Source organism: Phalangium opilio, unplaced genomic scaffold, assembly GCF_054372755.1.
Source record: "Phalangium opilio isolate 3A_F unplaced genomic scaffold, DU_Popi_V2 ptg000013l_1, whole genome shotgun sequence".
NCBI classification, from domain to species: domain Eukaryota; kingdom Metazoa; phylum Arthropoda; class Arachnida; order Opiliones; family Phalangiidae; genus Phalangium; species Phalangium opilio.
In genome coordinates, this window is record NW_028324148.1 from 2,970,671 (window position 1) to 3,031,618 (window position 60,948).

Sequence of the window (60,948 nt, forward strand, 5' to 3'; positions counted from 1 at the left end):
AAATCTGGCTTATCATTTGACCCTCCCTTTTTGGACACTAGTTACGTTATCCAAAAATAGATGAAAAACTATGCTGTCTCAGAGGCAGACGTTTGGATCCATTTACATCCAATTTTGGACCACATTTTTTAACAGTGCACGCCTTGGGAAATATTCAAGTGCTAATAGAGTAATGATGAGGGTACTATTTATTGTGTATGTGATTCGATTTAGTAACCTTGTTTTTAATGTTCTCATGTTACCACGCTTTGTGGTACACTTCTCTCGAAGATAAGTATTATATACTAATGATAATATTGACAATCACAATGTTTTTATTGATAGTTCACACCATTATCAGGTTTTTAAGTACTATTATTTGTCAATGATTAAAACTTTTTTCGTTAATATAGACTTTAAAAAATTTAAAAATTATCAAAGTTTATCGTAAAAAAATAATAGTGGCGGTTACTCGTCCAAATACTAATCGATAAAAGAAACCAAAACCACATTTGTATCAAGAAACGTATGGATCATAATTTTTTATTCGAAATCGAATAAAACGTATCGCAAAAAAACTTTTTTGAGTAAAATTCTTCTGATTATGTTGAAAATTTAAGTTTTTCGGAAAAAATACTTACGATTAATAATTGCATCAATCTACTTTTTTCCAAATCAAAACGAGATGAAATACTTATATATAATCTTCGTTTTACAAATTTAGGTATGTTAATTCATTTGAATAATAGTTAACCGATCCCCGAGCCCTAGGAGAGATTCGTCTTTGTCTGTTCTTTCTCCGATGTCAGAGTTCAGCTCGAAAATTTTACATTTCGTTTCTGCGCTTTAATATTTGTCTAAAAGTCATTGAATCATTAAAATGGCTCACTATACATTGCGACATTATTTTACCTGACACTATTCTTCTTACAGCATCCCAGTTTTTCTTAGGGGACTCGCCGGCCACTATGGCTTTAATTATCCTTTCACTCGAATTAAATGGTGGCCAAAAGCTCTCTTCTTTGGCTTCATTAAGCCATTTTTCGTGAATCACACCGCACTCTCTATCTCCACTACCATTAATGTCTGAAAATTCTACCACCTTGAACATTGTCCTTAGTACAGGAAAATTATTTGTTAATAAATCGTTTGAAAACGCCATATTAAGGTGTAAACAGCAATTCTACACCGACCATTCTTTAACTCAAGACCTTGAGACCTTTAAATATCATTCGAATGTAATAATGGGACTACTGTAGCACTTATTAGTTATCGGCAAGTAAAAACATTTGTGGTCAATTGCACAAACAGGCCACGCTTGTAACTTTGACAGTTGTGAAACCTTTTTGATACCAAAGTTTGAAGATGGGCACCGATATATATAAGCGTCAGTTGAATATTTAAAACTTCGCGCAATCAGAAATATTTCTTTAGATTGTCTAACTTCCACAATATTTTCCAATAGAACGATTTCCCCAGTTTTTAGATGTAAACAGTTATCGGGTTTTCTATTTCTTAAAACAAAACCTTTGAATAAAAGTCTCCGGTACTGAAATCCATTTATTCCATCTATCATAGGGCCTTCATTATGATCTAACTGAGGTTCTATTTTACTTAAAACTACTTGCATTAACGCTCGATCCGGATTAAGACATTTTAATTCATTTAATCTAGCAATTACCTGCTGGAGGGGCTTGTGCGGAGATCTAACTAACTTTTTCAAACGACCAAGAAAGGACTCAAAGGGAAAAGCCGAAAAATTGTCAAGGAATCCGTGTATTTTAACATATTCAGCTAAATGAATCAGATTATGTATATTATACACATGAATTTCTTTACCATATAATTCATGTGCAACATCAACAAAACTGATTAGCAGTGAGCCTGCATAGTTTATCAGATCATCTGAAGGATTTTTTTGGCATAAAATGGTAATTGCACAGTGTAATAGCTGGAAATGGTCAACTAAATGACTTGGAAGTAGATTTCGGAATGCGAATACTCCCTTATACAGTAGAAATTGTCTAAATTCGGTGGCTTTCCATTTATCAACTTTCTTGAAAACTCTTCGGGTGTGAACTCCGAAAAACCTTTTAGCTTTATAGAAATTTGATCCAAAATATGGGCAGGCTGTTTTACTAAAGATTTAGATTTAGATAAGAACTTAATAATTCTTTTTACTCCTCCCAAACAAACTAAATGCATGTAATCTATGAGAAAATTATGGATCGTGTTAATAGGCAAATTTAATAGCGGCGAGTCTTCTTGACTATGATGCTCTGCCTGAGTTTTGTTTCTAAAACTTGCATCACTTCGAAGAGAGGAATTTGTTAAATTAAAAACAACCCTGCCAAAATAATTACCTCTTTGTTCGCAATAGTCACAACCAAAGTAGCCATTGTGATTTTTTATGCATTTTATATACGCTTTAGCGGGTGCGTCACAAATAAAAGGACCTATTTCATTACCCCTAACTAGAAGCCCAGTTTGAATTAGTTAAGTTAATTCGACAACTAGTTTCTGAAGATATAACTGAAGGGATTTTGGCTTCCCATTCCCGATAAACAAACCAACAACAAACGGTTCAGAATTTCTTGAGTCACAACATCTCGCTAAAATGGGCCAAAAATCAGAATACGCGCTCTTGTATACCGGGATTCCATCAAAATTAAACATTATTTTAAGAACATTAACATCAGACATTCTAACTCCACTTTTTAATTTATTTAACAGCCCATCTTGTAAACCCAATTGGTAATATTGTCCGTTATTTAATTTATCAACTTCCAGCGAATGCTGAGTTAAGCTTTGTAAAAGTGTCCTTGAATCTAAAGGCATGGAAGGATGATCCGGTTTCAAAAGTTTTAGCAGCCCGTTTAAAGCGGCATGGCTTATATTGAAATTCAGGGCCCATTGTTTTAAATTTTCGCGTAAATTGGGTGTAACAGTTTCATCACTGCTAATGTCAGAATCAGGGCTTAAAATATCGTCATCTTCTCCAATATTACAGTCACTTTCCGTAATAGAATCAGACCGATCACTATCTACGAATCCAACGCTTACATTTTCCGATCTGATATTTATGTTTTCCAGGATTGTATCGTCTAAACTTTCACTATTTGAAACAGGAACTGGCGTGTCTGTTTCTGAATCAATCTCACAGCCATTAATTAATTCCCTCATACGCTGGCTAACATTAGCCGTTATATGTCTGATTTTTTGCCTTTTCGAAAGCTCTTGATAACGCTTCATTATACCTTTCAAGATGAAAAATATATATGCATAAATGTATTAGCGCTATCTTGATAAATTATAAACAAAACCTATGAAAATCTAGATAATATCAGGAGTACATAATAACTCTTCTTCCTAAGGAGGGTTCTGATAACATAGGGTAACGCGGAAACTCAAACCTTCAGGGGATAATAGGGAGAGGGCAAACCCATTCTTGCCACGTCATGGGCTTTTATCTCTTACCTCGATTCCATCCCCCTAACGGGGGAATTTCAGTATCGCGCCTACAAACGCTCCCCTAAGTAGAGGTATAAAATGACATCGGATGTTCTTTCCCTCCCTGACAAACGCCCTCTCCCTATAGCCGAGTGTTAGGATTGTTTACAGTTTTAAAGAAATAAAAAGTGCAATCAACACGAACATAAAGGCGTTTGACTGTTTTAAATATTCTTTAACAAGTTAACAATTCGAACTACCAGTAAAAAAAAACCTTTAGGTAAAACTGCGCTGAGTAGTGACATTTAAATTTTAAACGCAAAGCTGGAAACTAACCTCAAGTTAGCCGACCGAAAACCAAATGGGTAATGCGATAGATAAGGAGGTCTAATTTTTTTTAGACCTCAATTTAAAAAGAAATATTTTAAAAAGTGAACGACCGAACATTAGGAGCACTATACTGAAGGAGACGTAGCTGTATTTTAAAGCACTTATAAAGCAACGTTAAATTTTAATCCTTAAATATTACTCCAGGGAAAATGTCAATAAAAAACGGTACTAGATGGTAGGTGTCATTGCCATATTGGAGAAAGAAAATGTGGGCTTCAACAAATTGCTGTGAATGACGGTCGGTCACGATGAAGTCTATACAATAATCGCTTATTTATTTGTACCCATACATAACACCAGAAGTCCATTAAATTAGCCTAGGAAGTGAACAATTACAATGGCTGGTATAGCGTACGTCTCTGCTGGGATAAAAACTCCTTCTAGCTCCATGGATAGGGGGTTAAATTTTTCCCCCTTTCTTAACACAGTTAGAAATCTCGAGCTCCTCTCTAGGAAGTCTTTTTTGACGTGAGCGGGGCGTGACATCTTCAGCCCATGAACGCTGGATCTTTAAAGGGTAGATTGTTTGCTTTATAAAAAATTAAAAAAAGGAACGGCCACGGTTGTTAAAGGGAGGGTGAAGTAGAAAATCAAGTGGTTTTTTATCAATTCTTCTACTAATTATAAAAAGCCAGGGGGTTACGCGATTGGTCGGACGTCCTTATTTAAAATTATTTTTTAAATCTGAACCTTATTTGAATTTTAAAATCACTCGGAAGTATTTCCTGAATGTTTGGCTATGCAGACTGGTCTTGTAATTAGTAGAAGAATCGATAAAAAATCACTTGATTTTCTACTTCACCCTCCCTTTAAATAGTTTTTTTCAATAGGTTTATGAAGAGTCATAAAAAAAACTGAATGACCTTGACTGTTCCAAAATTCACACCCCCATCCCTTCTCCTATGCTAAAGAGAGCTCGGTTTTACAGTGGAAGGGGGCGTTTTCGGCTAATAGTTTTTTCTCTCTCGATAGGGCAAATTTTGGCGTACGAGTCGCACTTAAACCGGAGATATGAGAAAAATTACCGCGAGGTGGCGAATGTGTCGCCCTTCTTCAGTATTGCTACACAAGAGAGGGGAGTCCCAAACCCCGCTTTTGGTTACTTCCTAGGCTAATTTAATGGACTTCTGACATTACTCATTTTCTTAAATTTACTGTTTAAGACACTGTTTCCTTTATACCCTTTCTTACTAGCCCTCTTTAAACGTTTTTGAAATACTTAACGTATTTCGGGGCCCAGTGTGAATAATTTAGTTAATTAGTGCATTTTTTATTATCATTTTTATTATTATCAGTTTTTGTTTGTTATAATTCTTTTCTTTACTATTTTTTTTGTGTATTTTATTCTTTTCTCTTAATAACGATCAAAACATGTTTGTGCAAAAATTTGTAAAAATAACCCGAAATTTGTAGAAAAACAACTTGTGTACTTGAAACTTTCCACCTGAAAAGGGGAAAGAACCAGAAATTCCCTCAACCCTTTAGGATGATCCTAAAGGTTTTCGTGTCCACAATAGGACAGAATTCTCTTAGAGACCCAAGCGAACGGGTCAACTAGAACTTTAGCCAAAAATAAACCAAGTTTTTTAGTATAAAAATAACTTTGACTTTTTTCTTAACCTAAACCTTCAACAAAAAATAGAAACCAAACAACAGAAACCAAATAGATATCAGTAAAAAATAGAAATTAGCAAATAGTGTAAAAAACTAAAGTAGTAAAGATCAACTACAGATTTTTCAGCCAAAATAGCTCTCCCAAAAATTAAAATAGCTACAACTTAGTCGTATGGAAAAAACTACAGCCATAAAACAATGTTTACGAAATATCTTGTGTCCATCCATTTTCATCATTTAAAGATTCATACCATTTGCACAAGGAGGATTGGCTTTATACTCACCCAGTGGGTACTCGGGCCTTCTTGCGTAACACCTGAAGCCTGGCCTCCCTGTGTAAATGGTATGAATCCTCCTAAATCCTGTAAACTATGTAAAACAGCAAGTTTCATCATTTCTATTTTATTCCCTTCTTTTTCATTCAGGATAAGTTCTTTTTGCTGATGCACGATTTCCTTTAAGTGATTGGCTATATTTTTTTGTGTTGTTTTGACACATCTTCTATTAGCCCCACGAACTGAGTTAGCGTAGTTTTTCTATGACCCGTTCCATAGCGAAAATCTTTCTTAGTACGCGCCTACTACGCTAGGGATGAACCGATACCATATCGGTATCGGTTGAATTTTCGGGTTTTGGATAATAGTGAGTAAATATCGGTATCGATCGGTATCGGTTCATGTTTGTACCTGTATCGATCGGTATCGGGTTAAGCCTGGGGTCCTATTCTGAGACGTTCGGTAGGACGTCTACCGAACGAAATTTGTCGTTAGCGGCCGAAAATTTCGTTAGAGGGCAAAGTACCGATTCTGAGGCGTTCGGTAGAGATTTTGTTCGGTAGGAATGACGTGAAATGATCGGTACGATAACGATAGGGATTTGCTTGCGTTAGGCTTGTACCGAAAATGTTTTCTTCGAAAAGACAATTTTAAAATGGCGGATATTTTGCGACGTAAAAAAAAGCGGGGTTTGGGACTCCCCTCTCTTGTGTAGCAATACTGAAGAAGGGCGACACCTTCGCCACCTCGCGGTAATTTTTCTCATATCTCCGGTTTAAGTGCGACTCGTACGCCAAAATTTGCCCTATCGAGAGAGAAAAAACTATTGGCCGAAAACGCCCCCTTCCACTGTAAAACCGAGCTCTCTTTAGCATAGGAGAAGGGATGGGGTGTGAATTTTGGAACAGTCAAGGTCATTCAGTTTTTTTTATGACTCTTCATAAACCTATTGAAAAAAAAACTATTTAAAGGGAGGGTGAAGTACAAAATCAAGTGATTTTTTTATCGATTCTTCTACTAATTACAAGACCAGTCTGCATAGCCAAACATTCAGGAAATACTTCCGAATTATTTTAAAATTCAAATAAGGTTCAGATTTAAAGGATAATTTTAAATAAGGACGTCCGACCAATCGCGTAACCCCCTGGCTTTTTATAATTAGTAGAAGAATTGATAAAAAACCACTTGGTTTTCTACTTTACCCTCCCTTTAACAACCGTGGCCGTTCCTTTTTTTAATTTTTTATAAAGCAAACAATCTACCCATTAAAGATCCAGCGTTCATGGGCTGAAGAAGTCACGCCCCGCTCACGTCAAAAAAGACTTCCAAGAGAGGAGCTCGAGATTTCTAACTGTCCATGGAGATAGAAGGAGTTTTTATCCCAGCAGAGACGTACGCTATACCAGCCATTGTAATTGTTCACTTCCTAGGCTAATTTAATGGACTTCTGGTAATGTTAATTCAATATTATAAACACACAAAAATTTTGCACTATTGTTCAATTTGATTCAGCTTTTTCCAAGTTCAATATTCATTATTTTATCTAGTAGCCATTTGCTTTAATTCTGATTTTACAATTATACATTACTAGCAGCTCGTACCGACAGCGCGTCAATTTCAGGGGGATATAATAGCTGGATTGGTCTTCTCAAAATGTTGCCATTAGGCGTTCTTATCATGCAGGACCTTATTTTTGAATCCCGCCCCTCAAATATTTCGGTTACTTCACCTAATTTCCAGAGGTGCTTGGGGGTTTTATCTTCATGAATCATCATGACGTCGCCGATTTTAATTTTTGAATTGGTTTTGGCTAAATTTACATTATGTGCAGACCTTAGTTCCAGCAAGTATTCGTTTTTCCACCTTAACCAGAATCTATCTATAACTGCGTTGCGATATTTTTGCCTTTTTGTTAAAATGACTTGTGTTTTGGGAACATTTACTGATTTATTTGAATACGATGGTAAAGTAGTAAGGCGTTTTCCGATTAGAAAGTGGGATGGAGTGAGGGGTTCTAGGTCGTTTGAATCGCTGCTGACGTACGTTAAGGGTCTAGAGTTGATTGCATCTTCCGCTTGAACTAACGTGGTTTCCATTTCTACATAGCTTAATAAAGCTCTTCCTAAAACTTTCTTTAACACTTGTTTGGTGCTTTTAACCAAAATTTCCCACCAACCGCCTTACCAGGCGTCCCTTTCTACAATAAATTGCCATGTTACTCCTCTTTTTCCGTAAAAGTTCAAAACTTCTTTGCTATTTAAACTATTCCAAATTTTGTCCAAGTCCTTGTTTGCCCGATTGAAAGTTTTGGCGTTGTCACTAAATACTTTTCTAGGCACGCCTCTTCTCGCAATCATTCTCTTTAGTGCTAATAAGAACTCATGACTGGTGAGGGAGGTGACTAACTCTAAGTGCAGCGCTCTAGTGACGGCGCAGGTAAATAGGCAAATGTATGACTTCTCGACTGACTCGCCTATTTTTACGTATAGGGGCCCCGCGAAGTCGATTCCTACAATCTCGAATGGCTCGGCTTTGTTTATTCTATCTTGAGGCAGGGTAGCTGTTTCTGCTTCCCCTGGTCCTGAACCCGCTGTAGCTCTTCTGCATGTCAAGCAGTTATTTACTGTTTTTATTGCCAATTGTCTACCTGAGGTGATCCAGAATTTTTCACGAGCTTGGGTGAGGGTGCTTTGGATCCCTCCGTGGCTTATCTGTTTATGACTTCTATCCATGACTAGTTTTGCTAGATGGGATTCTTTATTTAGAATGACTGGGTGTTTGATTTCGAAGGGCAACTCTGATTCTGTTAATCGACCTCCGACGCACATTAAATTTTCTGGATTTATTATTGGTTTTAGTTTCGCGATGCTTGATGATCGTTTTATTTCTGATTTATTTATTAGGGCTGACATTTCTTCTGGGTAATCATCTATTTGGGTACATTTAATCCACTCGTTTTCTGCTCTATGCATATCTTCCGCACTGATTGGTCCTATTTTCTTGGATTTCCTAGCTATGTCTGCGACCCGATAAATATATGCGGTGATTCTTAAAACCTTTTCTAAACTGCTAAATTTTGATATGTCTAAGGCTTGACTAATTCCCGTCCGTTGGGGTTTTAAGGTTACTAGAATTGTTTTTCTTTTTTCTTCTTCGATTTGTGAAGTATCTATTTCCGTTACTGTTTCTAAGGGCCAAGCGGACTTCTTCTTTCAGCCAGGTGGGTCCAGTCCACCAGAGCTCGCTTTTTATTAGGTCTTCGGCTTTCACTCCTCTTGTTGGTATATCCGCGGGGTTTTGGGTCCCTGGGCAATGAAGCCAGTTTCTAGGGTCTGAGAGCGCTTGAATTTCCGTTGCTCTATTCTGGACGAAAGGTTTCCATGTTTTAGTTGAACCTTTCAACCAATGAAGCGCGATTGTCGAGTCAGACCACATGTATTTTTCGATAGTTTTGGTTTCAAAGATGGTTTCTACGTTTTTGACTAATCTCGCGCCGAGCAAACAACCCATGAGTTCGAGACGCGGTAATGTTAATTTCTTTAGTGGTGCTACTCTAGCTTTTGAAGTGATTAGGGAGACGACTATGGTTTTGTCTTCTGTTTCATAGCGCAAATAAACCGTGGCTGCGTACGCTTTGATGGACGCGTCGCAAAAGCAATGAATTTGTAGGTTTTGGATTTTATCGGGGTGGTCTTGGAAGTAACACCTTGGTAATTTTACGAGTCTCAAGAGTGACAACTCTAAGCACCATTGTTGGAAATCGTATCCTATCTCTTGCGGTAGCTCTTCATCCCATTTGAATCCGTGTTCCCAAAGGGTTTGGAAAACAACTTTAGCCCTGATTGTGAAGGGTGCTAAAATCCGACGGGGTTAAAGATTTGGGAGACCGCGCTGAGGATGTATCTTTTGGTGGGTTTGACTTCCTTTAGAATGTCGATCAAATTGGATAGATCAAAGGAAGATGTATCCGTAGGTGGGTCCCATAATAAACCTAATATTTTTTGGCTTTTGGATTCTTGTATCTCGAATTTGACCTTGACATTCTGGTCCTGGGCTTCCTTTCCCCACATCTCGCGTAATTCTTGCGAATTCGTCTGCCACTTTCTAAGGTTCATGTTGGCGTCTTTTAAAATTTCGGAAGACCGTTTTGACAGCTCATAAGCATCTGTTGCTATTTGTTTTCCGCTGACGAGATCGTCTACGTATAGGTCTCGGTTTAGGATTTTCACCGTTTCGGGGTCAGTTTCTTTGTAAGATTTTAGGTGGTGTTTTACGGTCGCGGCTAACAATTACGGGCTCGATGTAACCCCAAATCGTACGCGCGTCATACGGAGGATTGTGAAACGATTCTCTTCTAGTTTTCCGTTGACTTCTGTTGGCCATAGCATTCGGACTGAGTCTTTATCTTCTTCCGCCAACCCGACTTGTAGAAATGCTTTCTCGATATCCGCGCAGATGGCAACGCGGTTTAGCCTGAATCGTAGTAATAACAATAATAGGTCTGGGTTGAGATTTGGCCCGCTGGCCAAACAATCGTTTAACGATGGCGCCCCGTTGACATGAGATGAGGCGTCGAGGACTACTCGAAATTTGGTGGTGGAGCTTGCCTCTCTGGTTATGCTTTGGTGCGGTACTTAATATGTTCCAGGCATGCTTGTTTTTTCGTTCTCGGGGACCTTCTCGGCAATTCCGTTTTCTAATTGTTCTGTCACTACTTTTCTGTACGATTCGTAATAATTCGGATCTTGCTTAAACTTCCTAATGAGGCCATTCATTCGCTTAGTTGCTTTTGTTAGGTTTATTTTCCAGGGAAATTTTACTAAGTAGCGACCCTGCTCCTAGTCCAATTTGACGTCATTTTGAAAATTTTCTAAAACTTCCGTGTCTTCTGTGATTTGATTTTGTTTTGATTCAATACCAATAGCTTCTAATTCCCAAAATGATCTAAGCGTGTCTGAGACTCTATTTTCTTCTAGCCTTGATGTCATAACATTTATTAGGTTGGTTTTGATTTCTACGCATCCTACATTTTTGATCGGAGTGCTCATGGGGCCTTCAATGGTCCATCCAAAGATTGTGTCTAAAGCTACTAATTTGTTTCTTAGCTGTTCATGATTTCCTTTCACTACGTCCCAATAGTAGTCTCCGCCTATTAGAATGCTTATTTTGGAGTCGCTAGGATTCGCGTTGCTAGGGTCGTCAGCGAGTTGGGCTCCGGTTCTCTCTACGAATTTTTGGATTTCTTCGCAGCTGGTGATTTGGGCGCGGCAAATATACGGGACCTCAACGGCTTCTATTTGTATTTTCTTCTGGGGCTCGCGCGTGTTATGAAGGGTTAATTTAACTATTTTCCTCTTTCTCTCTACTGAGTTTTCGTTTCCAAACTCTGTAACCAAAACCGATTTTTTTCCGATTACTGGGAGGCTAAGCCTCTCCGAAATTTCTTCTAGGACGAAGGTTCCCTGACTGCCGTTGTCAAGGAGGCATCTAGCTGGGTTCATTTCTCCGTTTTCTGTGTAGTCTGGGTTTCTGATTGTTATTTGGGCCGTTTGTAACAGTACATTTTGCCTGCTCTAGTCTACTATGGTGTTGGTTGCTATTTCTACGCTAGTTTCTGCTCTGTTTCCCTGCTGGTCTTTCATGTGAGAGGGGTTTTGGTAACAAACTACCGAGTTGTGCCTACCGTTGCATGTTTTGCACGTGCGATATCTCGAATCGCACCTCCTCGTGTCATGATTTAGTTTTACACAAATAAAACACCTTCTTTGATCGCTAATTAGTTTCTTCTTTTGCTCAATAGTGAAGTTTTCACAATGGTTTGACCCGTGCTCGGAATTTTGACAGAAAATAAAATAGTAAACTGATCTATGCTCGACGCTGGTTTGTAGCGCGGTTGCCGTTGGGACGTAACGATTTGATCGGTTTTCATAATGCGGTGGTCTTGCGTAGTAATGCTCGGTTTTTTCTTGCGCGTGGTGTGCTGTTTTGCTGATTCGCCTAGCAAGGCACAAGTTTCACGGCCTTTTACTTCATTTTTTAAGAACTCGACAAATGCGGTCAAGTCAATGCCCTTTACTATATTCTAATCGGATATCACGTGGCAAACAAGACACTAATACTGGACATATAAATGTACCACTTAAGGTGGCGTCTACCCCTAAAGCCATTAGGCATCTTATATTTAATTGGATTTTGTCATAAAGATTACGCAACGCTCAAATATCGCTTGAATCACTAACTGGTTCTAAATTCATCAATTGTTTACCATGGGTATGAATTACTAGGTCGGGACGGCCGAATCGCGATTTTAACAAAAATATGGCTTCATCATAATTGGCTTCGGATGGCTTCATCCCGGCTAAGACGTTTTTTGCGTCGCCGTCCAAATATGATGCTAGATAATTGAACTTTTCTACCTTGGTTTTCTCCTCTATTGTTGACTCGAACCTTCTCCAGAAGCCGGCGAATTCCGTGATGTCCCCGCTGAATTTAGGGATGGTTAGTGTTGGCAGACATGTTCCTTCTTCTCTGGTGATTGTGGTAACTACGTTGGGTCCGCTACCGTGGTTTGAGGCTCCACTCGTTGAACCGTTCGCGGAGGCTCCCGAAAAGAGTTCCGCGGCCTTACGTATCCTGCGGCTGGCTTTGCTTTTCAAGGTTGTTAGGTTGATTTTTTCCAGCTACACGAGCATTTCTGCGCCTTCCGTTTCTAGTCTAGTTTCGTCGTGGATTAATGCTAGGATAGCTTGGTCACAAATGTTAATCGCGTCTTCTCTTTTTGTCACTAAAGTTAACTGGTCCTCAATGTTTTCTACGTCCGAATTCCCGTCGTTCACTAGGGCTTCTAATGCTTTCACGGCTTTTGTTAAGCTCATTCTTAACGGCACTCTTAATGATTTTTGTTTTGAAATATCGTCTAATTTTTTACTCGATACTGTTTTATTTGAGCTTGCAGCTCCCGCGGAATCGTTTATTTCTCCGCTTGCCATTGTCTACGGTTTTTACCTCTCCGAGTGACGTATGTCACGGAGAGGTTCTAATTTCGACGTGTGTGTGTGTCTGTCTGTGTGTTTGTCTGTTGTTACACCCACGTGACCGCGTTCGCAGTTTCCAAATTGGAGCAAAGGTGTTCGCCATTTCCGAACTGCTTTCACAGTCACGGAAATGGCTCCTTTACTTGAGTTCTCACACCACCATCTTCTCGTCTTTGTCCATCCCACACGGACACCAGTCTGTACTTACTGGCTTCTAATCACCACCATCTTTTGGTCTTCGTCCATCCCACATGGACACCAGTCTGTATTCATTGGCTTCTAATCACCACCATCTTCGGGTCTTCGTCCATTCCACTTGGACACCAGTCTGTACATACTGGCTTCTAATCTCCACTATCTTTTGGTCTTCGTCCATCCCACATGGACACCAGTCTGTACATACTGGCTTCTAATCACCACCATCTTCTGGTCTTCGTCCATCCCACTTGGACACCAGTCTGTACATACTGGCTTCTAAACACCACCATCTACCGGTCTTCCGTCTATTCCACATAGACACCAATCTGTCTTATTGGCTTCTAACTCCATAGTCATCGTTTGGTTTAAGACATTCGCGGCGATCAGCTAGGGTTACGAGAAACGTCTAGCCTCCCTAGGGTGGGTTGTCCACCAAAGGTTTTCGCAATTGCGGTTGTTCTTGCTTTTAGCTGTAGTTCGACACCCTTATATACTACCTATTTGAGTAAGGTAATGCAACCGGCGTATGCTTCATTTCAAACGCCAAAATTAGTCAAGTCTCTCAAGAATGTCTAATTGTTCTTTATCAACGCGATGTAACGCTCTATAAGGCGAACAACTAACGAAGAAAATATTTAATATTAATTATATTTATTTTAATATTTAAGATAATCTAGTTTCTCAACTCAAAATTAAAACGGAAAGAGTTAAAAAGCAGCCTATGTTTTAGTCTGTGTGTGTCCGTCCGTTAGTGCACCGCGTTAGCAGTTCGCTTTGTTTTGTGGAAAGAAATCCTACAAAACCTTAATATTTGGTTTTCTCATAATATATTATTAATATATGGAAATATTTTTCGTAATTTCGATGCCTTTAGTGGTTTTGTAGCTATAAAGCTCTGTTTCATTCTGATATCCCAAGAATATTTTTTATTATTATTATTTGAAATCGATGTTTATATATTACTTAAGCTATACTACATCTGTTTATAGCATAATTCTTTCTAAAGTGATTTCAAGAAGAACGCAACTATATTGGGCAAATGAACTTTTATTTGTCATTAGGCCTAGTGAACCAAAAAGTAAACGCTTGGGTTTGGTTTTCGTTTCTGTAATACAGAGACATTAACGGTTCAGAGTGAGCCGAAAGTTAAATACACTTTTAAATAATTAGGCTTAGACTTTATAATCATGGTGGAAATCTGGGCCGCGTTCAGCAGAGCTCAGCGCTGTCAGGCGCTGTTAGCAGTGTCATCCAGAACGGGATTTTGTTATTGAATTTTGACGTCACGGTGCTCAGTGAGCCAGCGCGGTCTTCAAGGAAAATAGTCGGGTTTTTGGATAACGTGACGTAAAACGCGTAGTTCTCAGCTTGGCGAAAAAGCATGGAGGAATTAATACAAATAGCTCTTGCTGATTCTGATGGGACTATAGCTATTTAATTGGCGTGAAACAAGTTGATCACGCGAGAGCGGCGAGAAGTTTAAGAGACATGTTAGTTTCTATGTTTAATTATAAAAGTTGTTCTTATCTATCTCCATAAATATGTTATCATACAATTTTTGTTAAGCCTTTGTACCTTGCACGCTTTATTGCGCTAGCTTCATTTTTAAAAGACCGATGACCGGAGAAAAGCTATGACGACAGATCTCACCAGAAAACGTTTTCCAAAATCCGCTGTCTTTTTTGGTGAGCTCTGCTGAACGCAGCCCAGATCAGTGAAAGGTCTGATCGTAATCGGATTATAGCTTCGTGTGTTCATGCTTTTTATGGTGCGCATTTACCTTCAGTGTGTGTAGCCACAAATTAGCTTTGGTGTTATGTAACTTTAATCGTCATGTTGACAAACTAAGAAAATTGTTGAGGTGAAAGGAGAGGATAGTGTTTACATGGCAACCCTGTTGTGAATATGGCTTTGAACATAGAGGGTATACAGTTGAGGAGTAGCAAATTGGGCCTTTACAAATACGTAAAGGTAATATCCCTCCAAAGTTTTATCTCTTCATTTCCCGTTTTTCCCCCATCGGATGATTTTAATGTGTACAAGTATATCCTTATTGGATGTAAAATGTCGTCTGATTTACAGTATATTTGCTATGCTTTGTATACTGCTTTAATATTTCATAAATTTTAACTTCAGTATTTGTTCATAAAAAAAAGAAACATTTCCATAACTGGGTAAATAAGTTTGTAGGTAGTCCTTCTCTTGACTCGGAGAGGTAATATTTTGGTTTTCCCAACTTGTTAAGACTAAGATTTACTATAATTACCGATACGCTGGTTTTTTATCGCTTTTGTTTCACTGCGTTATCCAAAGGTGATTATTCCGATAATCCATTAATCCGTTAATCCCGGGTTGACTTGCACCATGTAGCTTTTTCCATACGACTAAGTTCGTAGCTATTTTAATTTTTGGGAGAGCTATTTTGGCGTAACTACCGACCGACTGAAAAATCTGTAGTTAATCTTTACTACTTTAGTTTTTTACACTATTTGCTAATTTCTATTTCTTACTGATATCTATTTGGTTTCTGTTGTTTGGTTTCAATTTTTTGTTGAAGGTTTAGGTTAAGAAAAAAGTCAAAGTTATTTTTATACTAAAAAACTTGGTTTATTTTTGGCTAAAGTTCTAGTTGACCCGTTCGCTTGGGTCTCTAAGAGAATTCTGTCCTATTGTGGACACGAAAACCTTTAGGATCATCCGAAAGGGTTGAGGGAATTTCTGGTTGTTTCCCCTTTTCAGGTGGAAAGTTTCAAGTAAACAAGTTGTTTTTCTACAAATTTGGGGTTATTTTTACAAATTTTTCCACAAACATGTTTTGATCGTTTGGAAGAGAAAAAAATAAAATACACAAAAAAATAGTAAAGAAAAGAATTATAACAAACAAAAACTGATAATAATAATAATAATGATAATGAAAATGCACTAATTAACTAAATTATTCACAATGGCGTAACAAGACCAGTAATTATCATAAGCTTTTACTTTCTACCATTTAATTGAACAAATACTTTCGTAGTGGTAATTAACAATTTCGGTTTCCATTCGTAGGAAAAGGGTTCTTTTTTATAAAGAGAAAATATTTCAGTAATTAAGAATTATTGCGGTAAAATTAAAAACAATATTAATTTTTAGGAAAATGAAGGATAACGTTTAAAATAGAGAAATTTCCAATCATTTGCTTGATTCAGTTTTCAGTTAGAGCTGAGTTCATCGATGACGAATTAGATTTGTGGTCAAATAGAAAAAATGAATAATAACCGAGTCAAGCAATAATCTTTGTGCATTAGTTGTCACAATTTTTTTTATCGAATTTAAAAAAACGCCATGGTTGAGGTCTTCTCAAGGAGTCAAGGTTGATGTTTTACATACAAAAATCAAATACTCACAAAAAGAAGCGGCAAAAACCTGCTGGCTCTTTACAACCACTTAATTTGACTTAATATCCAATTTCCAACAACAATAATATACCGGTAGTTTAATTGAAAACCTACTAGCATCGAAATTCTCATAAAGAATGGCTCCCGCGGATAAAAAAGGGCAATTTCCAACTAGGTGGGCGTTATCTCATAAGATTTGAAAAATATCATTTGTCTTTTTTACCAATGCCTAGCCGTTTGGATTTTTTTAAAGCAATCTTAGCACCAAAAAATATTTTTTGATACAAAATAAATGTTTTATATTCTTATTGAGAATAAAACGAGAGGAAAAAAAAGGTCTGTCCTCTCGTAATTGTTTAAGCTTTTATCATGATTACTCTATACAATAGTAACAAGGAGTATAAACCCATTAGTGGAAGCAGTATTTTTTTCCGAAACAATCTCGCTTATGTTTATCCTCTCTAGACTTCGCTAAAAACGTATTACTCCTACGTAAAATATTAATAGACAGGCAAGGATTCATAGAATTAAAGAAGGAGCGCAATATTATCCATATTTTCATTTCATATACAGAGAAAAGAAATTATTATGTTTCTGAGAGGAGCTTCCCATTTTTGTTGTTGTTTTGAAAAATATATCGCAATGCACGGGCCTTGATAGATATAGGAGGCAATGAATGAATTATATCACATGCACGGGCCTTGGTAGATATAGGAGGCAATGATAATCTCTCTCTTTGCACGAGAGGTTTATCTTTAATATTTAAATAAATATAATTATTTATAATTATTTTAATCTTCAATAATTAACATTAATAATAGTTAAATCGTTTAAAATAAAGTTATACCTATTATCATCTCAAACTTTGCTAATATTGACGTTTAAAGTGAAGGGTACCCCTCTTGCCCGCTTTCTTCAAATTTTGGGGTATATATACGATTCGTTTCCATTATAATAGTAAGGAAAAAGCGCAATTGCGAAAACCTCTGGTGGCGATCCCACCTTAGGGAGGCTAGACGTTTCTCGTAACCCTAGCTGATCGCCACGTATATCCTAAAACCAAACGATGATAATGGAGTAGAAGCCAATGATACAGACTGGTGTCAATGTGGGATTGACAAAGAACAGAAGATGGTGGTGATTAGAAGCCAGTAAGAACAGACTGGTGTCCGTGTGGGATGGACAAAGACCAGAAGATGGTGGTGATTAGAAGCCAGTAAGAACAGACTGGTGTCCGTGTGGGATGGACAAAGACCAGAAGATGGCGGTGTGAGAACTCAAATAGAGGAGCCATTTCCGTGACTGTGAAAGCAGTTCGGAAATGGCGAACACGTTTGCTCCGATACGCAAACTGCGAACGCGGTCACGTGGGTGTAACAACGGACAGACAGACAGACACGGCCGTTACAGAACCTCTCCTGGACTACGTCACACGGAGAGGTAAAAATTGTCAAACTGAATGTCAATATTGAATGTCAGTGACACAACCAATTAACAATTCGAAAGCAAAAATTGTTTCGCATTTCCCATTTTTCTCCATTCTTCACGCTAAAAACTAATTATTAATACGTAAACCTATTTCTACCCTAGAAATGAATGAAACTGAACGAAGTAATTCAATTTATACTTTGATAACACTCACGTACCTTCGGGGAATCGAACCCACCATTCTTCTCTCCGCTGTTCAACGCCTTATCCACTACGCCACCAGACCGCTGAGGCTTCCAGTGTTTTAGATAATATTGATATTGTATTTTTTATTGTCGGGGATTATGACCGGGGAATTTTGTCTAGAGCGAGGAGGGATTTTGTCGAGAGGGTAAGGGGATTTTGTCTTGAGAGTAAGGGGATTTTGTACTCTTAACTAGGATGGGGAAAATGACCGGGGGATTTTGTCTTGAGAGAGGGGGGATTTTGTACGTTTTAAAAAATGGGGGACTATGACCGGGGGTCTTTTGTCTTGGGGGTATTTAGTCCGTATACCTGAACCCCTAACCATTATGAATTTTAAGATTTCCTGTTATATTACCGTAACATTGTAGCACTATTATTAACCCCTAAATAGGCCTTGTTTTATTGATATATAAGGTTGTCAAACTATTATTTCTAAGAAATAACATCTTACAGATTCTTCATAACGGTCGCACAAGTACTATTAAGTCTCTAGATAGACAGAAAAATCTTCCAAGTTTCAAGAGTCTTAAAACATCCAGGTGACGCCGGCTAGCTTAGCTAATTTAGTGGCGATTTAACCTTGGGCTAAAGAAGGTTGGAGTGGTAACCCCCATACCTATAACATTGTCTCTATACCCTCACCGAATTGATCGCAGCATCCTCGTCGTTTAGGTAAGGTCGTACAGTACAGATTCTTAAAAATAGAAGCTAGTTCTCATACAAATACAATGGCGCTACGCGGCAGCACTTAACAATCGCCTAGCGAAGGGTAGGGGCGTACGCGAGGTACGCTGGGAGAGTTAAGGTGCCACAGGTCGCACATCATCATTTCCAATCCATCTTACCTCATTTCTTCCTGATTTAACCGTGTCATTTCTGGATATGTTCGAAAATGTAGAAACTTGCGTTACGTTCAGAAGCCACGTTTTTTTGTCAGACCTTTATTAGTTGTTTTATCTAAATATGAAACTCCATTAGTCTATGTTGTATGCATCTATTAATTGTTTCACAATTTTTCCAGGTTTAACAGGACACTTAAGTTTGGAGTTCTTGATGTAAATAAGAAACACTCTTTAATAACCAAGAATTTGTTTGTTAATTGTATTTCATATTTTTCTAGTTAACCCTACAGTCAGATTTTTTTGCACCTGTCTACAATTTAATAAACGATTACTATGAATTTTTTTACGAAGGGTAAAGAGAAATTTATTTTATTTCACGAGAAAGTATTATAGAAATGTTTAGTAACCTTTTGGAATTTATTCTTAAGTTAATATTCTTGAATGGCCGTCTAAATACGTTTTCATGTAAAATTTAAATTCTAGTGTTACTTACTAAGGCGTACCAGAAGATGAAATAGCTGATTTAAATTTAACGGACGAGCTCCCTTATGTAAGTATAATAAAGAAGATTATTTTAAATCTACTAGAGTCATGGTCTATATTGGAGTAACACCGACGTGAAACCTGGCTAGCGCCATTCGCGGAGGTGCAATAGACCTTTTCGACGTGAAATAAGGCAGTGACTATTGCCACACTCAGTGTGTGGGAATAGCCTCTGCACTGCTGCCACACATTGTGTGGCAATAGCCAATCACCTATTCCCACACATTGTGTGACAATAGCCAATCACCTATTCCCACACAATATGTGGCAGTAGCCAATCAACTATTCCCACACAATGTGTGGCAGTAGCCAATCAACTATTCCCACACAACGTGTGGCAGTAGCCACTCAACTATTCCCACACAATGTGTGGCAGTAGCCAATCAACTATTCCCACACAGCTCCTTTGGAGAAGTTAATTAAATTTTTACATTAAGAGATAAGGTCCCATTTTCTGTGTGTTAATAGTGATGGGCCTGTCAGTACGGTGGCCCGCCTGTGAAGGTTAATTGGATCAGAGCCGAAAATAAGCAAACAATTTTATTGGACATTTCCGAATCGGCCTTGAAAATTGTGACCCCAGACATCTGAAATAATTATACAGATCGTAGAACCTGTGAACTTTTATCTAAATGGAAAAATTTAATTAACTTGTCATAAGTAAAAATGTGTGCGTCAATAGTCCCCGCGCTTGTATTTCGTGTGCCAATAGTATAGCAACGTTAGGATTGATACACTCCCTTACTTATTTTATGTGTGGCAATAGTCCTTTTTCTATTAGCACACACACACACACATACACATTTTGTGTGGCAATTGTCACCGTGCTATTGCCACACATACTCCCTTACACATTTTGTGTGTGTGTGTGGCAATAGCACGGTGACTATTGACACATTGTGTGCAGTGGCGTAGCCAGGGCTTTTGACGCCCAGGGCGGTTGCGTCTGTTGATGCCCCCCATCCATAACCGCTTGATAGTCGATCAAACGGTGACACAAATTTCGTTTTCTCGAAAGTTCCTGCCGCGGCGCTGCGCAATCGTAGCCCACCCCTCGGCAGGAACTTTCGAGAAAACAAAATTTGTGTCAACACTGTTGCCAATGTGTGTTAAATATCCTACATCATGGAAAATTTTGGTATGGTTTTAGGCTCTGTGAAAAAAGGAAATTTTATTCCAAAATCGGTCAAATGTGGGAATTTTCCTGTTAAAGGGTTAATAGTGCAGACTATGCAGTTAAAATTAGTGAATTTTCAAATATTTTGCTCAGTTAAATAATTTCAAGCGACATTTTGAAATAAATTCGGTTTCTTTATGCTTTGGGCGCATTTGTACATATTGTCTAAGCTATGCGGAATGATATTCCATATTAAACTTAGTAGGAAAAATAGTCCAGATAAATATGACTGTAACTTTTCTTCCATATTTTAGCTGCGGGTGATACTAAAAAGGGGGTGTGGGAAATGTGGGAAATTTTTAAAAAGTAAGTGGAAAAGTCCACTTTCTAACATTGGCAACACGCCAGCTACACCGCGAAAGGGACTGTGGCGAAACACGCATCTCGCGTCCGTTCAGCGAATCAGTACAGCAGTTCTGACAGTTCGTCTCTCATACGTTCTCGGAAATTGTACTAGCTCTATCACACACGAAGCGTGCATTTTTTCTAGAGAATGGTAATTCTAAGAAAGGATTTAAGCTAATTAGAACATAGGGCCATAGCTTTAGCCTCTGGTCCCATCCTCGCTTACTTGATTGAGAAGATTCGCCTGCTAATATATGCGGTTACCAGGGCGCGTATATATATTAGCAGACGAATCTTCTCAACCACGTTTGCTAGGACGGGGACAGTTTGTCCCGGAAAAAATATTTTTTGTCCTATCCTTAAAGCTAGGTTCCCACTTGACCGAAAATGACGACCGAAAACCTTAGCGCTGCGTCAAAAAATTGAGTTTTAAGCAGCCCTTCGACGGCAAGATTTTAGTTCGGTTCACACATACGAGCAAATTCCGACAAAAAAGGGCGGTTGACCGGTAGTCACGTGGCACGAGTTGAAATTGGTACTCGGAGCCAGAAGAACTTAAGCCTTGGCTTTTGATTTACCCTGGATGGTATCTTAATTTAGGAGCTTTCTTTTACCAAATGAAGGTCAGAGATTCAAATCGAAGGCTTATTACATACAAACACGGCAATAGCGACTCGCGATCAAATCCAATTTGAGAATTCAGACTCAAAAGTTCAGAGCATGCAAATGTGGCAATGGCGACTGGCGAGTTAAAAAAAGACCTCAAAGTGGCAATATAAAAACTCCCCTATTATGACGTCAACAGAAGCTTCATCCCGAAACGAATTTTGATTGTTATGAAAATAATTTTACGTCGGCCTCTGCATCAAAAATAGAACGCCAATTCTGTCCGACCGAAAGCTGTTTCGGTCGCGTTCTGCGGAAGATGTTTTACCGCAGAGGTACTTACGCAGTGTTTCCTTCGTGTTTTCGGTCAAGTGGGAACTAAGCTTAAATCCATTCTTGGTAATACCATTTTTAGCCACATCGTATGATAAACATCTACGATGTCTTTCTTAGTTTGACCAAAGAGAGTATAGGGGAGGAGTGGAAAGAGGGGAAAATCTTGTTCCTCTTTTCTACCGCGCATCTTCAATGCTCAGTACCTAGGCATTTCCGTTTGAGGCATTAAACGGTATCGTAGGTGGCGCGACTGAGCCGGAAACTCCCTCGTACCACAGTATAATTTAAGGGGAACATTGTAATTTAGCCTTGTGGAGCGGGGGAGCTTCCACTCCTCCCCTATACTCTCTTTGGTTTGACCCGGCCTTTTGTTGGCGGCGGTGGCGTCGTAGGTAGTATAAAACTTTTCGTTCGTAATATGGGGAGAGTGAATGGGGGAGAATTGGGGTGAGGTGATATTTTTTTTTACCTCTCTGTGTGACGTAGTCCAGGAGAGGTTCTGTAACGGCCGTGTCTGTCTGTCTGTCCGTTGTTACACCCACGTGACCGCGTTCGCAGTTTGCGTATCGGAGCAAACGTGTTCGCCATTTCCGAACTGCTTTCACAGTCACGGAAATGGCTCCTCTATTTGAGTTCTCACACCGCCATCTTCTGGTCTTTGTCCATCCCACACGGACACCAGTCTGTTCTTACTGGCTTCTAATCACCACCATCTTCTGCTCTTTGTCCATCCCACACGGACACCAGTCTGTTCTTACTGGCTTCTAATCACCACCATCTTCTGTTCTTTGTCAATCCCACATTGACACCAGTCTGTATCATTGGCTTCTACTCCATTATCATCGTTTGGTTTTAGGATATACGCGGCGATCAGCTAGGGTTACGAGAAACGTCTAGTCTCCCTAAGGTGGGATCGCCACCAAAGGTTTTCGCAATTGCGCTTTTTCCTTACTATTATAATGGAAACGAATCGTAAATATACCCCAAAATTTGAAGAAAGCGGGCAAGAGGGGTACCCTTCACTTTAAACGTCTCTATTAGCAAAGTTTGAGATGATAATAGGTATAACTTTATTTAAAACGATTTAACTATTATTAATGTTAATTATTGAAGATTTAAATAATTAAAAATAATTATATTTATTTAAATATTAAAGATAAACCTCTCGTGCAAAGAGAGAGATTATCATCGCCTCCTATATCTACCAAGGCCCGTGCATGCGATATATTTCCTTCATTGCCTCCTATATCTATCAAGGCCCGTGCATTGTGATATATTTCATTCATTGCCTCCTATATCTATCAAGGCCCGTGCATTTCGATATACTTTTCAAAACAACAACCAAAATGGGAATTTCCTCTCAGAAAACATAATAATTTCTTTTCTCTTAATATGAAATGAAAATATGGATAATATTGCTCTCCTTCTTTAATGGTATGAATCCTTTCCTGTCTATTAATATTTTACGTAGGAGTAATACGTTTTTAGCGAAGTCTAGAGAGGATAAACATAAGCGAGATTGTTTAGAAAAAAAAATACTGCTTCCACTAATGGGTTTATACTCCTTGTTACTGTTGTATAGAGTAATCATGATAAAAACTTAAAATATACGAGAGGACAGACCTTTTTTATCCTCTTGTTTTATTCTTAGTAAGAATATAAAACATTTATTTTGTATCAAAATATATTTTTTGGTGCTGAGATTGCTTTAGAAAAATCCAAACGGTTAGGCATTGGTAAAAAAGACATGTGTAAGCTATTTGCAGAGATGATAATTGTTTTACATGTTTTAAATAAGACTGAAGCTTCCACTATTGTGTTTATGCTCCTTGTTTGTTTCACTGAAAACCATCTAGGTGTAGATAACAGCCAGACCAAAAATTTCAAAAATATATATTTTAAATCTAGTAAGATACGCCCACCTAGTTGAAAATAGACCTATTAAATTTGCGGGAGCCATTCTTGAGAATGTTTCTTTGCTTGTAGGTTGTTAATTTATCTACCAGAAAATATTTGTGTTTGGAAGTTGGATATTAAGTCAAATTAAGTGGTTGTAAAGAGCCAGCAGGTTTTTGCCGCTTCTTTTTGTGAGTATTTGATTTTTGTATGTAAAATGGTGGAAGATAATGTTGAGAGTAAGGATGAAATGCGGAAGCGCAAAGCGCGGGAAAGGATGAGGGCAAAAAGGGCGAGGTTTTCATTGGATACTTAAGTTTATATAATCTTCTCGACACGGAGAGGTAATATTTTGGTTTTCCCAACTTGTTCATTCGTGTAATTTAAATGGAAGGGAATTATAGTAGTAAGTTTAAGCATTGAATTTATTTGTACTAGTAGAGTTAAGCATTGTCATAAGTTTATAATGCCTCTATAATGCTACTCCTATGGCAATAGTGTTTGTCTGGCTCCCTTTAATGAAACCCTATACTCTCTCCGTATCATTTATCACCTCAACTTCAATACAAAATTTTACTGCCTAGCCTAGCGTTTCTTTTATCCCTTTTAGAATGTTTCAGGACTTCAGGACTAAAACCGCCCCTATCTCGCAAGAGAGAGAGGGATTTGGGGTTGCTTAAGTAAAATTCGTTCCCCCAATGCCTGCCTATACGAATCGTAAAAATATCCTTTATTCCATTTGATGATTTTTTATCATGTGACCCATTTAGTAATCGTCTCGACCGCTCGGTGGCTGCACCGCGACAGAATTGCAAAATTTTCTCTCTTCGGATCTTAGCGCTATACGAGTTTTGACATCACAGTAGCCTGCGGAAGATGCCCAGTTGTAACCCGTATTTGTGTAATTAGAGGCATAATAAACTTATGGCATTGTGAATTGCGTTTTACGTTTGCTCGATATATTTCAAGCGAGAGAGAGGATTATGGTGTTGCCTTTATTTAAATGGACGGTTTAATATGTGGAGGAATGCAAAGTTAGATTTCCCGCCAAGTATAGTACTCATAGAGTGACATAGATGTCTCTAGTTTTGATAGTTTTCTTTTTAGTTTGTTTTGATCTCTCCCCAATTTTTTGATACGCAGTTCGGAGTAAAACCTCACGAGTGAAGTAACAAATAAATCTTAATACTATTTTGTTCAATCTTTGGTGTCGTGATTTGTTTAAGCCTAGTTTTAGCTTACATTGATAATTACCAATAGGTTATGGGTCGAGTGCGTGGCCATTGAAAAGCTAACACAAAACAATTAAATTACGGTCTAAGTTAATTTTAAATTGGAGGCGAGTTTTCGCGAAATTAAAGTTCGCGAGCGGATTAACAACATGGCGGATATGGAGAGCAAAATAGAAAAGCTGAACAATTCAAATTACCAGCTTTGAAAGTTTAAGATGGAAATGTGCCTAGTAAATAAGGAGCTATGGCATGTCATAGTAGATACCGCTCCTGAACCATTGACAACGGCCTGGAAGAAAGCGGATGGAAAGGCAAGAGATTCGATGGCATTACTCATGGAGGATAATCAGCTGTTACTCGTCAGAGATAAGGCAACAGCGAAAGAGGCGTGGCAGTCCATAAAAGATTATCATCAGAAAAGCACATTGTGCAGCAAGGTATTTCTATTGAAACAGCTATGCAGAAGCCAGTTATCTGAATCTGGCAATGCGGAAGACCATTTGGATCAAATGTTAAACATTGTTGACCGTTTGCGAGGGTTAGGAGCAAACCTCAAAGAAAATCTTGTTGTAGCATTATTGCTTTGTAGCCTTCCAGAGAGCTATGAAACCCTGATAATGGCATTGGAGTCAAGAGACGAAACTGATTTAACACTGGAATTAGTAAAGGGTAAAATAGTCGATGAGTATACGCGATGTTCGAGGTTACCTCCCATTTTTTAAATGTTAGTAGTTTTGTTAAGCGCCATCTAGTGAGCGAATTCTGTACTTTGATTTTATTCCGTATTTTAAAAATGGCCGCGGACAACAACAATCTTATGACACAGAGTTAACCCTTTGTCAGGTCCCGAATGAAGTTTGCAAACCCGCGATCTACACTCCCTTAAATCCCTATCACTACTTTTACAGCCAAGAATGGAATATGTTCTACCCCAACTTGCCATTTTTATTTTTTAAAACTTACTAATTATCAATGAGAATTAAAAAATTTGTTCAAATCACCGGATTCACGGCGCCAAAGAATTTCAGACGATAGTTTCGAACTTCCTGCTTTTGAACGCTAGATGGCTTTAAACACCGAGATTTAAAGAGACAAAAATACCGAATTTTACGCTTTACTTCGACGCTAGATGGCGGTAGCAAAAACTACTAAGACGCAATGGCAGCCCCCGTGGAATTTGCCTGGTAAACGACGTATAAGCGACGAATAGGATCTGGACTAACAGGAAACAGGCTTACTAACGTGTATGACTGGAAAGGAATCGCAATCGACAGCAAATGTTGAAAACGTTTTGCTGGTCCCTGACCTAGAAGGTAGTCTTCTGTCAGTCCGTGAGCTCACCAAAAAGGGGCTCAAGGTAAACTTCATAAACGAAGAGTGCACGATAAGTGAAGCAACCGGTGACATCGTGGCCTATGCAAGACTTGAAGGTGATCTATATAAATTGGCTCAGCCTAAGAAGGTACTGATGATTCACAAAGCAGTAAGTTCGAAAGAATGTATCCATGTTTGGCATCGTCGAATGGGACATAGGGATCCAGATGCAGTGGAGTTACTAGTCAAGAAAAATCTAGGAATGGGAATAACTTTGTCAAAATGTGACAAAACACAGAGTTGTGAAACTTGTGTGGAGGGAAAGATGGCTCGCTTGCCATTCCCTACCTCTCCCAGCAAGGCCAAGTCCACTCTGGATTTGATACACACAGACCTGTGTGGACCGATGCAAACCGTTACTCCAAATGGAAAACGGTACATTCTTACTTTGATCGACGATTACAGCAGGTATACGATAATAGCCCTGCTGAAAAATAAGAACGAAGTGACAGAGCACATTCAAAACTTCGTAAGACTTTGTGAAACAAAATACAAGAAAAAGCCTCGCACTTTTCGCTCTGACAGAGGTGGCGAATATGTCAACAAAGAACTAAAAGCCTACCTAAAGCAAGAAGGTATAGAATGGCAATTAACAGCGCCATATACACCGCAACAAAATGGTGTAGCTGAGAGGAAGAATAGGTCACTGACTGAGATGGCTCGGTGTATGTTGACGGACAAAAAGTTGCCAAACCGTTACTGGAGAGAAGCCGTCACAACCGCTTGCTACCTGCAAAACAGACTTCCCAGTAGAGTGCTGGATAAGACGCCTTTTGAGTTATGGTTTCGAGAGAAACCGGATCTCCACCACATTCGCATTTTTGGAACCACTGCTTTCGCCCATATCCCAGACGAAAAATGAAGAAAACTAGATAGAAAGGCTGTGAAACTAGTTTTCATGGGATACGAGGAATGATCTAAAGCGTACAGGCTAGTGGATACAAAAACAGATCTCGTCACTATCAGCAGAGATGTTAAATTCCTGGAAGAAACTTGTGGTCAAAAGCACTTGTCAGATGAAAAACCCAAGGACGATACTGAGAAAACTGGTAGTTACGTTGAAATCCCTGAAGCAGAAGCAGAAGCAGAAATCACAGAACCGGATGAAATCGAGATTCCAGTAGTTGAAGAAGATAATAGAGATCAAGCGACACGACGCTCGGAGCGAATAAACAAAGGGCAACCTCCAGAAAGGTTGATTAACGTAATGTTGGCTAAACAAGATTGGGATGATGATCAAGACCCACGTACGTTGGAGGAAGCACTTGCCAGCCCTAACAAGGAGGAATGGATAAAAGCTATGAAGAAGAGCTGAAATCGCTTGATGAAATGGAAACTTGGACTCTAATGAAGTTACCACTAACCAAGAAACCAGTGGGTTGCAAGTGGATTTTTAAAACCAAGAGAGATGCGACTGGCACTATCATCAAGCACAAAGCAAGACTCGTTGCTCAAGGGTTTTCCCAAGTATTCGGAACGGATTACGATGAAGTGTTTGCACCCGTTGGGAAACACGCAACATTGAGAACGGTACTAACCATTGCAGGACACAAAAACATGAAAGTTCGACACTTTGATATGAAAACCGCGTTTTTAAACGGTAAACTTAATGAGGAAGTTTTTATGAAGCAGCCACCGGGGTTTGAAACCGAAGATGCAGCGCACGTCTGCAAATTACACCGAAGCATATACGGACTGAAGCAAGCTGCGCGTGTGTGGAACGAAAGACTTAATGAGGTTCTTGAAGAAAATGGTTTTCAGAGAGGGCAAGCAGACAAATGTCTGTATGCGAAGAACATCGCGGGAAAATGGTTTTACGTATTTATATACGTGGATGACCTCGTTGTTGTCGGAAGTGATGAGTTTATGGGAAGCGTGTTTAACCTCTTAGAGAAGGAGTTCAAACTTTGCGATCTCGGAGATCTAAAATTGTATCTTGGAATAGAACTTTCTCGTGACGCTAATGGAATAGTCCACATCCAACAGACAAACTACATCTCACGCATTCTGAAACGTTTCAACATGGAAGACGCGAAGGTAGCTAAAACACCGTTGGACATTGGCTACATGGCTGAAAAATCACAAAGAGACCATGAAGAAATGGAAGACAAAGAATTATATCGCCAAGCGATCGGTTGCCTTCTGTATGTAGCCCCTTGCACAGGACCAGATATAGCGGTCAGTGTTTCTATTCTGAGTAGGAACATTAGCAATCCTAGCTCGTCAGACTGGAACGCAGTCAAACGAGTTATGCGCTAGTTAAAAGGAACCCTCGATTGGAAGCTGAAACTCGGAAAGAAAGAAGAGAAATCAAACACCCTGACCGGATATGCTGATGCAGATTGGAGCGGCGACCTACAAGATAGAAAATCAAAATCAGGATATGTCTTCACATGGTTAGGAGCGATAATCAGTTGGGCCAGCAGAAAGCAACCAAATGTCGCGTTATCATCGACAGAGGCAGAGTACGTAGCACTCGCAGAATAGTGTAAAGAAGCACTCTGGCTTGGAGAACTTTTGGCAGATTTTAAGGAAGAAAATCAAAGCTGCTTAAAAATGGTTGCAAATGAAAACGTCACGCAAGGAACCAAGCACATAGATATAAGATTCCATTTCGTTAAAGAATTGCGAAATGTGTTTATTTTCGATTATTGTCCCACAGAAACCATGCTTGCAGACTTATTGACAAAACCACTTCAACGGTTGAAGACAAATGAACTATCATCCTTACTTGGTCTAAATTAAATGAGCGGAATATATTGTTCATTCCTAATGTAAAACATTGAAAAATAATGAAAATGTATAACTTTGAGAGAGGGTCTGGAGGAATGCAAAGTTAGATTTCCCGCCAAGTATACACTGTAAAAAATAATGGTGCATTCTTACACCATATATGCTGTTTTTTTCGGTGTCAAAATTGACACCATTTAAGGTGTACTTCTACACCATTTTTATGATAAATGCACGCCTTTTGCAAATATTATTTACAAGTATGAACGAAATATTAGGCATTTATGCACCATTTATAGTGCTTTTTAACATCTTTTTCAGGAAATCTTTTGAACTCTAATATTACAACTTAGTTTAATGGTGTTAAATGTAGGCAAAGATACGCCGCGTATATCACATTACTACACCAAATGAAGTGAAGGTGTTAAATATTTTTTCTATATTTAGCACCACGTTTAAGGTGTAAAACAAAGCCATTAATACAGATTTCAAGTCTCTGTTCATTTCATTTCAAAGCCCTATTTACTCCATTTCAGAGCCCTATTTACTGCATTTCAAAGCCCTATTTAATCCATTTCAAAGCCCTATTTACTCCATTTCAAAGCCCTATTTACTCAACATCAAAGCCCTAGCTATTTACTCCATTTCAAAGCCCTATTTACTCCATTTCAAAGCGACTATTTACTCCATTTCAAAGCCCTATTTACTCCATTTCAAAGCCCTATTTACTCCATTTCAAAGCCCTATTTACTCCATTTCAAAGCGACTATTTACTCAATTTCAAAGCGACTATTTACTCCATTTCAAACCCTATTTACTCCATTTCAAAGCCCTATTTACTCCATTTCAAAGCCCTATTTACTCCATTTCAAAGCGACTATTTACTCCATTTCAAAACGACTATTTACTCCATTTCAAAGCCCTATTTACTCCATTTCAAAGCCCTATTTACTCCATTTCAAAGCCCTATTTACTCCATTTCAAAGCCCTATTTATTCCATTTCCAAGCCCATTTTACTCCATTTCAAACCCCTATTTACTCCATTTCAAACCCCTATTTACTCCATTTCAAACCCCTATTTACTCCATTTCAAACCCCTATTTACTCCATTTCAAAGCCCAATTTACTCCATCTAAGAGCCATATTTAGTCCATTTCTCACCTCAATTTACTCCATTTCAAACCCCAATTAACTCCATTTCAAACTCCAATTAACTCCATTTCAAACCCCTATTTACTCCATTTCAATGCCCAATTTACTCCATTTAAGAGCCATATTTAGTCCATTTCTCACCTCAATTTACTCCATTTCAAACCCCAATTAACTCCATTTCAAACCCCAATTAACTCCATTTCAAACCCCAATTAACTCCATTTCAAACCCCAATTAACTCCATTTCAAACCCCAGTTAACTCCATTTCAAACCCCAATTAACTCCATTTCAAACCCCAATTTACTCCATTTCAAACCCCAATTAACTCCATTTCAAACCCCAATTTACTCCATTTCAAACCCATATTTACACCGTTTCAAACCCCTATTTACACCGTTTCAAACCCCTATTTACTCCATTTCAAGTCCCCTTTTAACAATTTCAAGCCCCTGTTCACCCCATTCCAAGTTGATTTTACTACGGCAATTAACAGATTGTCTTCCATTCGGCTGAAAAACCCCGCAATTTGGCGGATTTTGGATTCGGTATATTATGATTAAAAGTTCCCGATGGAAATACAGTAATTCTCGGGAACACGAAGACTCTATACTCGAGATAATCTGATTATCTAATGAAGATTGAGTGGTTAGGTAAAATGAGCAATAATTCAATGTATATTTTTAAATATTAAGCAAAATTTAGAGTTTAGAAGAACGAAATATTTTCAAATCGGCGAAATGTCCCTTGATAAAGGGATTAGCAAATTGTTATATTTAAGTCATATGCATTATGTAACACTGTAATGAAGTTTGAACATAGAATGAGTACCCAAAATCTATTTTCTAACGTAACATAGTTCCTCTAAAAAACGTTTCATTTTTAAACGCTGTCACCGATAAAATGTTTATTATCATTGAAATGGTTTTTCAATTTTTAGCATTTTTAGGATATGAATATATGCATACGCTTATTATCACGAGGTCAAATGCTTAATTTAGGAACCGTAGGTCTCAAAGACGCCTAAGCAAAACTAACCTATGCCTTTCCTAACCCTAATCTGATCTATAAAACAAGCAATATTTTGGAAAAGGAAGATGCTTATTCTTCAAAATCCTTAATAAATATAGCGTTATTGTTCAAGGACCTAAAGAAATGGAGCATTTTTTCGAATAGGGCCGCTTTAATGAAGCTAGATTCCCACTCCACGGAAAAGACGACGGAAACCCGGCAGAAAGGGGTTCGACCGACGGAATTTCCGTTCGGTCTGGCGTAAGTTGTGTTCTATTTTTTCGGTCGTGTTCGGCGTTACGCCGGTGTCTCAGCCAATGAAATTATCCCACTGACAACGTCATAAATTTCATGAGCGCACGCACACGCGAGATCGATTGATAGCCGCCATTTTTTGTGGTTGACCAAGGCTTATCGGAAACATACCACCAAGAAAGAAAAATTAAATTAACGGAAGTAAAAATAGATAAGATGTTAATAAGGAAAAGTTTACTGAGGAAGCTAGAAAATATCCCTTCTAGTACGATCCAAGCGACAAGGGGACAAAGAGTGTGAAATAGATGTTGAGGAAACAACTCAAATCTGTCACGTGACCCAAAAATATCTACCGCCAAACTGGAAATTCAGTCGTAGTTTGAACGGTCTACCGCCGGACGCCAGCGTAAGTTAAAATTTTTACCGTTGGCTGTGTGATTTCCGCCGGTTTTTTTTCGGTCGAGTGGGAATCTAGTTTAATGCCTAAGAAAGAAAGGTGTTGCTTTAAAAAGTAACAAGTGCTCTTTATTAATACCGATCTGACTCCATTAGTTGTTACCCAAGAGAGATCATTTGGATAATTTTAACGGCATTAACTTATAGTTGTGTTAATTCGAGCTTGATATAATCATGAGTTAATATTATGTTAGGGAGCTAACATATTATTCACTCATGATATAATAGAAAAGCCTTCAACGTGTATATACACAATAGGAAAGGTAGTGAAGTCCCACCGAACCACTGCCAACTCTAATACTGTGACCGAACACGACAATAATGATCCCAGTAAATGGGGTGAATAGGGGTTTGAAATGGGCAAATAGTGACAAGAAATGGGGTAAATAAAGACTTGAAAAGAGGTGAATAGGGGTTTTGCAATGGTGTAAATAGGGCTTGAAATAAGGTAAATATACACTTGAAATGGGCTAAATTTAGACTTGAAATGGGTTACATTTAGACTTGAAACGGGTTACATTTAGACTTGAAATGGGTTACATCTTGAAATGGGGTAAATATAGATTTGAAATGGGATAAATAAGGACTTGAAATGAGGTAAATAGGAGTTTTCAATGTCGTAAATAGGTTTAAAATGGGGTAAATATATGGAATTGAAATGAGGTAAATAGGGGTTTTGCAATAGTGAAGAATGGGGTAAATATAGACTTGAAATATGGTAAATATAGGCTTGAAATATGGTAAATATAGGCTTGAAATATGGTAAATATAGGCTTGAAATGGGGTAGATATGGAGTTGAAATGGGGTGAATGGGGACTTTAAATGGGATAAATATAGATTTGAAATTGGGTAAATAGGAGTTTCGCAATGGTGTAAATAAGGCTGGAAAAGGGGTAAATAGGGACTTTAAATGGGGTAAATAAGGGTTTTGCAATGGTGTAAATAGGGGTTTTGCAATGGTGTAAATAAGGTTTGAAAAATGTAAATAAGGGTTTTGCAAAGGTGTAAATAGGGGTTTTGCAATGGTGTAAATAGGGGTTTTGCAATGGTGTAAATAGGGGTTTTGCAATGGTGTAAATAGGGTTTTGCAATGGTGTAAATAGGGTTTTGCAATGGTGTAAATAGGGGTTTGCAATGGTGTAAATAGGGGTTTTGCAATGGTGTAAATAGGGTTTTGCAATGGTGTAAATAGGGGTTTTGCAAAGGTGTAAATAGGGGTTTTGCAATGGTGTAAATAGGGCTTAAAATGGGGTAAATATAGATTTGAAATTGGGTAAATAGGAGTTTCGCAATGGTGTAAATAAGGCTTGAAAAGGGGTAAATAGGGACTTTAAATGGGGTAAATAGGGGTTTTTTGCAATGGTGTAAATAGGGGTTTTGCAATGCTGTAAATAGGGGTTTTGCAATGGTATAAATAGGGGTTTGCAAAGGTGTAAATAGGGTTTTTTTGCAATGGTGAAAATAGGGGTTTTGCAATGGTGTAAATAGGGGTTTTGCAATGGTATAAATAGGGGTTTTGCAATGGTGTAAATAGGGGTTTGCAATGGTGTAAATAGGGGTTTTGCAATGGTATAAATATGGGTTTTGCAATGGTGTAAATAGGGATTTTGCAATGGTGTAAATAGGGATTTTGCAATGGTGTAAATAGGGCTTGAAATGGGGGTAAATATAGACTTGAAATGGTGTAAATATGGACTTGAAATGAGGTGAATAGGGGTTTGCAATGGTGTAAATATAGACTTGGAATGGGCTAATTAAGGACTTAAAATGGGGTAAATAGGGGTTTGCAAAGGTGTATTTTCGTAATATTTTAACACCATTTAATGGTATAATCGAAGGTGTTATTTTAATCCATTTATGTATAATTTGAGCAACTTTTATCGAATGATGTTTTATGAGTCCGATTTTTGCACCATTCATTTTCGCTAATGGTGTTTGTAAAATATCGCACTATTTTCATACAATTTCAACACATTGTCAAGGTGTACAAATACTGCGGAATAAATTTTACACCACTACAACACTTTTTAGGTACCTTAATTTAGAGTGCATAACTCCATTTTCACGTTATTTCACCATCTTTCATATGAGTCTTGATCCTCTTTTCGAGGATGAGGTTTCTTCAGTCGTTTCTTACGCCTTCTATTTAAGCGAAAGGTGTTTAAAAGAGAACTCCATTTTCACATTATTTCAACATCTTTTTAAGGGCCTGCGAAGGTGTTATTTTATATCAATTGCGCACCTTTCCGAGGATGAGGTTTTTTCCGCCCTTATTTACACCTTCTATTTAAGCCAATGGTGTTCAAAACATAACTCTATTTTCACATTATTTGAACACCTTTTATATGGGCCTTGCAAAGGTGTTATTTTATATCGTTTGGGTATCATTTGTGCGCCTTTTAATGAATGAGGCTTTTTCAACCCTTATTCACACCGTTTATTTAAGCGAATGGTGTTTAAAAAATATCGCACTAATTCTATGCCATTTGAGCACCATTTAATGGGGTATTCAGTGGGGTTATTTTATATAATTAAGGTATCATTTGCACACCTTTTAAAGAATTATGCTTTATAAACCCATTTCTACACCATTCGTTTAAGCTAATGGTGTTTTTAAAATATCGAACCATTTTCGTACTATTTCCGCACCTTTTCAAGGTGCGCAAATAGTGCACATTGTTTTAACACCATTATGGCACTATTTAGACACCACAATTTTTTACAGTGTAGTACTCATAGAGTGACATAGATAGTTTTGATAGTTTTCTTTTTAGTTTGTTTTGATCTCTCCCCAATTTTTTGATACGCAGTTCGGATTAAAACCAAAGAGAATTAAGTAGGGAGAGAAAGCTCGGCAGAAAAATGTAGCTCCAAAAACCGCGTGACTTAAACTATCGAGGCAGGTTAGTTTCCGGTATGACGTTAGTAGCACCGCCCCATTGGGTGGGTCCAAAGAGAGAAACGTCGTTAGGGTGGGAAAGCTTGGGGGTAGAAATTCAAATTTCTGGCGTCTGCTGCTGGCAGCATCAAGCATGTCGGCATGTCTTTGCAGTTGAAAGGTAATTATTCATTCATAACTTAAGTTTAATTAAAGAAATTATGTATGCTTTTGTGTTTTATAATGATTGTAATACTTAGGTGTTGTAAACAGTTGTTTACAATTTGCTTTGAAGAAGATGCGCACAGAGAGTTTTGCATTTCGCTTGGACAGAGAAGGTGTAACGAAGTGTCTTTTGTACTTGGACAGCAATGGGGTTAGAGAAGAACTAATACCACACGTTTTAGTAAACTTCGAATGCTTAAAATTTGACTGTAGTAGAGAAGATTTTCTTAAACAAACTCATGCTTTAATTAAATCAGAAAGGAGTGGGGAAGTAATGAGAAATCTTATACGTCGGATTTGCCCTATATTCAACGATATTTCTCCCCAAATCCAAAAAAATGTAGTGAGTCGTTTATTGCAAGATTTCTTTCACAAAGTAATGTCAACAATGGAAGTTGGGGTAGAAATAGCAATTTGCAAAGAAAATGCCAGAGTTTAACGAGAAAATAAAAAGCTTGAGCTTCTTGGATCACCAAATCAGAAACGCTACCCCTTGAATACCATTACCAATAGCAATACAACCAGTGACAATACACCTGTGACTAGATATGTTGCGGGATATTGTGCATTTTCGTTGGTGAAGAACAAATGTCCTCCAGAACTAGCAAAAATGATAGTTAAAGACCAAATTCCATGTAATGCTGAGTTTACCGAACCAGAAAGATCAGAGTCATGGACCCTTAAACTCTCTAGAGGCGGATTAATCTCAGTTACAAATGTCTTTTTTGATCTAATAAAATTATTGAAACAGATTTCCGACTTGATCTACGTAAGTGACATATCAAAGATTAGATACCAAGAGTTAAAAACCAAGACAATCCAACATATTCTACAGAATTCCCAAATTGATGAACTCTGGACATTAATGTATAGCAAAAGTGATAGTAAACAATGACTATTAAAACTGTTGGATGTGTTTTTAAACACCAGAGGAAAGGTTTTAGTGCGTGATATACTGGAACAGTACCAGTACGAAAGTAAAGAAACGCTCAAAGCGAAGAAGGCCTTACGAAAACGTTTATTAGAGAAGAGTCAGGAGTCTGAAAATCAACCTGCTCCAAAGAAAAAGATGGCAGGAAGAAAAGGAAATACTGTTTCAAAGACATCAAAAGGCGAGCAGAAAACATTATCACCACCAAGTCAAATCCCAACCCTTCATATTCCTAATAATAACACGTTGTCACAGCCATTAGTTGCAATCAGTGAACACTCCGAGTACAGTTTCTTAAATTGTGATCCAGATCTTGACCTGTTTCAACAATATCTACCTAAAGAAAGTCTTGTGGGATCGTTAAGCAACACAATCTATTCTCCAATTCATATTCTTGATAGTAACATCTCACCACAAACACCTCTTGAAATCAACGAACATTCTGAGTACAATTTCTTAAATGGTGACCCGGATCGAGACCTGTTTCTGCAATTTCTACCTCCGGAACGTGTTGTAGGATCATTGAGCAACGCAATATGTCCCTCTACAATTCTTATTCCCAATACTAACATCTCACCAGAGACATCTGTTGACCCCAACGAACATTGTAATTATGTTCAAATTATGAAATCGCAATCCCGATCTTGACCGCGTTCAACAATCGCTACCTTAAGAAAACTAATCAATGTGATATTTTTACCTCTCCGAGTGACGATGACGTCACGGAGAGGTAATACACTGACCGTGTCTGTGTGTCTGTCTGTCTGTCACCGCGTTCGCAATTGTCAAATCGGAGCAAACGTGTTCGCAATTTCCGGACCGCGTTCGCAGTACGCAGAAATTCCGAAAAGCTTTATCTATCTTATTTAACGCCAATCATTGACTAGTCATTACGCCTTCATCTGCTGACTAACCGCCAATACTTTCACTCAACACCCTCAGTAATTATTGGCTTCCAACAACAACACCATGCGCTAGTCTTTCGTGTATCTCACATACACACCAATCTATCCTAACTGGCTTCTGGCCACCACCATCTCCTGGTCTTCCGTCTATACCACAAAGACACCAATCCGCAACATTGGCTTCTAACACCACCATCTACAGGTCTTTCGCCTATACCACATAGACACCAATCTGTAACATTGGCTTCTACTTCATCATCGTCTTTAGGCTTAAGATGTACGCGGCGAGCGGCTAGGGTTACGAGAACGTCTAGCCTCCCTAAGGCAGGGCTTCCACCAAAGGTTCTCGCAATTGCGCATTTTTTTATCACTTAATGTGAATCAATCGCCATATATACCCTAAATTTACGAAAGTTCTGATATAGGTGTTCCCTAGAGGTATAACGTTAAATATAGCTATGTTTAAAATTATTTTAGGAATTAAGTTTCTTAAACCGACTTAACTATAATTAACGTAAAATACTGACGATTAAAATAATTAATATCAGTTATATTTAATTAATTATTTAAGATAAACTTATTTCTATGTAATGACACAAGTGAGTTTATATCAGGGTTGGCACGCTGGTATCCAGTCCGGTTTTATCCACCTGGATTAAACCGGTTTAAACCACGTTGAAAAATCCAGTGGATTTTTGAAAAATATAATAACAGATTACAGCGCAGGCACCATAAAGTGAGATGGAAGGAAAACTTTGACCCACATGTTTTTACCTCTTTATTTCATCGAAATGGTCCATTCCCATATATTGTGGGTTATCTTGACGCAACCTCCTCCCACTGCCCCACCTGAAGCTCGTGAGACTGAGTTGAATTTTCGCAACGCTAAATTGTTTGGTCGGACCGCGCGTTTAGAATTTTTTTTATCAGACCCTACCCTATTCAAGATCACTTAAAAGCCTACCCGGGCCCGACCCTGCCATATTGAAGATCACAAAAAGCCTACCCGGGCCCGACCCTGCCATATTGAAGATCACAAAAAAGCCTACCCGGGCCCGACCCTGCCCCATTGAAGATCACAAAAAAGCCTACCCGGGCCCGACCCTGCCCCATTGAAGATCACAAAAAAGCCTACCCGGGCCCGACCCTGCCCCATTGAAGATCACAAAAAAAGCCTACCTGGGCCCGACCTTGCCCTATTGAAGATAATAAAAATCTCTACCAGGGTAGACGGTATGAAAACCCTACCCGTCCTGACCAGCAAAAAGTTTTAAGTAATTTTCTAACCCAACCAGACCTAGGATTTTTCGACCCGATATAGGTCGGGTTGGATTGAAAATTCCCGATTAAATCAGGGGCCCTACTCATCTCTAAGGTAAATGTCTGTAGTTTTATCAACTTTTATGTACAATAAAAATGATCTTCAATCAGACGGCCTAGTAGAAGACAACTATCGCACTAAATGTAAAAAGGAGTGCTAAAAATAAGCACTAGAGAGTAGTTCAAAAAAGCTGGATAAAACCAGGGGTAAATAACGAAAGGAGTTAGAGACGCTAGCTTCCGTATGGTAGAATACAGTGGGACCTTGAAACGTCATAGAATTTGTATCTAACGTAGTGCCATCTTTGGAACTGTATTGTAAATAAGAGCAGAACCTTAAAAGTTTTGCCTTAAAATCTCGCAAGGTATTCTGGGTAAAGTAAAATGGCGGGTGTCGATGTTGTGAAGTCGTCTCATAAATCAACCCAATATAATTAAACAGCGATTTAAAGAAGAAAGATAAGTCAACAAGTTGCAATTTGAAGCCGGGGAAATCCTCAAAATGTGATCAAACTTGTTTTGCCGTAAGTGCGCGGTTACAGAGTCGGCCCAGTGAGCCAAGGCTTAGTGGGAACTGTGGGATCAGGATCATCGACTGTATCTGTGACTAAAGAAATTAAAACAACTAAAACTGTATTGAAGGATGCCAAAACGACATTTAATTCCATTTCATTATCGAATAAGGAATTTACCAACTTTAAAGTTGCATGTTTCTAATTCAAGTGCACCTTAATGAATAAACTTTACTCTAACCCTAATTGTCACTCAGTCGTAAGAAGACGAACACTAGCAGACGAATACTAGCAGACAGGCGAAAATCGATATCCCAGCATGCCTTTCGAATCTTTGCTGCCACGCTATTGGTTGCAAAATATCATACTTATTTTGAATTATAGGCGGCGCAACCGAGGCGTTTTCTCTTTTCTGTGTCTACGTTTGAAAGTCCCACTGCATTCTACACTACGGAAGCTAGCATCTCTAACTCCTTTCGTTATTTACCCCTGATAAAACCAATAAAATCCGGTTTAAACCAGCAAAAAACCATACCAGTGGCTTTTTCAAGAAAAATCCGGATTTTTGCCAACCCTGCAGAAATGCCTCACATATTTTTTGGGTAAAATATCTAATACGCAAGGATAACAGTAAAAAAGAAGCCAGTTCCTCCATTCATTTGCTTTCCACAAGTTTCTTTCTTTTAAAGATCTAGGGAGTCTAGCAATGTCGCGTGGTGGTTTAATATTTTTCAAACGAGTGTCAACTGATGTCAAATCTTTTGGACACCCTAGATAGTATTCTTCACCAGTTCTTGAAAGCCAAATTTCTATGAGTGTTTTAGTAACACCAAGCAACACTGCATGCATATAATCTGGTACAAACCCATCAATAATGTTAAATAGGGGCCGGTTAATAAGAGGGCTTGGACCTTTAATTCCACAAATATGCTTGCCATTTTGGACTACTTTTTCAATATCCCTAATAGTCTGCTGTTCGCTGCGTTCTGCATAAGTGTTTTCAGTTTCTGTGTATCTAATAAACTTTCTTTTACGACCTTCAGTTTCTACTATTATAGAATGCCCTGGATGTAGGCACCAACTGCAGCCATAGTAACCGTTGAATTGGATGAAAGTTTGCATTGCAGGTCGGGCAACTGAATCTGGGCAGCTACAAACCGAAAGGACTTTACTGGTTATGGAATCTGTTCGGGTTTTTTTCCTAGTGAAACCAACATCGTGTAATAACGTCATCTCTGAGACAAAGGGTTGTAAAAAAATTTCCATATATGGATCTCCATTCCCGCACCATAGTCCTACTAAAAGAACCCGATTTAAGCGTTCTTTTGGAGGTAACTCATTCAAAGTAACAAATAACGGCCATATAGAATATCGACTAGACTTAAAAACAGAAGCACCGTCTGTATTAAAAGTGATTGAAAAATTATTAGGGTCACTTAAAAGCATTCCTGGTTTACATAAGTTCTTATACATTTGCCCATCGTATATGTCCTCAGTGCCATTTTCAACCTTCTTCACCCTTTCAAATTTATAATTTAGCTTTGAAGCTATAGAGGAATCCTCAAACAAACGTTTCAACTGTTCCTCTAAAGGAAAGGAGTAAAAACTTGTTGAAATTTCCTTACTGTCGTACTGTTTCACACAATTGGGGCACACCAAATTCTCACTTAGAATTTCTACGCATCCATTACAAAGATGGTGTTTAATACTGTTACTTTTTGGAAATAACTGTTTTAAGCGATACTTCGAATTTGGAACTACTTCACTTCCAAGCATGGTGTTTATCAATTTCAGCAAGTCGTCTAGAGCAAGTTCAGTTATACTATGTCTTAGTGAAAAACCTTGAATTAGTAGCACAGCTTCTCCTTTGGTTACGCAGTTTCCCCAAGGTAATTTTTTCTTCAAACAGTTCATAAGGGTACTTATTTTAATTTGGTTCTTCATTATCAGCTTCATGCTGAGATTCATTTTCATTTAAGCGACAATTATTAGCTTCATCCTCACATTCATATTCATTGAAATTTGGATTATTAGCTTCAGTATCAGATTCATATTCATTTAAGCGAGGATTTTTAGCTTCATCTTCAGATTCACATCCACTGAATTGGCGATTACAAAACTCATTTCCAAATTCTATGTCTTCGATTTGTTGACCTTCTCTACTGACATCCAAGCTATCTTTATTGTTTAGTCCAAACGTGTTCTGCAAATGACGTTCAGGCTCACCAGAACGATTCTATAAAGACAGACAAAAGTTATAATTAAAAACTACTCCATGCTTACAAATGTTTTTGGCCAAGGCTTAAGTCGAAACATACCTGATTTAGCTCCTTAAGGCGTTTCTGTTTAGCCTGATTATAAAGAGTAGTTTTGGGAATAACAATAGTTGGGCTAATATAGTCATTTTCTAAATATAACTTATACCTTTTTCGTGACATAATAAGAGCTAATATAAAATTTACTGGGGCAAAAGAAATATTTCGGGCGAGCTGCTCTTTTGGCAGTTGGCACTGGCATAGACTAAGGCCGTATTACATTGGCACTAGAGCGCAGAGCGCTCCCATGGAGACATAACTACAGTAGAAGCAGTTGAAAACTTCATTTAAGCTTTGTGTTTGGAATCGTGACATCCTATAGGGCAAATAGACTAGTCTTTGTTACAGGGTCATTGGTCACTTTCAGGTTCAATGCTGTCGTTACATATTGCCCTCTAAACTAAACAAATTGAGTAATGTCAATAATTATTTTTTATAGTTTTAATTTAAATTAGTATTTTTAAATATATTTATAATTTAGTGATGAAAACCTGAAATCCTAGTTCTGAAAACGTATAATTAAAGTAGCCGAAAAATGCTCATAGATGGCTGCCAAAGAATGTTGTTAATTTGGACCTCGTGGGACGGTGTGGACGAGCTGCGTTCGAATCATGCGGGGTTTTCCCATGTCCATGACTTATACCGATCAAAAGTACAATGAAACTAGTACCCATTTTCTTTTTCGCTTTGGTTGGTCCTCGGACATTTTGCATCGTGTGCAAGGCTAAAATTTGTGTAAGTATCTCTTATTTGTTATAAATTTCAAATATAGGGCTAATTTGAATAGTTTTCATGATTACGTTTGATAAGTTTAAAGTTTGAATTTTCTAAAGGGATAATTAGAGTATTTCATTTTTATAACCTTTGGGGCAGCATGATAAACCGACTCCCCTCCCCTCATTGTATAATTGAAATTAAACAAAGAAACCTTTATATCCCCAAACATGTTTGAAAATTGGGTATTGGTATTTTTAAATGATACATAAAAATAACTGGTTCGCGATTCACTATACCATCTACCGAGTACATATTTGTTGGCTAATATCTAAATTAATTTAGGCAATAACATGCGGCCTTTCGAAATGGGGAAACGTACACCCAAAAATTGTAAGAAAAGGGTTTCAAGTATTGCATCGCAACGCTTCCAAACAACTCCGCTAGGATGTAAAAGAAATTCACCACAGTCAACACCTGATCAAGCGCCCAATTTTGCTCTTGTCAAAGTGATCCATGATAACTCCCAAAAGGTGGTTGAAGTGAAGGATATACTTCAGTTTCAACCCATAAATAAAATGGACTTCAATTGTCGCCATAAGTATATGGTAGAAAGTGAGGACAGCAGGGCGGAAGTTTTGATTCTGTTATTGGGTGGTAAGAAATTATTTTATAGCCAATATCAAATAGAGGGTTGAAGGGACGACCCTCTTTTGACCCTTCTTTTAATATAATACTTAATATATCGTCGCCATTGATAGCATTTTATCAAACACCCTTTTGTCATTGAAAAATCTTAAATTCATATTTACTTCAATAATAGTCACGGAAGATGAAGTTAGCCATGATATTAAGGGTAAACGCATACGTGCCCCACCGTTTAGGTTTATCACCAACACGCCACTGACAACAAAACACAAAGGAAAAAAGAGGAATGCTGAAGATATGAAAGAAAGAGCCCAGAAGAAACGATACACTCGAATAATAAATAATAAACTTAAAAACAAGAAACACGCATTTAATTTTGTGAGTTTTTGTTTCAAAGTTAGTTATACTCGTTTGGTCTAGAAAATAAGCCGGAATTTCATTTAATATCAAGGACAGTAAGAGTGAAGAGCAACTTAAAAATCATGTGGTGGGAAGTGAAATTAGCGAAGAAACTCAATCAAGAGAACTCATTGATTCTGATAATATCATTCAAATAATTTATTACCAAATAATAACAAGGATAAAGAAAATGAGATTAGTGAAGACGGCAGAAATTTTTTAGGTAAATTTATATTTTTCCTAAATTAAGTTAATTTTAATATTGAAGTTCTGAAACAAATTTTAAATTGCCTTATCTTGTAGATAATGTATCATCTGATGAATATGAGGAAAATGAAGTTCGTGGACATGGAGTGAACAATTTTGGTGAATTTATAGTTTTCTTTAATATTAATACTGAATTTCTTAATTTTCTAATTTAAATAATTTGTAGATAATCTACCATCTGATGAATATGAGAAAAATGAAGTTAGTGGAGATGCTGTGATAAATTTAGGTGAATTTCAATTTTTCTCATATTTTTGCATTAACATTATTAGGAATTTCTTTAAAAATGGTAAATTTGAATAATTTATCTCAAAGGCAATTTATACATGGGTGAACGCGTGGAACCTGAAATTCATGAAGATGCCATTACTGACAAAGACTTTCCATCTCAACTTTGTGATGACAGCGAAGAAGAATCAATTGAAGGTTAGCTTTTGGAAATTAGATTAATAAATAATGCATTATTGGCTGTAATTTGTTCATTTCTAAATATTTTTAGAAAAACATCGTAAGCTACAAACTCGGCTACAAAATAAGTATGAGCGGCTAATGAAACGTTCTCTTGAAATCAGAAGAGAAGTTTTAGAACTTAAAAAGGCAGGGCCTAGTAAAACGTGCAAGTGCCAAGGTATGTCAACAACAGTATTAATATTAATGCACATTTCATCCATTCATTAAGAGACTAGAGAAATTAAAGTGATATAAAATGCAGGGACGCTGCCTATACATAGTACTCAGACTAGGAGGATTCATACCTTTTACATTAGGAAGCTACGCTATGTAGTGTCTGAAAAAGCGTTTGCTTTCACACACTACATGGCGTGGCCTCCTAATGTATGAATCCTGCTAGTCTAAGAACTATGAATTTCAAAAGTTCCTTTGATCGAATTGTGCTCTATTGATCTTGGGTGAATACCGTAGGATTTCAAGTGTAATTGAGAATGCACTGATAATGCCACGAAATTCTCATATGCCCAGTTGAGCTCAATGTGTTGAAATATAAATTTGAAATAAGCCCCGCCCTGGCATAAGTTAGTGTACATCCCTTTAAATTCCAAGTCCCTTTTTTCCTGTTTCAGATTGTGAATTCACCCAGTAATATTTATAATAAATAATAACGTCATCCTTTTTAGAAAACAAGTCAGAGAGATCTTTTCTGGATGAAGAAAATGGGGAGGTTAGTTACTAGGAAATTTCTTACGAATCGTTGGAATGGCTTTAAATTTCCGTTTTATATAACGTATTTTTGTTACATTTTTAATTAACGTTCATTTGGGAAATGGCGTTATGATTTCAAAAAGCAAGTGGGATGTTTGCTTAAGTCAAACAAACGAGTCAAAGTTTACAAATGCGTTAGCTGTATGCATTTGGGGGACACCAACTTTGGCAATGAAAAGCTTGGATGGGAAGGTAGGGAACCGCACACCAAATGCACCTCCAAGGCCACCTTTAACCCCCGTTAAAGTTTTATCTATAAAAAGTTAGTTATATAACGTTTATTTTAATTTTTCTTTATGTCAACATGTAAAATTTATAAAAAGCACAACTTATTAAATATATCTTTAGGTTGTGTGCGTTACTACACTCAAAGGAAAGGAAAGTCATTGGACGTCCAGGATTTGGCAGTTAAAAGAGTTCACCATTTTCTTACAGTTCTAAAAGATTTCGGATGCTCGGGGAATTTTAGGGTTACGGGAAAAAAGTAGGGCCAAAAAAGTTCAAAATCCGAATATTTAAAAGTGCTACTTTAGTAAATAAAATGATTTTTAAACAGTTTAATAAATGTTTTCTTTTTTCCATTAAAGTCCGGGGTTATAAATATTGGGTTCGTCTGTTGGGCTCCTATTGGGTTCATTCTGTTGGCTATCTATTGGGTTCATTCTGTTGGCTATCTATTGGGAACCGATTGGGTATAGCCTATTGGCAACCTATTGGGTTGCATTTATTGGGAACCAATTGGGTTTAGTCTATTGTCCACCTATTGGGTTTAGTCTATTGGCCACCTATTGGGCTTTGTCTATTGGCCACCTATTGGGTTTTGTCTATTGGAAATTAATTGGTTTTGTGCATACGTCACCTCTTGGAAATCTATTGGGTACTAAATGGAGTTTACCATTGGTCGCTTATTGGACTTTTCTATTGGTCGCTAATTGGAACTAGAGTGAGATATAGACCGAGTGGGGAAAGCTGAAGCCCCGCCCTTTGACATGCGCGGTAACCATTGGATGTTTTACTTCCAACAGCAACACGTAGATGGCGGGAATATCTACACTTTGGCGCGAAATTTAAAATGCTTCGTTTTACAACATTGGTGTTGATATAGATAATGTTAGTTCAAATCTTAATAAAAAGTTAAATATTTGTGTTAAAATATATTTCCCACGATGTTTTAAACACAACATACACATATTTTATTACTAAACAATAAAATTAAATATGTTTAAGTTCATGATTTTAGCAATATTAAATGTATAATTACGGAAGTAGTTTGTCTTTAGGATTTGAATTTATTATTTCTTAATTAAATATGATTTGTAAATGCCCATTTTCGAGTTTCAGAAACACAAAAATGAATTTATATTTCGGATTATTTCCCAAATAATCCCAACGTTAGGAAATTTATCAGTGGACCGAGTAATGATGCCTTAAAATTTACAATTTAAAGTACAATTCCCAACATGTTTTATACACAACATACACATTGTTTACTGCTAAACAATAAAGGATTACATGTATTATTATTAATCCCGACGTTAGGAAAAATGGTTAAAATTATTTGTAGACCGATCGATGATGCCTAAATTGGAAAATACCTGCACTTGCGTCTTTGCAAGATCATGTCTTGTTTTTTTCAATGAAAGACTAATAGTTTTCCAATAGCTATTATGTATGAAGGATCATTTTTCTCAGAATTTTCGCAGTTTATTCCACGATGAAGAGAGTAGTTTTGTAAAGTGCGGTGCTTGGAGTGAATTTAGCTACCAAACGATAATGAAACAGACTGAAAGTGTGTTTATTTTTGTTATTGTCATAACTTTGCATTAATATAGCCGAAGCAAAACAAATTTAACATACATTCATTCTATTTCATAATCGTGATTATTTACATTTTTGGCCAAATCAATTAACTTCAAGCGCCGTAATTTACAAAGACTTCTTTCCTCATCCCGCAATTAACCACAATAAATCACAAAAACAACCAAGCAAGATATGTTATTAAATCTATACTTATTAAACATTTCCGCTGTTCATTCTTTTAATCATCATAGGGCTTCAATTGATCTGCATTTTGAGAGTTACTTTCTTTATTATGTCTACCAAAGAAATTCAGAGAAAAATTATAATTGAATGTTATTGTGTATAAAACAAAGTTGTTAAACAACTCACGAGATTATGCAATTGGTACACATTTTCAATACAAAATTTCAAGAGAATAACGTATAAATGCAATAGTCACGCGTAAAAATTTAAATTGGAAAAAAGAAAGTAGTAAATCAGTGATTTTTTTTCTCTCTCTCTCTATTTTATGTACATCAGATAAGTTGTTCGAAAAAAGATCAAAAACGCTAGTTAAGGAATTGCATTTGCATCCTAATTGTTATACTGCGATTGTAAAATGTATTTTGGGCTGCGCAAATGTTTAGGAATAGAAAAATTAGGAGCATTTAATATAGTCGAGAGCGGGAGAACATTATGAACTAACTTGTGAATAAAAGTATCATGATTCAGTCGTTAATTTTGAGGAGATCAAGGATTGTCAATAATAGTCCATACTTAAAAGTAGCTTTAGGTAAAAAGTTTTTAAGACTGAACTCTATAAAATTACGCTGTACTGCTTCTACTTTTGTTAGGAGAAAGTGGCTACAACTATCCCAGGCAACCCAACCAAACAGCAATCTGGAACGAACTAGGCTTAAATATAAGATGTGGAAATGACGCAGAGATTTCAACTCACGACAAAACTTAAACGAAATCTCTAAGGAACGACTACATAAGCTAATAGTCTTGGTGACGTGCCTACAAAAATGTAACTTAGCGTCGAATATAGTACCCAAATCTTTTATTGTTTAGTTATAAACAATGTGTATGTTGTGTTTAAAAAATAAAACATCGTGGGATATATATATTTTAACACAAATATTCATCTTTTTATTAAGATTTGAAGTAACATTAACTATATCAACACCAATCTTGTGAAACGAACCATTTTAAATTTCGCGCCAAAGTGTAGATTTTCCCGTCATCTACGTGTTGCTGTTGGAAGTAACACATCCAGTGGTTACCGCGCATGTCAATGGGCGGGGCTTCACCTTTCCCCACTCGGTCTATATCTCACTCTAATTGGAACATATTGGTTTATTATTAGAAATATCAATTTTTCTCCTATTGGTAAAACGTTCCAAAAACCAATAGATTTCCAATTAGTATCTGATTGGACCGTTCCCAACCAGTTTCCTATTGGTTTTTTCGTAAGGGTTGATTGACGTTTTCTCGCGCATCTCCAATAAGTGCCAAATGTTTCTGTAAATACAGTGTTTTCAATACATGTTAAGTACAGGTAAAACTGATATCGTGCATTAGCTTACTTCCTTTGATTGAATAGATTCCACTACAGTAGTTTATTTATTTATTTGGACTAGATACGTACAGGCCAGCCGTAGGCTTTTGGGGTACGGACGGAATGGTTGTAACATTAGTAAACAGATAGCGGAATTAAATGAACAAAGTGCTTATAAGTAAATTGATGAGAGATTTTAACATGAGAATTGTAAAAAAACATTAACATTAAGAATTAAATGAACAAAGCGCTTACAGGAAATTAACTTATGATTTTAACATGAGAAAAAAAAAGTAAACAAGTATTAAGATTTAAAAGAACAGCGCTTATAGGGAATTAATATATGATTTTAACGTGAGAATATTAAAATAAAGAATTAGAAGTAAATTAACAAAGTACTTATAGGTAAGTTATTATTAAGTTTAACATGGAATAATAAACGAATATTAGGAATTAAGTGAACCTATTGCTTATAGGTAATTAAATAATGTAGGAATTTTTGATTAGGACATGAGAGTAGTAAACAAAGTTAAGATTTAAACTAAAACTGCTTGTAGGTAATTGATGAATGAAGGAATTTCCAGGACTAGAGGAGAGGAGTGACAGGTGGATTATATTACAAGTGGAAATGTTGGGAGAGGGCAGCGCGGAACTTAGACCTTAAGGTGATAGAGATTATAGACTCCGGGAGTGCGTTCCAATCAGAGATGACCGAGCTTGTGAAGTGATGTTGACGGACTGAGGTCAACACTCTAGGTTTTAGGATTTTGAGGGAGTGACCCCTGGTAGAAGAGATAGGTGCCGGTTGGAAGAATGTATCGATATCCAACGCGAGCTTATTGTTAAAAAAATCATGTAATAGGCAGAGATTATTAATTAAATGTTGCGTGGGTACCGGGTCGATTTGGAGTTTTGATAACCTTATATGGGCAGGGAGCTTCTCAAATTTGTTGGTTAATTTAGTGAATTTGTTTTGGGCTTTTTGCAAGGAGGAAATGCTGGAAGAGGACGACGGTGTCCATATGGGGGAGGCATAGTCAAGAATTGGTAATGCTAGGGCGTTGTAAATAGTTTTAATGAATTTTTGAGACCGATTGTTGAAATTACGACGAATTAGCCCTGAAAGGGAGTGAATACGTTTACAGATTTTGTTAGTTTGAGAGGTAAATTTTAGGTTGGGTTCTATGGTGACACCCAAATCAGATTCGGATAGGGTGCCTCTTATGGAATAGGATCAGGATATTCTAAAGTTGGACCTCTAAAGCCATTAAAATGTCTTGAACAGATGTAGGTACCATGAGAAACGTTACGCATAGTGAAATCTTTCCGACCGCAGGCATTAACCCACCGTTGACACTGTTCTACTTCCCTTTTCGCTGAAGAAAACCTGACGAAAAACACTCCAGGGGCTCCATTAACTTGTCTTTTTCTTGAATTTTGTTTTGACGTGCATGATTCATATTTGCAAGCAATTAGCGTAGGCATTATCTGCTAAGCTTTGGAACTTTTTGGAAACCTTAAGAAAGGGCAGTTAATTAATTTACCTTCAAAGTTTAATGAATTAATATACTATAGAGAATAAAGCGTACCTTTTGTTTTCTTAATAATGCACCATTACGTTTCAAATATAAACAGATAATTAATAACCGAGAGATTAATTCATAAACAATCTCTCCCATATAAACTTCGCCTCTCGGCGTCTCTTTAATATTTAATACGCAGATCCAGGGAGTTGATTCTGATTGGCTCTGATGTGCCAGCGCCCCCCAACCATTTGCAGCCAATAACGGTCGAGATTTTGAAGAGCTATCATGTGACCGCAAGATAGCCTGCTTAGATATCGCGACGTAACCCGCTTGTTTGAGCTACATTACATTTTATACTGTTAATGGCTATAGCTTCCGCTCCCTACTTAATTCTCTCTGGTAAAACCTCACGAGTGAAGCAACAAATAAATCTTAAAACTTTTTTGTTCAATCTTTGGTGTCGTGATTTGTTTAAGCCTAGTTTTAGCTTACATTGATAATTAGCAATGTAATACTCACTATAAAATTCCTATCATCCGTCGACAAAAAGTGTTTCACGCTTTCATCCCGCTCCCCTATTTCAAATTACAAAGAATTCGAGGGTAATTTTTAAAAAGCAAAAGCAAGTAAATAGCGACGTTATATTTAGAATGGTATTAAGGTGGTGTTTATTATTAGAAGTTACGTGTATTTCTCCACAGATCGAGAAGAATTTTAAAAGAAAGTACTAGCTTGGGGGCACAGATATTGCAATTATTATAACGCAAGTAAATTTTTTGAAGTAAGGGATTAAGGGTTTTAATTTCTTGCTTGGGCATCTGATTTTCAGTACTTCTTTTAATGGGTATTTCGTTTTACCACTGTTAAAGGATGCGCATCGTGGGGATACTCGCACACGTTTTCCGTTCGTGTAACACTATTATAATTATTACAGAAGTAAAAAAGTAATAATTTTAAAACAGTTAAAGGTAGCGCATCGAGGAATTATTCACTCAAATTTTTTGTACGCCTGTTAAGTATGGTTTGATATGGCTACTATTACGAGCCAAGCCCTTGGGTCATCTAGACAAATATATTTTCTATTCTATTCTATAAAAATTGTTGCGTGAAAAACTGATATGTTTTCCGCAGTTTAGGGCATCACGGCGAAAGGGGTATAATTCTACGGACCGTAGAAAACGGTAGAATGATGCCCCTTTCGCCGTGATGCCCGGGGCGGGCCGCCCCTCCGCCCCCCCTCTGGCTACGCCACTGTGCAAAATAGCCTCACCCAAAAAATTGGGATGTCAACCGTCAGTATCGGGACATGCAAGGGGGTTGATCCTTTGCCGTCCCTGCTCACTCTCATAATACAAAAAGAAGCCAAAAAGGAATATGGAAGATGAAGTGTATTTCCTTGTTAGTTACATCGAAATGGTCTATGCAGCCAGATAAATTTCCTCAGTATAATTTGAACTCATCGTTACCTATTAATCTTTTCTTATTTAAAATTCCCTTTCAAAGAACCTTGACGCGATCTGGTACCCAATGGTCATGGATCTTCTATCAGTTCGAATTAGAAATGGCATCGCTTCTTTCCCCAGACCTTCCCATGATATGCCTCTCGTCGTGATATCAACTACTCCTAAGTCCAGCTACGTAACAAAGTTAGAGATTATGGTTGTTGACAAATGGGTAAGAGATACTGTCAATAACATGTACCGTGTTAATCGATCATTAAATTTCGGATCAAATATCTTATATAAGTCAAGTTGGCTCTATGTTCAAATTAAGACAAAATATGTAATATTTTCTATTAAGTCTGTACATAATGGAACATTTAAAATATACTAAAACTTCGTAACTCTTACATTTACTACACGGTCACCACGAGTCTTATGACTTCCTGTCAAAGAAAATAAAAATAAATGAATTTATATTCAGTGTAAAAAGATAGCCTTTAATTAAGTTTTCAAATCGGTATTTTTCAGAGTAATTGTAATAACGAAAGGCGACACTGTTATGAAGGCGGACTCCGTCTTCAATTTATTTTTCATTTTCAAAATAATTTTGGTTTACAAATAACAAAACTATCTTATTAGACTCAATTCTCACATTTATTTACAAAATAAATTAACCCTACTAGCATTTAAGTATTTCTCACATGACTGCATGCCCGCGTATCTAATTTAAACTCTAAAATATGATTTTTTATTCAGGTACTTATGGGAACGATATTGTCAATTATTTCAATAGCGTTATTGTTATCTATCAATTCATATTACGGAAAACACTTTAGAAAAATCGATTCAAAAATGAAACAAAGCTTCTTTACACACTTCTGCCAAGAAATTTGGAAAGCGTTAATGGCATTTTTACATGACAGTAAGTCTTGAACCTTGACCCTTGTTTCAAAATTAATTATCATTAAGTATCAAGAATGTAAATCCTGCGTGAAAAGGAATATTTTTCTCGTATAAAGCAGTCGGAAACCGAGGTGTTTGAACAATGAAGCCAAAATTAGTCGTTACAGATAGGAATATCGGCGAGAATTATGCATAATATACCCTTTACTTGCAGCTTACGCAACAATGCCAAGAAGCCCTATCTTACGAATAGTTTGCGCCATATGGGTGTGGACGACATTTCTGATGGTAATACAAATACAGAGCATCATGAAGTCTGAGTTCTCGTTCGTCTCGCACAAATACATTAAATCTGTGGAAGAATTTGGTCCGAATAGTTTATGGAAGGCTGTGTGCGTTGGAGGACAATCAGAAGCTCGCCTCATGAAAATCATGGTTCGAATTTATTTCTTAAATTTGTACAAAAAAATAAGAGAACCTCTCAATGATCGCCGACGCCTGTGGTTTAGTTTTAACAAATGCCACTAAATGCTCCCATTATCGAGGGAGCTTAGTCGTAAAGGCCCGTTTTAGCTCCACCGTCGTGGAAAAATTTTGATAGGAAAGATAGAGAAAGACACTATTAGCACCGTACGGTATTACTTTACCGTACTCTTAATTATCTTACTGTTGATTTTAAGGCATCAACTAGCGAGACGTTTAAATACATCGACAAAACTGTTAAATATATTACGCAAACCGACACGGCTAGTGACGACTTCTATTCAGATATGTCTGAAAACGAAGTGTACTTTTCCCTAAAAAGTCTTTTCGCTGACACCATTGGAATTACATCGAGATTGAGATTAATTGATAAAATGAAAATTCCGAAACTATACATTTCAAAACCAGTTACCCAGTTCTACATGACGCATTCCAATTCCTTCAAAATGTCAAATGACAGAGACTTAAACGACATTATGGATAAGATAGCAAAAAGTAAACACTTTGAAAAGGGGGAGACACGCAAATCGTAAAACTAAAAGAGAAAAAGATGCTGTAAGGCTCTACGGTAAGGAAGATGCATACTTATAGTTTACTATTTGTTTTAGGCAAGACTCTATAATGGAGACGCATTGGTTGGACAAGCATCGAGAAGTCAACCAATATGTGCTAGATTTAATTACATGGGTTGAACCACCGGCAGAGATAAAAGCCATTTCATTCAAAGGCTTCGAAGCTCTCTTTCGTGTTTAGACGTGTGGAAATGTTTAAGCTGCAATAATATTGTGTTTGGAATTGATTTTCAATTTCCCAATGGCAACTAGTTCTCGTATTGACAATCGTTCTATAGCTTTTTAAGTCGTTTCTTGAATCCATGGCAAACGTTGCAACCTCTTCGTGAAGGAGCATTGTATAAAGTTTTCAATGGCTTAGCCTTCTTAGTTTTTTTCCCTCGCGCCAAGAAACAAAGCTAGATGTAGTGCTAGTCGGGTAGTCTCCCGCGTTTGGTGAGCTCGGGCTCCGTCTGGTGTTGCCTTTTGGAGCCAGGGAAATAACCTGAGATTGCGGTGTCCCTAATTTGTGTTGGTTTTTCTGCAAACATTTAACGGTATTGTCTATTATTAGTATAGAAACATTTTAACTACTCAATGCTTTATAAGAAAGCAAAATGTACTCCACTGAAATTTCACTTTCAACTAATGAACTTGAACCCACTATCAAAGTATCTTCTTATACGTATCAAAAATTTGCACGGTAAATGATAAGAGAGAAATAACTTGATTTTATTCATACATTTTAACTTTTAAAACTTTAAATGTTTCATCTTATTTATCCATGTACTATGTTAGGCTTTAGGAATAAAGTATGCTAATATTGAATGTTATAAATATGCCATTTATCCAAATATTATAAATAACGAAAGAGGATAGCACTTGCTGTAGGTAAGCAAGGTAATTTGTACACTACTTTAACTCCGAAGGATGGCGTTTCGAACAGTTGACAAAAATAAGCGTTAATGCCAAGTAGTGCGTGTAAATGAGCTCCAGCCCTTTCAACTCCGCTAATTCAACTAAGGTCACTAACAGGGAAACTGTTTCAAAACGATTCAAAAGGCTTCCACACACAACTAGCAATGCAGAAACTAATTACAAACGCGGTTTCTTGAAGTTGCTTGGCGAACCAACGTGAAGCGGGTTGGAGGTTAGTTTCAAGCATTAAGGGTATGAATAGTCTTCCACCTGTGTGAACTTAGCTTTATTAAGGCTGGCTGATTTCTGATTAGATTGTTCTTTTTCTTAATTTCATTTTGTTTCGCTTCTATGCTTTTAATGAAAAGTCGATATTAGTAGTTGGAGATTGCTATAGCTCTGCCCATATTTTTCCTCTGAAGTCATTTTTGGTTTTAAGGGAAAAAGAAGCATTGGAGGACCTCACGCCTAGTCGTAGTGTTATTAGCTTAAATAATATTGTACTTGGCTAAATTTTTTTTGGTACTACTTGTGCTGTCGCTGAACCACTCCTGGAAAGATAAGGGTTTGTCATTTTTTAATTTATTACATCAATTGAATTCGTCATTTAAGAATAGGTTTACTTCGAGTTTGAGGGTAGAAGTATGGAAGAACTAAGCGAGATGGAACAGCGACGAAGATAGCGGAGCCTCTATGGGAAATGAAGCGAATGACGTAGGAGAGCTCTCCTAGATAGTGGGAACACAAAATTCGGTCTGCGCAATATTCGCGCGCCTCTTATTTGTTTATTGGTTACAGCTGTTAACGTTGACGTTTAAAGCCAACGCAGCGCCGAACCGTCCAACTCGCGAAACTTGGCGAGAGCCGCGAGAGTAGCTTAAGCTTTGTTCACTAAAATTTGAAATTGAACTGGCGCGCGCCAACCGACGCGCGCAGCCTTTCCACGTACCCACCTTTAGGAAGGGAGGAGGAATCTAAAGGGAATTCAAGTTTTTGGACGACAGGTTTTTCAACACTAGGGGGCTGTTCCATCTCGCCTAGTTCTTCCATGGTAGAAGCAGCTTTTCGTCACAGGGAATTTAAAAATAGGCTAAAAAAGCAGAAGAAACCCACTGAATTTTTAAAAATTACCAAAGTCAAAGTGCAGTAATCGAATATGATTTTCGTGAAAAAAAATCGCCAGAAGAACTAATTTTCAAAAACAGCTGTATGTATTCTTGAAAATATACTATTTCAAATATAAAGTTAACATTGACAATTTTTGGCATATAAATGCAATGCATACAGCATATACTGTATACAGTCATGAAATAGCTTGAAAATTGAAGACACATCAGAGTAATTCCTTCATTTACATGCTAATGTTTTAATTTGTTTACCTCATATTTTTTCCTAAAACGGTTTCTGTTATTGATCTAAAAAGTAGAAATACGTAACCCTTACAAAAAACTTCTTAAGAGTTCTAAAGGAATTTCTTTGGAACCCTACGGAGCCCTTGGGATCATTTTCTAAAGAAACAATTTCCAAAGACTTCCTTGGAATTTCCTAAAGAATTCTTGAGATAAATTTCCAAAGAATTTCTTGGGATTATTTTCTAATGAAATTCTTTAGGAATTCTAGAGATAAATTTCCAAAGAATGTCTTTGGATTATTTTCTAAAGAAATTCTTTAGGAATTCTAGAGATAAATTTCCAAAGAAGGTCTAGGGATTATTTTCTAAAGAAATTCTTTAGGAATTCTAGAGATAAATTTCCAAAGAATTTCTTGGGATTATTTTCTGAAAAAATTCTTTAGGAATTCTTGAGATAAATTTCCAAAGAATTTCTTAGGATTATTTTCTAAAGAAATTCTTTAGGAATTCTGGAGATAAATTTCCAAAGAAGGTCTAGGGATTATTTTCTAAAGAAATTCTTTAGGAATTCTAGAGATAAATTTCCAAAGAATTTCTTGGGATTATTTTCTGAAAAATTCTTTAGGAATTCTAGAGATAAATTTCCAAAGAATTTCTTAGGATTATTTTCTAAGGAAATTCTTTAGGAATTCTAGAGGTAAATTTCCAAAGAAGGTCTAGGGATTATTTTCTAAAGAAATTCTTTAGGAATTCTAGAGATAAATTTCCAAAGAATTTCTTGGGATTATTTTCTGAAAAATTCTTTAGGAATTCTAGAGATAAATTTCCAAAGAATTTCTTAGGATTATTTTCTAAGGAAATTCTTTAGGAATTCTAGAGGTAAATTCCCAAAGAATTTCTTGGGATTATTTTCTAAAGAAATTCTTTAGGATTTCTAGAGATAAATTTCCAAAGAACGTCTACGGAATATTTTCCAACGAAATTCTTTAGGAATTCTTGAGATCAATTTCCAAAGAAGGTTTAGGGTTTATTTTCCAAAGTTTTTCACATTTTAAGTTTGTGGATGACGAAAATTATGGCACTAACTCTTTTTTTCTATTGTGGATGTTTCAATGTAAGTAGGGCACATACGTCTGCGATTAGTCAGGGTTCAGTATGTGTTTAAGCAGGGAAGGAAATGAGGTTTACGTGTGAGGTGACGGAAGGGGTGTGGGGGTCAAGTCTCCTCCGGCGGACACGGGGCAGTCGGCACCTATAGGGTAGGATCGCCGACATGTGTCTTATTCCCTCAAACTTTGCCGCCCAGAAGCTTGGCTTACAGGAGTGCGCCACACTCCCGGCTGGCACTAATTCTTTAAAAGTAAAATAAGAGTACATAATTAAAATCGTTATGTTTAGATTTACAGGGAATCTAAGCTGTCAGTCGGAATTTTTGCTTAATTCTCTTATGGCATGTTTTATCTTTATTTTGAGCGTAATTAGAGTCCAAAATAAATATTTTTTAGAAAACATTGTAGAGAAAATTAGGTTAAACGTGTTTCTGATACTTGAAAAACTCTCAGTGAATATACATTACTAAATTTAACAACAACGTCTGTATCTACTGCTTGGCCGTTAAAGCCTTCAAAACCCACATAGTACACCATACAATTGCACAAGGTTAAAACTTTCTGCCGTTTACGGATGTTTTTAAGTCGATTAAATGTCTGACTTTATAAGCAATTTCACACTGCATGCGAGAACTTCCTTCGCTATATGGGGTGTAGTTCACTACACTCCCTGTATTGGGATATGGTTCTGCGTGTAAGAACTATCCTCGTTTCAAGTGGCTAAATTAATTTACCCACTTCTCAAGATATTTCCCAAGAAAATTCCAAAGACATTTCCCATGTAAATTCCAAAGACATTTCCCAAGTAAATTCCAAAGAAATTTCCCAAGAAAATTCCAAAGATATTTCCCAAGTAATTTCCAAAGACATTTCCCAAGTAAATTTCAAAGACATTTCTCAAGAAAATTCCAAAGATATTTCCCAAGAAAATTCCAAAGATATTTCCCAAGAAAATTCCAAAGATATTTCCCAAGAAAATTCCAAAGATATTTCTCAAGAAAATTCCAAAGATATTTCCCAAGAAAATTCCAAAGATATTTCCCAAGAAAATTCCAAAGATATTTCCCAAGAAAATTCCAAAGATATTTCCCAAGAAAATTCCAAAGATATTTCCAAAGCAATTTCCAAAGAAAAAGAGGCCAATATTCCCCAATTTCCTAAAGAACGCCTTAAGGATTTCCAAAGAAATTTCCCAAGGAATTTTCTTAAGAGTTCTTAAGAAGATTTTTGTAAGGGAAAGACTAGTGGAGTTGCCTTACTTGAGTGTGAAATGCCTCACCTAGTGTTGGCCATAAACAAAGCCACTAGTAAGAACTGAATTAGAGTTTCTTGAAGGATTCCATCACATTTTTCGCAAATCTTTCGGCATTTATGTCATTTCTGTTTAAACCTGTTGTCAGTAGAAAGATAAATAAATTTGGTTAAGCTAACAAAAAAAATAAACTTTTAGAGTATTCGCCTTCTCCAATTTAAAAAAAATATTTCGTTTCACATAATGTAATTATGTAATAACAGAAACATTTTAACGTCGACGGTACAGACAGACAAACGTTTGGAAATATTTGGAATGCTGACTCGAGTAGTTTAAAATAATGTAAGATAACAATTATCTTAATTGACCTCAATCAGGATTTAATGTTTTTTAAATGTTACAGGTCTAGTTACAATAACACAAATGAACTCCATGTCGGTATTTGCACGGTAGGTTAATAAAAATAAGATTGTCAAATTAGTTTTTTGAAATTTTTCAAAATTTGTTATGTACTGTACCTAACGTGTAGGGCCTTAGTACATGCGCTAACGTCTCTCTGTTAAAACGTTTTATCTATATTTTTGCTTAACAGGAAATGCAGAGCATAAAATTCTCAGAGGCCACAGTAGCTTTGTTATTTTCACATATTGCAAGAGTCCATAATATATCGTAAGTATTATCAATGACAAACAGAAATAACATAAACGTGAGGCTCTGGGGTATTCAGTATGAGGTTTACGACGAAAACTGTAGGCTTTCTATCTACCTTCTCTGTTTCACCAATCAACGGTCTACTTTAGAATTGATTTAGTATCTTTTAGGCCTAATATTGGAAATTTCCCACCTGCATACAACTTTAGTGCAGTGAAGTCAGGCCAAGCTAGTCAATTTCCGATTCAAAATGAGATGAGCCTGTTACTCTTTGTGCTTGTTGGAAAATAGATATCTAACATAGTACAAAACATAGAAAAAACTAAATGGCCTACTAATTAAAAAACGATATGATCTGCTAAAGATCACGTGACAGAGTTGTAAAGAGACTCCCCAGATAAGAGCTAATCAGTCTGCTTTTGAGTCGGGATTTAGAGTGGTTATATGAGAGCCGGAGATGAGAGAGTCGGATGTTTAATTTAAACTAATAAAGTTATTTATTTATTTAACAATGAAGTCGTGATTATTTCACTATCAGCCAATCTCTTAAACACAACAGTGCAGCAGTGCTCACCAGTGGTCTGCGGTGAACAATATCACGTCATAAACTACAAATTTTTACTCTTTTTAAAGGTTTTTTTCTTGAGTGTAATTTACAAGAAATTTTTACAGCCTTAAGACTACGGAGATGTTAATGGATGATATGATCGACGAAAACGGTCATCTCAAAGCGTTCGAGGTTATTCAATATATCTACTCTATTTTCTAAGATCCAAGTTGATTTTAACAGAAATTTTTAAAACAGGAAATCGACGTGTTCTTCTATCCAACCGATCTCGAGGAAGTTGCAAACTATCGGGGATGGTTTCCTTCGGCCTTGCACCTCGAATGTGACACGCACATTTTAAGTGGACCTCCAAAAGCCGTAGACTTGTATTCTGTTGATTTCATCAAAGCCGATAATTGGGTTAGTTTTTAAAATTCAACACAACAAGATCTGAGAACGTTCAAAAACAGAAATGGGCTGTTGTTCAGTGCTCTCAACGTTTTGGATCGCTATTCCGGATTCCTTCATTCATCGCCCCCTCCCCCCAAATTGAGAAGCATATAACGAATAACGATGCTCGACGAAGTAGTGTAGTTCATTTTCCCCACATCCGCTGATGTACTTTTATTTCCGTTCATAGCCCCAACAATTCTACCCCATCATAATCTCTCTTAGAAAGCTATCAGTTTAACGAAACCTAATATAACTTTTTATACGTTCTGAGGTTTTATTTGTATTCTTTTTTTAAATATAGTAGCATGTAAAATTTAATTTCTATTATTTGAAGGTGTATTCGCTGGTTTTGTTATCGATATTTGCTGTCTCTGCTCTTACAAATGAATGCAGAAAACATCTCATGAAGAGCTGGACAAGTTCCTTCTTTGAGCAAATTTGGGATATTTCGTCGACGTTTTTCTTTGAACGTAAGAGAACGAACATTGGCATTTTCGATCCAGTTGTAATCTTATTCTTCCACTCTAGCCCTTCAAAGGCAATCATGCCGCATTTATTGGCGAGTGGCTTTCGGAGCTTGGATTTTAGGCATTTCCATTCTTTCTATTTTGGTGTCTTGCAATTTCAAAACGGAAGCTTACAGCAAAGGATACATCTTCATCAACAGCCTCAGTGAGTGGAAGGACAATTCGAATTACTCATTATGGACAATGAAAGGACAGCCAACGTACACCTTTATACATCGATGGGTATATAATTAAACTTTGTACTTCTTCCTTATTAAGAAGGGCTCCGTTTCTCTAACATAGCTCTAAGGTCTTACGATACTGCCTGTTGTATCGGTTTCCTCCTTTGAGTGGTACTTTGCCCTTCATGTTGTACTGCATGTATTATCGGTTTCCACCTTTGAGTGGTATACTTTTCCCTACATGTTGTTCTGCATGTCTTATGGTTTTCCACCTTTGAGTGGTACCATGCCTTACACGGACAATTGCCCATGATGTTACTTTTTTTACAAATTTCTCGCCTGCACTCAGATAAAACTCAGCAGCTCCTCACAACCTTATAACTTCTTAATAAATAGATCCAAAGGCATAAGAGCATTAACGAACGAAAATTGATTTAGGTACCCGATGAGTCAACTAAGAAACGTTTTATATATGGCCAATCAATTGATGGTGTTGATCTCGATCACTACAAAGACATTTCTGAGGGACGACGTTCCGCGATATTGGATACTTACTACCTAGCGTGTTGCTTTTCTTTTCTGGAATCTGACGACACATTAGCTAATCGAATCTATTTCAGTAATTCCATGATAAAATCGCTTAAAGCCATTCTACCATTCAGCGACAGAGCCAGGAAAGAGGGAAAGTTTATCGAGATGGTAAATTCAGAGTAAGTTAACTGTATTGCGCATAGAAATTAGCAGGAATATTAACAAGTCGCTAGACGTAATGGAGTATAGAGTATCATTGTGGCCGGAGAGTGCTTAAAATTTCCTTGGAGAAGAATAAAACACCTGTCGAGTGTTTGAGATTGTGAATGTATCGACTGCCTAAAATATTATTAAATTAAACGCATACCCCACTTGATTTTGTACTTCAGACTGTACTGATCACACCACGTACAGTTAATGTTTCAGAAAGAAAAAATGTTTTTAGAAACGGAGGAAAGTGTTTTTGCTACGTTAGAAGTTAGCTTGAAATATTTTTTCAAGAAAGACTTGAAACATTTTAGTTTACCTCACTGAGGGTAGATGAAATCAATAACACACTATGGTGTTCAAAATCGGTAATCCAAATGAATTACTCAACATAATTTGCTATAGTCGAATTAAAACTTCTTACAGAATAACCATGTTCTTCGAGACCAGCCCACTGCATTACGAATTCCGGAAGCCATCCTACAAGATTGACTTGATCAAGTGGACTACACCCGTGAAAGAGATTTCACCGATATCGTTCAAAGAAGTTGCAGTCTCATTTCGAATGTTATTCAACGGATTAGGCCTTTCTACAGCGGTTCTCTCAATTGAAATAGGAATCTTCTTATTTCAACGCTATATGAAATGTACCTTCTAACACAACTATGGATTGAAATGTGTGTCCTAAAGGATAGCCACAAGGCTGTTGCATTTAAAA

General features: G+C 37.2%; 4 protein-coding genes across 6 annotated transcripts; 1 reads left to right on the forward strand and 3 right to left on the reverse strand.

Annotated features, from left to right (window-relative positions):
* Nucleotides 1-7,888: 7,888 nt before the first annotated feature.
* LOC149707789 (uncharacterized) lies at nucleotides 7,889-8,680 on the reverse strand. The gene has a single exon (XM_089863797.1). It carries the CDS (start codon nucleotides 8,678-8,680, stop codon nucleotides 7,889-7,891), a length of 792 nt encoding a protein of 263 aa, XP_089719923.1.
* Nucleotides 8,681-8,804: 124 nt separating this feature from the next.
* LOC149707790 (uncharacterized) lies at nucleotides 8,805-11,209 on the reverse strand. The gene is made up of 5 exons (XM_089863798.1): nucleotides 10,736-11,209; nucleotides 10,240-10,427; nucleotides 10,039-10,181; nucleotides 9,700-9,990; nucleotides 8,805-9,562 (listed from the first exon to the last, which is right to left on the reverse strand). The coding sequence occupies exons 1-5, from the start codon at nucleotides 11,207-11,209 to the stop codon at nucleotides 8,805-8,807; spliced, it is 1,854 nt and encodes a 617-aa protein (XP_089719924.1).
* Nucleotides 11,210-39,231: 28,022 nt separating this feature from the next.
* Nucleotides 39,232-40,631, reverse strand: LOC149707791 (uncharacterized). The gene has a single exon (XM_089863799.1). It carries the CDS (start codon nucleotides 40,629-40,631, stop codon nucleotides 39,264-39,266), a length of 1,368 nt encoding a protein of 455 aa, XP_089719925.1. The 3' UTR covers nucleotides 39,232-39,263.
* A 920-nt stretch (nucleotides 40,632-41,551) lies between these two features.
* On the forward strand, nucleotides 41,552-44,754 carry LOC149707792 (uncharacterized). 3 transcript variants are annotated; one of them, XM_089862268.1, is made up of 6 exons: nucleotides 43,019-43,159; nucleotides 43,227-43,289; nucleotides 43,376-43,486; nucleotides 43,560-43,688; nucleotides 44,194-44,540; nucleotides 44,627-44,754. In XM_089862268.1, the coding sequence occupies exons 3-5, from the start codon at nucleotides 43,387-43,389 to the stop codon at nucleotides 44,247-44,249; spliced, it is 285 nt and encodes a 94-aa protein (XP_089718394.1). In that variant the 5' UTR covers nucleotides 43,019-43,159; nucleotides 43,227-43,289; nucleotides 43,376-43,386; the 3' UTR covers nucleotides 44,250-44,540; nucleotides 44,627-44,754. The 3 variants fall into 3 exon arrangements, with proteins under 3 accessions (XP_089718386.1, XP_089718385.1, XP_089718394.1); XM_089862259.1 differs by lacking the exons at nucleotides 43,376-43,486; nucleotides 43,560-43,688; nucleotides 44,194-44,540; nucleotides 44,627-44,754 and adding exons at nucleotides 41,892-42,403; nucleotides 42,570-42,772 and having other exon boundaries at nucleotides 42,846-43,159; nucleotides 43,227-43,290; XM_089862260.1 differs by lacking the exons at nucleotides 43,019-43,159; nucleotides 43,227-43,289; nucleotides 43,376-43,486; ... (1 more) ...; nucleotides 44,194-44,540; nucleotides 44,627-44,754 and adding exons at nucleotides 41,552-41,767; nucleotides 42,092-42,403; nucleotides 42,631-42,763.
* Nucleotides 44,755-60,948: the final 16,194 nt, after the last annotated feature.

Coding starts and splice junctions, on each gene's coding strand:
- LOC149707789 (XM_089863797.1), bottom strand. CDS start 8,680: ATGCATAGAGCAGAAAACGAGTGGATTAAATGTACCCAAATAGATGAT.
- LOC149707790 (XM_089863798.1), bottom strand. CDS start 11,209: ATGAACCCAGCTAGATGCCTCCTTGACAACGGCAGTCAGGGAACCTTC. Junction 10,182..10,239: donor GGCGCCATCGTTAAACGATT/GTTTGGCCAGCG, acceptor ACTACGATTCAG/GCTAAACCGCGTTGCCATCT. Junction 9,991..10,038: donor GAATCGTTTCACAATCCTCC/GTATGACGCGCG, acceptor CGTAATTGTTAG/CCGCGACCGTAAAACACCAC.
- LOC149707791 (XM_089863799.1), bottom strand. CDS start 40,631: ATGAACTGTTTGAAGAAAAAATTACCTTGGGGAAACTGCGTAACCAAA.
- LOC149707792 (XM_089862259.1), top strand. CDS start 42,100: ATGCGGCCTTTCGAAATGGGGAAACGTACACCCAAAAATTGTAAGAAA. Junction 42,404..42,569: donor TTTGATTCTGTTATTGGGTG/GTAAGAAATTAT, acceptor CTTCAATAATAG/TCACGGAAGATGAAGTTAGC. Junction 42,773..42,845: donor AGAAACACGCATTTAATTTT/GTGAGTTTTTGT, acceptor TTTAATATCAAG/GACAGTAAGAGTGAAGAGCA.